The sequence below is a fragment of the Patiria miniata genome, unplaced genomic scaffold, assembly GCF_015706575.1.
Source record: "Patiria miniata isolate m_02_andy unplaced genomic scaffold, ASM1570657v1 HiC_scaffold_25, whole genome shotgun sequence".
NCBI lineage: Eukaryota > Metazoa > Echinodermata > Asteroidea > Valvatida > Asterinidae > Patiria > Patiria miniata.
Window position 1 is genome coordinate 8,805,644 of NW_024037064.1, and position 72,089 is coordinate 8,877,732.

The 72,089-nt window shown below is 41.0% G+C and overlaps 2 protein-coding genes across 4 annotated transcripts; one reads left to right on the plus strand and one right to left on the minus strand.

Moving 5' to 3' along the window:
* Positions 1 to 1,587: 1,587 nt before the first annotated feature.
* Positions 1,588 to 52,522, minus strand: LOC119732955 (tyrosine-protein kinase JAK2-like). 2 transcript variants are annotated; one of them, XM_038206538.1, is made up of 21 exons: positions 52,330 to 52,522; positions 39,846 to 40,519; positions 39,079 to 39,267; positions 32,430 to 32,468; positions 32,141 to 32,218; positions 25,393 to 25,550; positions 25,021 to 25,169; positions 24,280 to 24,411; positions 23,235 to 23,473; positions 21,668 to 21,874; positions 20,223 to 20,365; positions 18,801 to 18,939; positions 18,144 to 18,297; positions 15,412 to 15,564; positions 14,072 to 14,127; positions 12,599 to 12,697; positions 10,532 to 10,718; positions 9,090 to 9,229; positions 7,080 to 7,270; positions 5,975 to 6,085; positions 1,588 to 5,251 (listed from the first exon to the last, which is right to left on the minus strand). In XM_038206538.1, exons 2-21 carry the CDS (start codon positions 40,431 to 40,433, stop codon positions 5,032 to 5,034), a joined length of 3,372 nt encoding a protein of 1,123 aa, XP_038062466.1. In that variant the 5' UTR covers positions 40,434 to 40,519; positions 52,330 to 52,522; the 3' UTR covers positions 1,588 to 5,031. The 2 variants fall into 2 exon arrangements, with proteins under 2 accessions (XP_038062466.1, XP_038062465.1); XM_038206537.1 differs by lacking the exon at positions 32,430 to 32,468 and having other exon boundaries at positions 32,141 to 32,257.
* Positions 52,523 to 57,599: 5,077 nt separating this feature from the next.
* LOC119733178 (rRNA 2'-O-methyltransferase fibrillarin-like) lies at positions 57,600 to 69,052 on the plus strand. Of its 2 annotated transcripts, XM_038206757.1 has the most exons (9): positions 57,600 to 57,665; positions 60,743 to 60,931; positions 61,411 to 61,455; positions 61,860 to 62,014; positions 62,881 to 63,051; positions 64,957 to 65,089; positions 66,322 to 66,434; positions 66,877 to 67,022; positions 67,757 to 69,052. In XM_038206757.1, exons 1-9 carry the CDS (start codon positions 57,653 to 57,655, stop codon positions 67,776 to 67,778), a joined length of 987 nt encoding a protein of 328 aa, XP_038062685.1. In that variant the 5' UTR covers positions 57,600 to 57,652; the 3' UTR covers positions 67,779 to 69,052. The 2 variants fall into 2 exon arrangements, with proteins under 2 accessions (XP_038062685.1, XP_038062686.1); XM_038206758.1 differs by lacking the exon at positions 61,411 to 61,455.
* Positions 69,053 to 72,089: the final 3,037 nt, after the last annotated feature.

Below are 72,089 nucleotides of genomic sequence, written 5' to 3' on the forward strand. Positions count from 1 at the left end.
CCAAGCAAACAAAGCTGTCTCAGGTAGTAAATGACCTACTAAATACATCTATCGAGGTATTTCTTTTTCTCAAAAAAATGATTTCGATGAATTTTGACGATATTATATCACCGTTCACGGACAAATTGACTAAATTTCCGGGTTTTTTTTCGACAACGACGAAAGTCTCCCAAATGTTAATGTACTCAAAGGAAAGAATGAACCTTCATCTACAAAAAATCTCGTGATTCTCGTTAATATCTTAAGAATTCGATGTCCACCTAATGTTTCCAACAACTTCCATTTTCCACAACGCGAAAAGATTGTCGCCATTGCATGCATCGTAAAAGCATAGAGCAAGGAACGCAAACATGGTATGACCTTGTGATCCCATACGCGCCGCCCGCCCACTGACTGGTCGAGCTTGAGTTGGCCTGCTTAATATTCATAAGTCATTCATTGCACGTTCGCACGTGTTGTTCAGGCCGTCGGCCGTCGGTGTGATTGCGAATCATGAAATCTCGCAAAAGTCTTCATTTTTCAACCGGCGATTTGGACCAAACATTAGAAGTCTCCTGCACGTGTTTCACATGAAAAAGAAGCGTATACTCTCCTCTATCTACTAAGCCTTGTCATTTCTTTTGGCCGTTTTTAAGAATCGAATGTATACCTAAAAAAAACTATCGGCCCTCGCTTTTGTTGATATAAAATATGATTTTGTTTGACAGGCCGTAATAGCACTTTATATTTGTACAAAGCAGTTATTTTTGGTAACAAAATAAAGCACACGATTTCAACTTTTCAATGATTTAGCCAACTTGGCCAAACAGTGCACGTATCCAGGTACTTTTTGTGTTTTTCTGTAGTCTCGAATACATCTCGTAAAATCTCGCGTACGCTTTTGGGCCATGCGTGCGTGACCTCGGGACAAGAAACTGAGGTCAAACAGGGCTGTGTGCGTGACACAGCCACTGACTGAGCCCTGGCTACGCTGCCGATTGGGCGTTCGTAAACGGGAACCCGAGAAAGGTCACTCGAGAATGGGTTTTCGAATACGCCCTGAAAGTATACGTGTATTACAGGTTATCCATAGTTTAATTAGTTAGAATGGAAAGAGCACCTTCTTGTACGTTGCCCATCCGGTTTTCTTTAGCTGACGTTGGTAACCTAGGCGCGACAGCAGAGGCCAGTAGTATTATTGACAATCATCCACAATCACTCAGCAAGTTGGAAGACCATGGCTGATTCAAACAACAACTTTTGCGCTGCGCGCTCGATACTCAAAGCACGTGCGATCGCGAACGTCTCTAGTGACACGCTACTATAGTCAAAACGTCATCTCGATATTATGTCATAATCCTGGCTCCCTGCTGTGCATTATGATGCGCGTGGTTCTTGGTAACCAGTGCTCCGGTGTCGTATGAAATAAAGACTCCGTGAAATACGGACTCATTGGTTGTTTTGCGCGTGCCTCGTTATAAAACTAGTTACGTGTGAGGGAAACATTATAGTTCCTACAAGCAAAGGGATGGGTGTCATAGGAGTTCATAAGACTCGAGTTCCAATTAGTTGACTTAGTCCAAGTCGTCCAACCATCATGCTTCGAAGTAAAGTTAAGTCCCACGGACGCGCATCATGTCACATCCCTTTATTACGTTTCGATACACATATTTTATAATTCGTCATACATATTCATAAATATGTAAATTATTTTGATATATAAAATACAATGATTCTTAATAGATCACATGAACAGTCAAGGCACTCCTACAGTATGCCCAACTGGGCATGCACCATCATTATTACCCATGAACCCGATACATAATGACGTCACTGCTTGATACACGTGTGCTTTCTCACGGTTAGTCTGGTTCCCTGACCACATGATCCTAATGTACATGTTATGTATATGTCATAAGGTAACCGTCACATTCAAAAGTAGAACATGTCGCAGTAAGGCCCCACCCTCCACCCCGTACGAGTGCATTCTGGGTTCATTTTCTACGTACGGTACATGTAGGGAAAGATACATTCAATACTTGGCAATACGCCTGCCATTGAAATTGTAATGCGCAGACAATTATGAATTCCAAATGTTCAAAAGTGATGACAAGCATGACATGTATTTTGTTGCTGAATGAAAACTACGTTTACGCCCGTGGTCAGCTCGGTGCAGCCGTGATTACTTGATCAAGCGCATTGCAACGGTCCTTTATACCATTTTTTCGCTATGGCTAGCTGTTTCTCTTTGAAGCGAAAATAAGTACAACTGTGGTTGTAACTGGTGCGGTAACAATCTGCTGTAAGGCAGTGAACCATTTTCAAGTAAAACTTTGTGAAAACGTTCTGTAACAGTAAGATGTAAAATTGCTGGGGACGCGTCACATTTTCTCGGCATACATAATGCGAGCATCCGCGTGTCAGCGAAATGAATTCGGCAAACTTCGGACATTTTCGGAACTGGCATGATTCTGGCCGTGTTTGGTAAACCTTATTTTGTTTACATGTCGGCTACCTGGCCTAAGATTTGTCGGATAAGTAGTCTGAATCGTTTGGTCTAGAAACCATACCGTATTATGGGTTAGAGGTTGGTACTACATTTGACAACCGTTCCATCATAAGAGGCACTAAATGTCTTTGTGCTCTCATTGGATAGAACAACTGGTGACATGGGTCAACACTTCCAAGCATACACATGCACAGAATGTGCGTGTATTCATCAAGGAAGGCTGCAAGTAATTACCGGTATTAACAATGCTTTGCGAAGTATGCATTTCCTCCACAAGTTGTAAAACTTCTACTTCTACTGCTACGTTGATAATTGGCAAAGTCCCCACGACGGTGTGTGAGTGAAGGAAGGGCGATATCCTCTCGCCTCGTCCCAACCCAACTCCTTCAATAAAACACACCTGTAAACACTGACATCATTAAGTATCAGAACTTTCTGGGGCCCATGATATACTTTATACAGTTACTAATTAACATAAACACCTCATTTACTGACATGATCAACGCTGCGAACCAGTTGTATGCACTGATCCAAAACCTTTACAAGCACTTGCACAATAAGCTCGCAACTGGGCGAAAGTAAACCCAAAGCGATATATACAGATCTATTTAGTCTTCTTATGTGCATGTACATGTAGCATTTAACTTTATAATATTCTATTAATTGCAATAAATCCAGCGCAAAATTGGCGAAACAAACTGAATTTTCAAGAATTACATAGATTTGTAACCACCGTTTAACTGTTGACCTTTGAACACGTAACTTTAACAATATGAACAGCACAATTTTAATACTAGACAAATTGTCAGTCTTTCAATTAACTGAGATTACTTAGATTTCCTTCAGATGGGAGATCAGTACAAATTCTTCCCCAGGTTTCGCACCCAATTTATTCACCTTAACCTATTTCATGCTGCACCCATTTATGTCAACTTGACACCTTTTTGTATTTAACAAAATCAATTTTCACCCATTTGAGCCTGTACATTTGTGCACATTTACAAATGTATGCCCAGTTATAACTGTCTACATGTATGACTTATATCTATTTTTACCCATTTGTACCTATTTACATGTATACCCATTTGTACCTACTTATGCCTACTTGATACAGGTATTTCCGAACCATTTATACCTGTACTTTTGAAACGACAGTTTGCCTTGACCAAGTTACACCCGTATAATATAAAAGCTAAAGCATTTTTAATTTTTTTTAATATATTTTTTTTTAGATCACTACACTATTAACTAAACGTAGAGTCCAAAGTGATCCCACTTGGCCACACCTCTTGGTATAAAGCACCACCTACTGCTGATTTATTCATTTATTCACTTAGGGGCTGCAGCATATTTGGATATATGAATATTCAACAGCTGTCATTGATCATCAGTGATTTCTGGTGCCTTGTCTTCTACCGAGATCCAACTTATGTACATTTTTATACCCTAATGCCGAGTTAATGCAGCACCTAAATACAGAAAACTTAACAATATGCGACCGCTATCCAACAAAGCACAGAGTAGGAAAAAAGAAGGGGGTCCCTTCCCCGCCCAAATTTTCCCCATGGGGATTTTCTGAAATGAATCGAATCACTGCCAAAACGTCATTTGCACTTACATGATGCTGCAATATACACACTAAACAAAACACGTTTACAAATTGTGTGAAAATCCTTTGATAAGATTTTGTATTCCAAGGGAATGGAAAAATCGAGTAATATCGCTGGATCATGTCATGGCTTAATTGACAAGGGGCAAAAAAGAGACCGGGCGAGCTATCGCTACAACGAATGCCATACCGAAACCCATCCTGGAAGTTCAATGAGCTGAGTACTCAACCACACCCTCGTCGACCCAATTTCATTCGAAATATAAAAATAACATCCTTTGGGTTTTCGAAGCAAAACCACTCTTCCATAGCCACAGGCTCTAAAATTTCACATTTTACACAAAATTGTAAATAATCCACAGTATGACCTTAATAGGGTTGTTTACAGCATGTACATATGCAGAGAGCTAGATTTGTTTGCGCTGGAGGAGCCAACTACTGATACTTTGGTGGTCTCCATAGAATTAACCAAGACGTGATTCAATCATGCTCTGTTGAACTAGATGGGAAGTCTTGCTAACCTGCCGCACACACACACGAGAAATCTTCGTTCAGCTCCTGTAAGTTGTTTCTCCAGCAGCATCCTCTACATTCCAACACAATATCCACTGTGATAAGAAGACTTGATCCCCTTTGTGTCCAAGACAGGTTCTCGTGATGGTCTCTTAACCTCTCCGCATCAATCTAGTGCACAATGCAGTCTGGAAACCAGACCGCAATGGCAGCTGAGTATATATAAACCAGCAGCAGCCTGTATAATTCTTGCACAAAACCAACAGAGACGAAAAGACTCCCCTTCGTGTCCAGACTGGTGCTCACGATAATCTTTACCTCTCCGCATCAATCTGGTACACAATGCCCACTGGAAACCAGACTGCAAAGGCAGCCCATGTGTGAACCGACAGCACCCTTTACATTCCTGCAAAAACACTCACTACGAACTGTGCACGACCGACGGGTCTTCAAGCAATTTTCCTAGGCGGTCCACCAACTCTAAGAATGGTGGTCGCTTGTGCTTATCAAGCCGCCAGCAATCGTTCATCATGGTGTACATGATCTGCGGGCAGCCAGCTGGCAATGGAAGCCGTTTTCCCTGCCGAAGAAACACTTCCACGTCCTCCACACGACGTTTTGTTCCATCTGCATCGCTGTACCTAAAGAGGCGCAAATGCAAACAAGCAAAAAACATCAAAGACAGTTTTAAGCTGCAGTGTGACATTAGTGCAGTGTTTTGCATGTGTGTATTGAGGAGGGGCCTGTTTTGTTGCCTGCGTGTATTGAGAAGGGTCACATGTTGTTTGCATGCATGCAGTTAGAAAGGGCACGCGTTGTTGCCTGCATGTATTGAGGAGGGGCATGTTCTGTTGCCTGCATGTGATGAGGAGCAGTATTTTATTGTTGCCTGTGTATATTGCAGAGGTAGTTCTGTTGCCTGCGTGTAATGAGGAGGGGCTTGTTTTTTTGCCTGCGTGTATTGAGGAGGGGGCATGTTTTTTTGCCTGCGTGTATTGAGAAGGGGTGTGTATTGTTGCCTGCATATATTGAGGGGCGTGTTTTGTTGCCTGCATGTATTGAGGAGGGGTGTGTTTTGTTGCCTGCATGTATTGAGGAGGGGCATGTTTTGTTGCCAGTGGCGTAGCCAGGAATTTTTCAGTGGGGGGGGGGGGGGGCACTGGGGGGGCTGGAACATTTCATGGGGGGCGTCATGTAGATCAATGATAATTTTTTTAGAAACTCAAATCTCAGTGGGGGGGCGACAAGGTTTCATCTATTAATTGTTTCCTGTTTGCTCAGTAGGGGGGGGGGGACCTGTTTTGCCTGTGTGCACAGTGGGCAGGGCCTAGTGGATTTGTCTATTACTGGATAGCCTGACTCACACTGGTTTTGCACCGTAGGAGAAGATTTCCCACAGGAGAATGCCGAAGCTCCAGACATCACTCATGCTGCTGAACTTGGCCCGATCAGGCCAAATGCATTCAATGGCGTACCTGCATAAATCAAAACCAAAACAGCATCAAACACAGGTGGCTGAATGAAGCATCTAACATGTCAAATACTAACAGAGCTCGACATCCACGAAACGTCAGGTCAATAGGTCCATTGTACTAGGCATTATAATTGCACAATCCAGAAAATCTCCCCTGAAATTTCCCGCGATTACGTTTTCAGGCCGTAAACAAGGTAAGGGCTCATCTCAATTAACATCTGGAACGAGCTCCCGACAAACTGCAGGTAGAATCACTTTGTTCAGAAGAAGCTCTGCATGTGTCCCGAACATGCTCCGACAAAATTTTCGTTAACATCTACTTGACTGACCAACACTGACAACTTTCACTGCAGGAAGATTGCAGGGAAGTTGTTCAGAACCCTGCAACTTACATCGGATACAATGTCCGGAGCTTATCTGGAACTCGTCCCCAATGTGAATTGAGATCGGCCCAAATATCATTGAGCTAAGATTCCAAGGAATCTGTTCACCTTACATGAGCAATACATTCGGCCTTTATTCATGCATAAAAAAATTGCAAATTCTATGAATAATATTTTCACTTAAACAAGGTTGCTGGAATGTTCTTATCCAAACACAAACTGGGATCTGCCAGCACAACTTGCTGGCACTCAAGCATGAAATGGCGTGTGGTACATGCTCTGCATACCACGTAGATAAGAATTCAAACCAACGAAAGATTTAACCGCTGGTGTCCTAAATTAGATACAATATGAAGATCTAATCATAATTTTCTACAAAATAAAGAATGATTGGCAACAAATTGCTAATTACATACATGTGTATAAACTTTGACAACGCTTGGAACAAAATAGAAAAAAAATATAATTTCTGTTTAGGTTTTGTGGAACTCAAAAAGGTTGTCCGTATTGACACAATACAAACAATGCATTGAAAAGGACACCCCAAATAGGCAGTGCATTTAATTTTCCGAGTTATACATTTCGAGCAATAAATTTTGTCAGACTACTCACATCAAGAGGGGCAGCTGTCTGTTTTGTCCGGAGGTTTCATAATACCCTTCGGTGGTGTACTTCCGTGCAAGGCCAAAATCGCTGATCTTGACTTCCGGCTCCGTGGTATCTGATGCGTCTGAGGCCACCAGGACATTACGCGCAGCCAGATCCCTGTGCACTACGTTCATTACTCCCAGATATGCCATACCCTTCAAAACACAACACAAAACTTGTTCGCTGAGAATGGGTATCTACATTTGATGTTGAAAAGGTTTATCAAAATGTTCATTCAATTTAATGCAATTCAAATAGACATATACTATAAGTTATCCCGTGAGTGCGAGTGGAACACTGAATAATGTAGTTCGGCCTCGTGGTATGTGGGACACAGGGGCACTACATTTTCCGTGTTCCACGAGCGAGAGTGTGTTAACGAATTTATCTTCAAGCAAACTTGACGCACAGTAAAGATGGAACACGCACACTGTACACAAACTTTTCAGCAGTTATCCTGTTGCACGTGCGTGTTGTACGGAGTGGGGCTTGCATCTTAGAAAAGCGCAATACGCAGAGTGCGGTATGGACCGTGGCCGTGCTACATGGTAATATGTAGCACGGCTTGTTGCCATGGATCGACCAATCAGGACCGAGGATTCAAGTTTACTTGAAGATAAATAACAATACCGAAGTCTTATATAGCGCACCTATCTACCAACAATTAGGTACTCAAGGCGCTGGAAATTATGTCTATTACTAGAGACAGGTAAATGAAGTACATTTGAAATACGGTATGAGAACCATGGTTTACGAGGTGCTGCGGCGCATATTGCAGCCACTGCCAGAAACACCAGGGCAAACCCCTTCTCTTAGCGATAAGTGTAACTGGGTTCTTTAACGTGCATTACACAACACATGGGACCTACGGCTTTATGTCCCATCCGAAGGATGAAGCAAATAATGGTAAAGTGCCTTGCTCAAGAGCACAAGCACCATGTTCCCACAGTCAGGATTTGAACCCATGTACCACGGCACACGAGTCCAACACCATAACCATTGGACCACAGAACAAGAATATACATGTACACCAAGACACAATAGTCAATAAATAATGATGACAATTATACAGAGATACATTCAGAGGGAGAATTTACAAGATAGACTTTCACAAAAAAGGGGGCGGCTGATATGGAGGCATATTCAAAAGACCAAAAGGCTTTAATATGTAGAAACGTCTTTTCTACAAAGACAACAAATCAAACATTACAAGACACAAAAAGAACACAAGAACACATTGTGCATCAAATAATGGTATGCTGTATGCACAGAATAAAGAGGAAAAAATGAAAGAGCAATGTTCAATAGAACAAAATAGAACGAAAGACCCCACAAGGGAGTCTTTTCTATGTCTTCCCCATAAGGGAAGCGCCATAGAGTTTTAGATTTCAATAGGAGGAAAGGGGGAGGAAAGGGGAACAAAAGAAGGAAAACAAAGCTCTTCCCACAAGTTAATGCATGTAAGGTTGTGTGTACTTGTTCTACATAACCCCCTAGGACAGACACACAAAGGGAGAACAACAGATCCTTTCAGTCCTCAGGAGTTGGGTCTTACGGTCCTCTGTGGAAGGTTTGTGTGCTTAGTCCAAAGGAGTGTGTTTTATTACAGGGACAAAGGAAAACACAAAGCATTGTCCTCGGGAGTATAGTAAAACAAGAGTTTGTGCACCCACCTGCTGTGCAAATGTCAACATTGTCTACGTGTTCTATACCAAGAGGTAAATGCTTAGTCTATGGGAGTGTATTATATTACAGGGACAGAGGAAAACACAAAGCATTGTCCTCAGGAATATAGTAAAACAAGAGTTTGTGCACCCACCTGTGCCACCTGCTGTGCCAATGTCAACATTGTCTACGTGTTCTATACCAAGAGGTAAATGCTTAGTCTATGGAAGTGGGTCATATTACAGGGACAGAGGAAAACACAAAGCATTGTCCTCGGGAGTATAGTTAAATAAGAGTTTGTGCACCCACCTGTGCCACCTGCTGTGCAAATGTCAACATCGTCGACAGACTGACTACCAACTTTTTCTCTCGCTTTCCTAGCATGAATTCACTCAGAGCTCCAAGGGGTAAATACTCCATGACCAGACGCAGTGGGTTATCCGGCCCAGCTGTGCAAATACAACCAGAGCAAAAAATACAATGAAACTTGGGTTGCAAATTAAAACTCTGGCCGCCAGGCAAAACTTGTCCTGGCTACAGAAATAATGCTTGTTAAATTTTGTGAGGATTTCCAAACTAATAACAATAATTTATTTCACCAATTAATTTAAGACTAAGATACAAGGAATTAAGATTTGGGACTAAGAACTTATAACAATATATGTGTGTTCACATATATCACTGCAATTGGAATCCACTGATAACTGAAATGATAGGCTTGATTTCCAGGCTGAATGAAATGTGTGTGTTTCACACACCACACCCGCACACAGTGCATGCACGTGAGGTGCCGTTGTATACTGCACCCAATTACATGTACATAGTTGGCCGCCTGTATCGCATGCAGGCTCAGCAACAACAAAGACTTGTTTTTAAGACTACTTCAATGAACAACGTTGTGCCAGGCTGGAAAAACCGGAATTCTGGTATGAACCAGAAAAGTGGCATCTCTGTACTGACCAATCCGGGCACGATATCACTTCTACATTTGTATCACCTAAGGATGTGACGTCGTGTTTAATTTTGTAAAAAATGAGCAAAAATATTTTAAGAAACATTTAAACGTTTGGCTCTTTCAATTCACAAAAGCTGATGCCTGCCCATTATATCCACAGACCGGAGTGATTGATATGACAAATCAACAATGACTGACTTTATAAATAGTGGGCAGTCATTGAAAAAAGTAAAAACTTCACTAATGAATGGAACCAGGCTGCCGAGATAAAGTTGCACTCAGGTAGGTTACCAAAATGGTTACGCAGTTGTTTTTAACTACACGTGCGGCATGCAAATGGATTGGAAGTGGAACAATGGCTTCTAATTCTGTTCGCTGAACTAGTCTATTGACCTCATTCACGAGTCAGCCATATTGGATTGAGAATGAGGTAAAATCTTCATTTCTGGAACTTGTGTAGAGAAATAAAAGCAATGACGTTACAAATTAATACCAGTCTGCTCTGATGAATCACTTAAAATTTGTAACTAGAAAACTCTGTTTTAAGCCACATTTTAAAAAAAAAAAGATAAGTGAGGCGATAGTGAATAAATAGTCTGGCACCATCCCATTCAACAGTTCACAATTAATGAAATACATTCAGGGAACACGACAAAAATGGCAAACTTGTGCATAAGGCCCATATAGGAATGCCTGAAAAGAATGCATTTCATCCAATTCTCGAGTCCTTGTTTTCAAATTGACAATCTCATCCCTATAAATTTACAGAGAAATACGAAGAAAGACTGGTACCCACCTTCCATGACCCCCAGCACCTTGACGATATTCTTGTGGTCAAAACTGGACAGCTGTTCGATCTCTTTCTCAAATTGTTGCAGTTCTTGCTCTGTTGACTTTTCTCTTCTGATTTCTTTGATGGCCACCGGTAAGTAGTTCATAGGACCTCGAGTCCAGACGCCTTGATAGACAAACCCAAAGTTACCCTAAGATAAAAAAAACGCAAAAAAACAGAGCAACGCAAGCCCAGTTACACAGGTCCCAAAGCACACAAAATTCTATTCAACATGGGCGTCGCCAGGATTTTTTCTAGAGGGTGGCAAAAAATTGTTTTGCCAAAAAATGCTTGTATTTCTCAACACATTCTCGATTTATCAGTTTTAGAGGGGGGCAGGGACATTTTGCCCCCCCCCCCCCCCCCCCACTCATTAAATTTACACCACTTTGTCTTCGCGCCTCTTTTTCTTTTTCCTCTTCCTTTTTTTTTTTTTTTTTTTTTTTTTGCTTTTCCGGGGGGGGGGGGGGGGGGGGGGCAAGTGCCCCCCCTTGCCCCCCCTCGCTACGCCCATGCTATTCAATATGCCAGTTCGGTATTTCAACTGCACCCGTGCAATGATACTGGCACATTTTCAGTAAATCTAGTGTTACATGTTTTTTTTAAGCCCAGAAATGAAACAGTCTTTCATGTTTTTATTGTTTAAATTGGTGCACAAAAACTGGAAATCCTCAATTATTGAGCTGTAAATGTATTTATGTGGCCTGTTTATATTTGTGTGTGTGTCCAGAGGGGATGGCCCGGACGACCACCTGTGGTTTGGCAAGTAGCCTTAAAGCTAGAGTCCATCATTTGCAGCCATCCGAAAAGTAACTGGCGTAATTATTGTTCAAAAACATACTTGGTTGAAAGATAGTAAGGGGACTAAACTCCCTGTGAAATTATTCTTTCTGGGAAGCTGTCATTTTGAAGTAATCAACGAAAGAAGGCCTTTCGAACGGTGATTCTTAAGAAGCACCGTAGGAAAATTTAATTAATACGGTAGTTCGTTTTGTTATTCAGTGCAGCGCGCACAAGTATTGGAACGACGCACACGCGCGCGCGGTTGTTGTAATTCGTCGGATCAGTGCGCGACGTCGCGTATAGCTGCAATTCAAAACAATTCAAAACATGATTCAGTAACTTTTGATTTGAAATTGAGATCTTAGAATGCTGTTTTTCTCGGAATGTTCAGCTGAAGCTGAGCTGAAACTTCATCAGGTTAGTTGCTCATTATCCTTCATTAGATTTTGAACTCTTTTGTTGCTTCAAACGAACAAAATGCACAAATTACAAATGATGGACTGTAGCTTTAAGGGATCTTCCAGATAGTGTTACGGTACATGGGCAGAGTAAAAAAATATAAACAACAAAATCTTGGAATGGAAAAGACCCTGGTATTTTAAAGGCAAAATCATCTCGTGGACGTACAGGAAAAAAGTAGCAATAGACATGTGGTGTAGCTACATCACAAACATCATGCATGGGTTTACTCATACGAATAAACAAGCCTCGTATGGGGTCCGTGCCAAGAGGGCGCCCTTTTACCTAGCAACGACGTCCCATGAGCGGGACACATACATTTCGCTTGTTGACGCGCGCACACACAAACGTGTGTTCACCGTCGATCGTGGACATCCTATTGTCCCTCTTTTGTTTGTACTTTTTACAAAGACTCCCATAGGTTTTGTACACGACCCCAATTGCGGACGTATGCTGGGAATCGTGGACGATATTGTTCTTTTTTGTTCTCTGATATATTTTGTTCATGGTTGAAAAGATGAACACGTTCCTTGTGTGTGACGCAAGTACACCAGGGGATTTCTACTATGTACACGCAGTGGCTGCGCTTCACAGCAAAATATTGCAGTCAGGCAAGATGGCGTCGTTCAGTCACCCCCAACTGTACTTTCTTTGCCGGTGAGGGGGTACTTGTGAACGGAGCGGATAGCTGGTCCAAGACCAGTGTAAGTGAAAGTGACAGTCAATCAGTACGAAAGGTTAAACATAGATGAGGGCACTGTCAGCCACTTCAGTGACTCAGGTACTCACCTTCCCGATGGGACTTCCAATTATCTCCAATGTTCCCTCTGTAACCCTATCGATGCCATAGAACTTCATCAGCCGCCCCGTGCTTGGATATCCGTCATTCTGCAGTTAGTAATAAAAATTGCAAAATTAATGTACATGTACATCCAATCATTTACTTTTTGTGCCATTTTTGTTTTCTTTACACAACAAAACTGCGCAAAGGTGGAACCGGTAGGGTGGGATTACAATAATAATAACAATAATAGTAATTTAAATTTATAATACGCTTTTTGCATATAATTGATCAAAAGCGCATTAAAGAATCAACAATAAATGTAAAGTACATCATAATAAATAGAAAGACAGAAGGATTACGGTAATATATATATTATATTAGTTATCTTGCGAGCGTGAGTGGAACACGGAATAATGTAGTGCGTCTGTGTCCCACATACCACGAGGCCGAAGGCCGAGTGGTATGTGGGACACAGACGCACTACATTTTCCGTGTTCCACGAGCGCGAGCGCGATAACGAATTTATCTTCAAGCAAACTTGACGCACAGTAAAGTTGGAACACGCAACCTACGCGCAACTTTTGAATTCACAGTGAATTGTGCAGCACTAATCGCGTCGCGTAGGCTTAGAATAGCGCAATACGCGGAGTGCGGTATGGACCGTGGCCGTGCGGTATGGTAATATGTAGCACGGCTTGTTGCCATGGATCGACCAATCAGGATCGAGGATTCAAGTTTGCTTAAGATAATATACAATATACAATCCAGATTTATCAAAACGTACTTGTTCGAAACCAGCCAAGCACATATTTATTCCCATTCATCAATATATTTGGTCAAAAAGTCAGAGCAAGTCAAAATTCACAAATTTCCAATAATTTTGTTCAACAATTTACTTCATGTTTTGTGAAACATATCCCTCTGGCCATGTTCATGGTATTCGCCTCACATGCATAAGTACTAAAAATCTCCTTATATGGAGATTGGCGCCCACATGGCACATACTGCACAATGTGGCGCAGAATGCAAGATGTGGCGCAGAATGCGAGAATTGTGTTAAAAACCAGCAAATATTTTATCAGTGGTTTAAAACCATTCGCATGATGAGCTCTTCCAATAGGAATGATGGGGAAAACTGTGTCAGGTATTTAGGAATGGGAAAATTAAAATCTCAGGAAAAAAAATACAAGAAAACTGCAGATGTGATGTGATCAAGCTACATGAGTTGTTTGTCGACCGTGGTCAATTTTTATTTTTTTACAGATTTGAAAAGAGCACAATCTCAGCATTACTGCTGTGAAAACCCCATGCTGATACCATCTTCAGTTCAAAAATAATGGCAGTCGGAACACCAAGATATGTCACGAAGTGATGTGATGAAGTAATCTTATTTTGGCCTGTATCTCCAAATAAAAATTCCCGACAAACGACTCATTTAGCTTGATCGCATCACATATGTAAATTTAAAGCTGAAATACCTGATTGGAACCTTGTCCTGGGTAAGTGGGCATCGTATTGTTGAAGAACGATGGAACTATACGAATAAAAAAACAGAAAGTGACACAATATACCGGTTAAAACAGCCCCTTGTCAGTACACCCAATAGAATACATGTATATCCACTGGAATTGCATATGTTATTGCTCATTCCCCACTCCCCCATAGTATCAAATGGTTGGGTCCATTGACCTGTTGGTTTTAACAGTGTGTGCGCTATGCCAATGATTGCAAATGCTTATTTTGTCTACGGTAGTTTAAATTTTTCATGTGCCAAATCTGTTTGTCCACAGACGGCTTTATTCCAGCTCCGGAGCTTGATTTGAAGACAAACAACACTACCATGACTACACTAGACTTGCACGACAAAAGTGATTTTGGTGACTTATATTCAAATTAGCACAACACTATTCTTCTTCTTCTTAGTATTATTATTATTATCAATCATTTCTGGTAATGAAACCAAGGATTCCTCAAAAGCGCCCTAGGCACTGTAGCTCGCAAGCCTGAAGAAACCTGTGAAGAGGAGACAATGAGAAGAAATGACAGTTTTAGAGGTCGGAGGAAAAGCCCAGAAGAATATTCTGGGGAAAACCCCACGGAATCAGGCAGGGGCTGAAAACCCAATCCACATATTGACCCAGGCCGGATTCGAACCCGGGTCACAGCGGTGGAAGGCGAGGAAAGTACTGCTACGCCAACCTGACCCCCCCACGTATATCCACTAGACTTGTATATATGTTTATGCACATTCCCCACTCCCCCATAGTATCATATGGTCGAGGCCAACCTACATGTAACTCCCCTTGCGATTTTTTAAAAGATTTATTCACCATGGATGGGTATGGTTGGAGACCTTTACTTCACTGCATTATTAAAAAAAAAAAAGTTGAAGGCCAAAAAAAAAAAACAAGTCGGTCTCTGGTCAGCGCGCGTCGATTTTAATCATGCGCGTCGATCTTTTTTTTTTCCCAAAATGTTCCGCGGTAGCTCCAACAGCGCCCTCTATTTCCGCACCTCAATTTTTTTTACCAAAGAGCACCAAGGAATGGGAAATTGCACCCAGGCAAATTATGAAGGACACCAATGTACATGAGGACACCAAAAAAGCAAAATAGTACCCACCTTGTCTGTACAATCCAAGCTTGAAGAAAAAAAAAAAAGAAAAAAAAAAAAAATCCGCGTGGCCGCGTCAATTCTGGAACTTTGGTCTGACCAGAGACCGAATATTTTTTTTTGGCCTAAGTTCAGTAAGTTAAAATTCTTATCAAAGAGGGTTTCCTTCTTTATGCACCACCCTATATGCTCTTCATCTTCTCACCTTGCCATGAATCGTCCATCAGATCTCCATCGTTCCAACTTTCGTCTCCACCCTCCTCCCCTTCAGAGAGGTCCTCCAGGATTGGCTCTGGGCCGTCTTCCTCATCAAGCACCTCCCAATGCATGGCAGCCGCTTCGTCCCCCTCTTGCACTCCTGATCCAATGCCAAACAAGAAAAGTACATGTACAAAAGTGTAACATTTTTTTTCGGTACCATAAAATTGCATAATGTTGTACACAATATCACTGTTTTGGGCCAAACAAAGAGTATGGCTGGATCGCTTGTACTGATCAGTTGTAATTTGAGCAAGATGTGCCCAAGGGCGGATCCAGAACACAATTTTTTGGGGGGCCAAAAAAATTTTTGGTCCCCCAAAAAAGTGGGTCAAAAAAATTACGGCGTGGGGTTCGGGGCCCGCTTAAGGGCCCAGACATTTTTTTGGATTCTAGATGCTCTGTGGTGCGATCTGAGGCAATTTCTGACCACTTTAACCAATTTTTTTTTGAGGAAAAGATGGTGGTGTACTCATTGCCTGCCTTAATTGCGATGTCACATAAAAAAAAAAAAAAATTGGTTTCGTTTTGGGGGGGGGGGGCCATGGCCGCCTTTGGCCCCCCCCCCCCCCTGGATCCGCCCTTGGATGTGCCCAGTAGCTTTTGAGTTAGACAAAAAGTATGCTTTGACCGTCTTCAGGACAAGACGGTCAGAGCATACTGACCGGAACGTCGAGTTAATACCTCTGGTTCTTTTCAGAACCATTCTCTTAGTTGAGAAAATCATGGCGTTTCCGCAAACCTTTCATTATTTAGTATCTCCACCATGCAAAGCCTCAAATCTTACTTAAGAAAAGTAGTGTTCATATTAGGTTCTGTTCTTCCCCAACGTATCGACACTGTATACTCATTGTGTTACAGTGGAACGCAGTTATACCGAACACCGCTATACCGAACATTTGGCTATACCGAACATCATCCTTGGCTCCCGGTTTTAATGTACAAAACGTACCGAACATTGGTGTGGGAAAAAAGTCAACAGATTAACAAAAAATCTACCGGGTGTACATGACTTGTATTAAACACTACTGGTATTTGGGCCACTTTTAAATCCGAACATCAAACGACCCATGTTTACATTTTGTTTGAATGTTGAAGAGCGATAGATGGCTATTTCCCAAAGGAATAAAAGGAAAAAACACCCGGCCCGTTGCTCAAGTTTTCTGACGACTCCTAATTTGATTTACATCACTCCGACGTAAAATTCCATCTTATTAAAAGTAGTGTTAAAAACACAAAGGCCCTGCAACCATGACAGTTCCCATGACATGACACAACTCTTACAACATCCTCTTGTACATTCATCCTTATGGGGTACAAAACACAATAGAACAACAGACCCCATAAGGAAGTCTTTTGAAATCAAAGTACACCATAAGGCAAACGCTATGGATTTTGATACACTCAACCAAAAAAGAAAGTCCCCCCTTAATACTTTTTTGTCTAACTCCAAAACTACTGCGCACATCTTGCTCAAATTACGACTAATCAGTACAGAAATTCCTTAGCAATCCAGCCATACTCTTTGTTTTGCCCAAAACAGTGATAATGTGTACAAAATTATGCGATTTAAGACAAATGGTACCAAAAAAAAGTTGCACTTTTGTATACGTGCGAGGCGAGTGTGAACCACAACTTGCACGTATACAAAAGTTAACGGAATCGAGCTAACGGAATCGGTTGTCTGGTTCGAATCTGATGTACACAGCAGCGGGTATCGCATTAACTATTCTTAAGATGAAATTTAGTGTCGGGGTGATGTAAATCAAATTAGGTTTTGCCCTTCACCGACGTATAAACACTGTATACTCAGTGTATTACCTCCCGAGTGAAAGTTGGTAAAATCACTGGCTGGGACTCGAACCCACGACCTCCTGCTTTCTAGTGCAGATGTCTTACCACTCAACCATCGAGCTAACGGAATCGGTTGTCTGGTTCGAATCTGATGTACATAGCAGCGGGTATCGCATTAACTATTCTGAAGATGAAATTTAGTGTCGGGGTGATGTAAATCAAATTAGGTTTTGCCCTTCACCGACGTATAAACACTGTATATGCAGTGTATTACGTGTACCTCCCGAGTGAAAGTTGGTAAAATCACTGGCTGGGACTCCAACCCACGACCTCCTGCTTTCTAGAGCAGATGTCTTACCACTCGACCACCGAGCTAACGGATCGGTTGGCTGGTTCGAATCTGATGTACATAGCAGCGGGTACTGCATAAACTATTCATAAGATGGAATTTAGCATCAGGGTGATGTATAAATCAAATTAGGATTTGCCTAAACACTGTATACTCAGTGTGTTACCTCCCGAGTGAAAGTTGGTAAAATCACTGGCTGGGACTCCAACCCACGACCTCCTGCTTTCTAGAGCAGATGTCTTACCACTCGACCATCGAGCTGACGAGATCGGTTGGCTGGTTCGAATCTGATGTACACAGCAGCGGGTACCGCATTAACTATTCTTAAGATGGAATTTAGCATCAGGGTGATGTATAAATCAAATAAGGATTTGCCTTTCACCGGCGTATAAACACTGTATACTCAGTGTTACCTCCCCGAGTGAAAGTTGGAAAAATCACTCGGGTGGGACTCAAACCCACGACCTCCTGCTTTCTAGTGCAGATGTTTTACCACTTGACCACTGAGCTAACGGGATCGGATGTGATGAACTCACCCATATAGATGCGGTTGAGGTCCATCAACAGGTGTTTACAGGTGTACCGATCACTGGGGACTCGATGCCAACAGTTCTTGATCAGCGTGTTAATGGCCTCAGTGTAGTGGGGACTCAATGGTGGGAACTTGTCGTTTGTGTACAATTGCAAAACCTTGGTATTAAAAAAAAAAAACCTCTGATGCCCAGATTGCACAAGAAATATACTCTTTGGTTAAGATTTATTCCTGGGTGAACATATATTCCCCAGTTTAGATATGACTTCTGTATGCTGTGACGTCTTAAACTAACAGATAGCACAAATGAAGGCAACATCATGGATGCTCGTGCATTAGGGCTGTGCTTCAGAACCAGGAAATCAGGAAAAATTCTTCAATCAAAAAAAAAAAAATCCTGATCAAAAATCCCAAAAGCAGGAAAAATCCTGACCAACAATCCTTAAGTCAGGAAAAATCCTTAAATCTGAAAAATAATCCTGACCAAAGATTCTGAAAGCAGGAAAATCCTGACAAAAATCCCTTAAGTGGGAAAAATCCTTACCCACAAATTTCCTAAAATCAGGAAAAATCCTTGTAATACAAAAAAAAAAACGACCCAAAATCAGGAATAATCCTGACAAATTCTCACCCCGGACCATTAATTGGATGAGCAGCCTACCTCATTGTCAGACCTGTTCTCAAAGGGAATCTTGCCCATAGCCATGATCTGCCAGAGAGTCATGCCAAAGCTCCAGCGATCGCTCTCCAACGTGGGCTCAGCGTTGGTTCGCAACAACTCAGGAGCTATCCAACGCACCCTGAATAGGAGAAACAACACCATGATATAGAAACTCAATGCTCTACAGAGCACCACTATACACGAAACTCAACAGGCAGGACCAATTTTTGAATGAATTATTGCCTTTCTATCTAGGATAGAAAGCCCAGTCATAACCCCAACAGAACTCAACCCATCAAATCCCAACAACATGTTTTGTTGGAATCTGTCAGGATGGGTACTGTATCCGCGAGTCACCATAATCGGTGCAGGTAACGCTTGCAACGCGCGCGCATTGTCCAACGTAAATTGAATGCACGTGCCTCGAAATAGATCCTCGTCATTTTAGGTGGACTGATGACGATACCCCTAAACTGGCAGTCTTTTGCATTGGGTTGACACACCTCCAGAATCAAAGTCAGAAATTTTGTGTGTGCAGTTTCCCATATGGTGTTTTGGAATTTGCCAGAATGGGTATGGTTCCTAATAAATCAGGCTAGGGAATTAGGGTTAAGCTTTCTTGTTATACAAGAATTATTCAAATCACTGATGTACTTTTCGAGTTACGGAATTTTGACCACCATCTTAACACCGTTTTAAAGTTCTGCCCACGGATCACACAAAAGTAAGCGTTCCTTCAGCTAATCAAAAACAATTTTCATAGGGATGCATATGAATTGATTTCGTTTCACTGAAAAAAACAACTCAACTGTACTTGGTGGCCCAAAGAAAATGGTACTTCCACTACCCTGAGTCTCAAAAAAAGTCTCCGGTTTCTGGTATGCGCGCGCGTCGCCGTAGCCATGCGCGTCGGCAAAATGAACAAGTTTTTTTTTTCAATGAAAGATGATGCCTCAAAACCTCCAAACTCACTGGTTTGACTGGAATTCTGCTGCTGCGCAATTTCAACGTGTTTTTAGATGGGGTTATGATCGAAAATAAGCTTTATGTGGCCTCTCTGGACTCCCATATATTTGCACTAAGTTTAGTCGGGCACCATTTGCAGTCACCAGCCGACATTTGAAGCAAAAAAGTCAGGTAAAAAAAAAAAAAGTCAGGTAAAAAAAAAAAAAAGCCGCGTCGCCGCACCACTTTTTGGACAAGCTCCATACCAGAATCCAGAGACTTTTTTTTTTTGGCCTTAGAATCATTATGTAGGCTACAATTTATATTCAGGGATGAAAAAAGTGTTGGGGGCAAACAATATACCCCCCCCCCCACACACACACACACTTTAACAAGTGGGGAAGGGGGGACTTGGCCCCTCTGACCCCCACCGATTGACGCCCACGGTCAGTCGGTCTGTCAGTTTGTCCATCTCACCATTTCAGTTTTCTGGGCATCTGTAAGCTGTGGTAGTATCTGCTGAGCATGGGGTCACCCAGCTTGACCCTGATTCGGGGCAAGCTCCTGACAACAAGTACATTGTGGGCGCATATATTCCCGTGGACAATCTTCCGTGATTCCTAACGGCAGAGAAAATTACCCACATGATCACATTCAGAATACCCTCAAAATATGTGATGCGATCAAGCTAAATGAGTCGTTTGTCGACTCCGGTCAACATTTTTTTTTTTATTACAGATTTGAAAAGAGCACAATCTCAGCATTACTGCTGTGAACATCGCATGCTGATACCAGCTTTAGTTCAAAAATTATGGGAGTCGGAACACCAAGATATGTGATGAAGTGATGTGATGAAGTGGCCCCATTTTGGCCCGTATCTCCAAATGAAAATTCCCGACAAACGACTCATATAGCTTGATCGCATCACATGAATGTTTCAAAATCAATATATTGATGGAAAAAAAGAGATTGGGTAAATTTCTTCAAATTGTCAGGTGTACATGTCCAAGTATTTCAACAGACATGCAAGGATATTCGGCAAAAACAAATATATGGGTTATTTTATAAATTTAGTGTCCAACGTTCTTTGTGACATTTTCCTGTCCCTGTTAACTTGGTACTTAGTAATTTACCACTCAAGTATCATTAAGAATGATTTTTCATTTGTTGGGTAGGTAGTTTGCTACTTATTATCACTCTTGGAGGTCCAAGTAGTGTATGGGCAAATTTTATTTTAAAAACTCATTGATCTCAGATGTAACACGGACAGGAAAACAGGAAAAATTTGCAGAATGACACATATTCAAATAACCATTTATCAGTATCCCATTTTTCAAACATATATATGTGTCAATAATAACCACATCATTAATGTAATCGTATATATTTTTCAATAGTCAGGTATTTGAATATTAGAATATTCAACACAGCAAAATATACACGTACAACAATATGTCGGAATATTTCAATATCCGAGTATCTGGCACATACTGGTATCCGTAATAAAAACATTTCAATAATCCAATATTACTGTAATATGTCATTTGCATGGTGTTGGCTTTTTATTGTTGTGTGCTAGTATGTTCACTTAAGAATTATTTGTGCAATTTATCCTGGTCCTCTCAATGTCTAGTGTATTGCATTGGTATATTTTTTTGTGAGTTTAGTGATTTGTGTATGTTGTACTATGTATTGGCTTTATTAGTATTTTTCTGTAATGTCATTGTTCAGAAATGCCTGTGTAAGCTGAATTTCTATACTTTTTAGTGTGGATAATAAACTTGAATTTGATTTGATTTGATTTGATTTGATTTAGGATATTCAAAACAGCAGGAATATACATGAACATGTACAACACTATTTGTGCTTCTGAAAATTCAAATATATCTGAATATCTGTCGCAGTCCGACTTCGCACCATACCAGGTATTCCAGCGCATCAATCAACTGTACTGCCATGGCAACCTGGTCGCTCAATCGTACCACCGCTTGGTTCGTCTGGAGAAACTTGTCCAAGGCACCAAACGGCGCAAACGCCATGATCAGACTGAAGCCGGCCCCAATGCCGATAAACTTGATGATGGACTGGTTGCTCCATGACGACATGACGTCAACGGACTGACTGAATTTCTGGGGCAGAGAAATAAATTGTCACCAATTAAAAGTTTATTGCTCAAATCCCTCCCTCCTATTCAAACATAAACTGTGCAAAGTTGCCCTTTCAGTCAAAATCAGTCAAGTGACTGTCTTTAACAGTTAAGAGCTCCCAGCCTACATAAAGCAGGATTGACTGACTGTGACTGTTTATGTGACTTGACAGCTATGCTTTGACTGTACATGTAGGTGATTGATAAGCCAGCTGTGCCTACCACTTGCCTGCTTTTGTCTGTTGACTGAATTTGATTAGGAAGTCACAGTGCTTATGCTTGAAATATGCTCTGACTGTTTGTGACTATAGCCTGTGTAAAAGGCATGGCAGGGCAAGAGGATTGATTTTTGATTGTCTATGACTGTTCAGACAGCAGGAGGGTTCAAGTTTAAAGCTATGGACAAATCCGGACACAGTACTGTATGCTCACATAGACCTCCAGTAACGGCAGACCTACACATACATTGTGCACGGAGTAGTTACTTTGGACAATACTGGCCTAACGCTTTCACTTTTAAGGTAGGTTTTGCGGTGTACATGTAAAATGATTTAGTTGATGGAGTGGCAATACATATCATCTCAGTTTTCATACAGAGACAATTCTTTGGTCCTTCATTCCACCAAACTGAAGGAAACAGAAGCTACCCCAGTATGGGAATACAAAAGAAACCAAGGGAACCCAAGGAAAACTAAGGAAAGCAAATGAAAGCAAAGGAAACAAAGGGAAAGCCAAGGAAAGCAGAGGAAGCCCATGGAAACCTGAGTTAATATAACCAAGGGAAAACCATGGAAGGCAAAGGAATTGAAAGGAATGCAACGGAAAGACAAGAAAATCAAGGGAAACCCAAGGAAAGCAAAGCAAAGCAACAGTAAGCCAAGGAAACAAAGGTAAAACCAAGGAAAGCAACGAAAAGAAATGGAAAGCCAAGGAAACCGAGAGAAACCCAAGGAAAGCAAAAGAAAGCAAAGGGAAACCAAAGGGGGAAAGAAGGAAACCCAAGAAAAGCAAAGGAAACCAAGGAAAGCCCAAGGAAAGGAAAAGGAAACCCAGGGGAACCCAAGGAAAGCAAAAGGAAACCCAAAGGAAAGCAAAGGAAGGCAAGGAAGGCAAGGAAAGTAAAGGAAGCCAAGAAAAACCCAAGGAAAGGAAAAGGAAACCCAAGGGAACCCAAGGAAAGCAAAGGGAAACCCAAAGGAAAGCAAAGGAAGGCAAGGAAGGCAAGGAAGGCAAGGAAAGCAAAGGAAAGCAAAGGAAAGCAAGGTAAAGCAAATGTAAAGCAAAAGTAAGCTTAGGAAAGTAAAGGATACCAAAGGAATCTGAAGGAAACAAGCCCCACATACCTGTTGCACCTGTTGTGAAGCTTCTTTATTTGGACACTTAATGGCCACCTGGATCCACCCCTTGTCCCTGTGTCTAATTTCCCCCCTGTAGACAGATGTGAAAGCCCCGCCCCCAAGTTTCTTCCACCTCCGACGATTGGAGATGTTGTCCTTTTGGATCCATTCTATTTGAGGCTCGGCAGTTCGCTTTGAGGGTGGCTCCGGCAAAGCAGAAAGATCATGTAAACGCAGAGACTCTTCTGTACCAATTTAAAAACAGTTAGGAGGATGGAATGTTTAATATTGGGCTTTGACACTTCAGGTAATCTTATCACTTTACGTTCTGTGCTGTGTGAACTATGATTTTATTATATGATGATCACAGTGTGATTCTAAATAAACACTTGGATCACACCCTGTCAGTGTGGTTTCTCTATATCCACAGTTTCATGGCAAAACACTATAATTACGCTTTGATTACACTTTGATAACACTATGGTAACACTTTGATTACATTGTACCTGCAGATGATAAAACTATAACATCACTATTATATTAAAATAACCCTTTTATAACAGTGTGATAACACTGTGATACCACTTTCACTAAACAACAAGATTTTAATAACACTTTGATTTAAAATGTGATAACTCTATGATACAACTCTCATGACGCAACAACACTACCGGTACGATTACACTTTGATTACAATGTGATAACACTTATGATGCCACTTTCATGACACTTTAACAACATCATAACACTATGATTACACTTCGATATACAGTGTGATAACACTTTCATTACACTATACAGTTTAAGAACAAAACTATTGCACTATGATAACACTATAATCTGGAATGCAACTGGGAGGTAACAACAACAAAAGGAATTTACATATTAGCTTGACTTGACTTTATACAGCGCTTTTCAAGTTTTAATGTTGAGGAAGAAATCAGCTGATCCGAGGAAACTTTGCATATGCCTGTATAATGACACTGTGTTAAATGTACTATAACACTATGATTACACTTCAATTTCACTATAAACACATCAATGTTTTTACCTCTTGGTTGGTAAGGTATGGCTTTGATAAGTGGTCCTTCCAAGCAAGCACAGTTGACTGCACAGCGGTAGTAATCAGACAGACCGCGAACATCTGGAAAGGTTCGCTGACCGGGCAATCCCACAGAGCCGTCTGGAATTGGAAAATTTCCACATAATGTGTTAGGGGTTCGATCATACATGTAAGTCCGACGCCTCATACATGTAGGTCTGAAGCCTCATACATGTAAGTACAGCATTTTGGACCTGTGAGGCGTCGGACTTATGAGGCATAACACTTATCAATTCTGCCTCAAAGGTCCGACGCTGCATAAGTCCGACGTCTCATAGCTCCGACGCCTCATATAAGTCCGAAACAGTATTTGTCCATTGTCGGATTTATGAGGCGTCGGACTTATGAGGCGTCGGGCCTTTGAGGCGGAATTTATGCCTCATAAGTCTGACGCCTCATAAGTCTGAAATTTCAGTCAAACAATATGCAAACAATAAACAAGTGGTCAGAAATTGCCTTTGATTGCACCACGGAGCGTCTAGATTCCAAAATTGTCTGGGCCCTTAAGCGTGCCCTGAACCCCAGGCCGTTTGCTTCACGTTTTGCGCTTGCATTAGTTCTGATCAAGCTGTTTCGCCAAATTCTCACTTTCAGCTCTTACTCGAAGTTGGCAGTCCCGTGATTATTTGTGATCACTAGATGGGATTGTGATGCCTTATGACACATTGATGACAGCCTCATCATTCTTACCCTCATCGATAATGATCTTGTAGTTCTTGATCCTGCCGTCCAGTCTTGCTGTCAGGCAATAACTGGAGAAATCCTCAGGATTCTGTCGGATGAGATAGATGCCATCTTCCGATCCAGCCTCTTCAATTTTCCTCTTGGCACAAGACAGTCTGAAAATACAGGAGACCAAAATGTCAAAATTTGGGCCGAGTTTAAAGGGTTAAAAACATTATCTGCTGATCTACTGGTTGATGGTGAGACACAGGTAAATGTAAAAACATCTCAACTGTAAAACTTCCGGAATTTCAGATTTCAAAACATCTTGGCATTTAAGGAAACAAATCCGGAAGGAAAGGAATTTCGAAAACCAGCAGGGAGGGATTTGAGACTTACGGGATTGGTCCATGACACCTGCTTTTAATCAACTGGACAAGCGAGGGCGGTGCACACTCCTGCAACAGGTAGTGGTAGTAGTCGACTTGAAGATGGCAGTAGCCGTCAATAAGTGAAACTAACGACTCAGCTTGCTGCTTGTTCTCCATTACAAATTCCTGTCAAGGAAAATAAAAGAATGATGACAAACTGAGGACATCCTAAAATGGAATTCCATGACTTTTCCGGGTTTCTTCTACATGTATGAAAAACTTAGGGCTTTCAAAGTTTCAATGAACAATGTACAATGTGCAATTTACCGATCATACAGTACAGGTATAATCAATGTATCAACAGCAAATAGGTAATTTGGATACATTTAATAAGCACCAGGGGCCAATATCATAGAGCTGATTAAGCACAAAATTTGCTTAAAGCCCCAGTCCATCATTTGCAGCTATCCAAAAAAGTAACTGGCGTAATTATTGTTGAAAAACATACTGGTTGAAAGATAGTAAGGGGACTAAACTCCCTGTGAAATTATCCTTTCTGGCAAGCTCTCATTTTGAAGAAATCAACGAAAGAAGGCATTTCCAACGGTGCGTCTTAAGAAGCACCGTAGGAAAATTTAAATTAGTAGTTCGTTTTGTTATTCGGCGCAGCGCGCACAAGCATTGGACCGACGCACAGGCGCGCGTGGTTGCTATAATTCGTCGGATCAGTGCGCGACATCGCGTAAAGCTGCAATTCAAAACAATTCGAAACATGATTTAGCAACTTATGATTTGAAATTGAGATCCTAGAATGCTGTTTTTCTCGGAATATAAAGCTGAAGCTGAGCTGAGACTTCATAAAGTAAGTTGTTCAGTATCCTTTATTAGATTTTAAACACTTTTGTTGCTTCAAACGAACAAAATGCACTAATCACAAATGATGGACTATAGCTTTAAGCACAAAAAAACTTGCTTAATATAATCAGGACACCGGCCAAAACGTTATGCGATGTACATTGCTTGTGACTGGTATTTAGCTGTTGTTTACTTAGCAATCGAATTGAGTTTTGGCTGGTGACCTGATTTTACTGAGCAATTTGTTTTTGTTTTTTTGTTGTGCCTAAGCAAATTTTGTGCTAAAGCAGTTCTATGAAATTGGCCCACCGTTACCACCGAAACTCTTGCCATTGTTATGCTAAGAAAACACCAGCTAAATACCAGTCAAAAGCAATGTATGTCGCATAGCGTTTTGGCCGGTATCCTATTATGCAAAATTTGTGCTTAGGCCAAAAAAAAAAATAGTTCTGCTTCCGATTACATGTCTTTCAAAAATAGGGTCGGTCGGTCGGAATTTTTTTTTTTTTTGCCAATTTTTTTTATGCAGATTGAATGGGGTATTCAATTATATGCGAAGTTTTAGCCTGAACTATTTCTATTGCACTACGAAAGCTATACACAAAATGGCCACAAAAAGTGAATAAAACCTACCTTAATTATTGTCAATATATTTAAGTTCGATAATTCGTAAAAAAAATTGTGGGAAATTCAGGTCGTTCGCACCATAGGCACAACGCTAGTCAAGAACGGGAGCTGGCCATAACTCCGAAGTGTGTGATGCACTGTACATGTACATGTGTGGCCCGCGGCCAACGGGTCGAACATTTCAGGAAACACGCTGCATTGTATATACGAGTAGTGCGAATACGAGTAGTGCGATCTCAAAATGAACTCTTGAACACGGAAAATACATACACAGACAAGCTAGATCAAATCTGTGAATTAACTTGCAAAAATGTTCTTTCTCCATCGGTGTTTTCTTGGCATTTTTACGATGTCTTTCTCAGCATTTTTACGATGTCGATTCCGACCAGTTGACAGAGCATGTGCCTGCGCCTGCATAGCCATGCTAGCGCTAACATCGCATAGCCGTGCACAGACTAGTTACCGCATTTACATAATTGGCTCCTGCGCGGCGCGGCGGGAACCAGTCGTCGCCGCATTGCGCTTATTACGCACGTGATTATAGACATCGAATTGCGAAGTAGTTGAATCGCGCAGCGAATTTGTAAAAATAACGGAGGTTACTTTTGAAAAAATAGCGAATGTAAGTAAGAAAACAATAAATACAAGCATTTTTTGATGCAAAAGGGTTGTTGAGAGGTCTTTTGTGAAGACAGACAAGACATAGGCCTAAGGTTTTTATTTTTATTTATTCAATCTATATTTTTTTTTTTTTTTTGGAATTGCCGATAAAATTTTTAGGGTCGCAGCCTAAAAATAGGGTCGGTCGGGTAACCGGAAGCAGAACTATTCTTTTTTTTGGCCTTATCAAGCAGCTCTATAAAATTGGCCCGAGGGTTGTCAAAATATTGAATTGTAAACTGCATTGCTTCCCCATCCAGGTATCTTTACAAGTACTGGGGATACCAATATGTCATGACTTTTTCTAAGAAGGAAACACGATATAGATCTACCGGTACTACCGGTAGTTTAAATAGAACTTGAAACAAACACAATTTTGTACAAAACAATTGTTTTGTACAGGACTCACTCTTTATAGTTCATTTTGGCCATCAAATTGATCAACGCACAGTGTGATTGTAAATTTTAGAGCCAATGCCATTTATTATAAACGAAAAAAAAAAAATCAATTAGCAATGATAGATCTACATTTCACCTTCAACTACCTGTAGGCTTCACGTGTGTTGGCAGGGTGCCAAGCATTTAACTTATAGAATGTTTTTGAAACTGAAACTTTGAAAGAACATGCATCACTAAATCAACGTAAATATTTGTACATGCATCAAGAATGAAACTGCAGTACACTTATATACAGTACATTCATAATATTGATGCTCATTTTGAGTTTGTACATTTTTCTGTAATTCTGTCAAATCTTTCAAGTATTGGCTACAAGTAGCCAGCTACGGTACATGTTCACAAATACACATGAACATCCCCCCAAAAATATGGACACTATACATGTACATGTACCGGTATATGTTTAATATTTATTTACATGATGTTTTTAAAATTTGTAGAGCTCAATGTCACGCAAATCCTGTACAGTTGACCGTTCCTGACCAAAGCACTGAAATTTCAAACCAGGGAGTGGACATGAATATATGTACCGTACCGGGTAGCTTCCAATTTCTACACAGTTTACATGTAGCCTGGCGAACTGTATGTAAAACTGAATTGTCGGGTGTGTTTTGTAATATTTGAATATTGGATCTAAAATTAATGTGGCCTGACGTTGCGAACTTAGCAAGTTCTTCTTCAGAGGCTAAAACAGAAATGACAGAGATACATACATTAACATGGGGGTGCACACAAACATGCAGGGCTGAAAGAAGAAACACAAAAGGAGGATTAGGAGGGAAAGGTGTGGAAAGATGCAGGGGAGGGTGGATGAGAGAACAAAGAAACAAAGGGAGATGGCAAACCACAAGGGGTCTGGTGTAAACAGGGGAGGGACCAGAAAGGGGAAGGATCAAAGGTCACAGGGAGTGGGAACGGACAAAAGAGTGTGAGAGTGAAGGGATGATGCGGGGGGGGGGGGGGGGGGGGGGGGGGGGGACAGTATTGAGGTGGAAAGGGATGAAAGATGGCGGGAGATGTGTAAACACAAACAAGGAAGACCAGATGGATTATCTGTAACAGAGGACAATGGAGGAAGAAAAGGATTAATCATTTCCAAGTTGGATGTTGAGACCATGTGGTTGAATAGTTCGAAGACGATTCATCCACACCTTCTCTCTGCTGAGGCGAACTGACTCTTTGCGATGGCCAAGAGATTCAATGCCCTGCAAAATCATATCAGAAATGGAGTGGTTAGGCAGGTTGAAGTGATGACCAACAGGGGTGTCTAGTTTCTTGGTGTTGACCGTTGACCGATGGGCATAGAAACGCTTCTTGAGCGTATTCTTAGTCTCACCTACATACTGCACTCCACAGACATATATATCATTTCTTGCAGGGTCTGTGGAGTGCAGTATGTAGGTGAGACTAAGAATACGCTCAAGAAGCGTTTCTATGCCCATCGGTCAACGGTCAACACCAAGAAACTAGACACCCCTGTTGGTCATCACTTCAACCTGCCTAACCACTCCATTTCTGATATGATTTTGCAGGGCATTGAATCTCTTGGCCATCGCAAAGAGTCAGTTCGCCTCAGCAGAGAGAAGGTGTGGATGAATCGTCTTCGAACTATTCAACCACATGGTCTCAACATCCAACTTGGAAATGATTAATCCTTTTCTTCCTCCATTGTCCTCTGTTACAGATAATCCATCTGGTCTTCCTTGTTTGTGTTTACACATCTCCCGCCATCTTTCATCCCTTTCCACCTCAATACTGTCCCCCCCCCCCCCCCCCCCCCCCGCATCATCCCTTCACTCTCACACTCTTTTGTCCGTTCCCACTCCCTGTGACCTTTGATCCTTCCCCTTTCTGGTCCCTCCCCTGTTTACACCAGACCCCTTGTGGTTTGCCATCTCCCTTTGTTTCTTTGTTCTCTCATCCACCCTCCCTGCATCTTTCCACACCTTTCCCTCCTAATCCTCCTTTTGTGTTTCTTCTTTCAGCCCTGCATGTTTGTGTGCACCCCCATGTTAATGTATGTATCTCTGTCATTTCTGTTTTAGCCTCTGAAGAAGAACTTGCTAAGTTCGCAACGTCAGGCCACATTAATTTTAGATTTATATATTTCAGGTCCATCCAGTCAGTAAGCAGTTTGCAGCAGTTTTACTTTTTTTCATGTTTTTTTTCATTTGAATATTGGATCGAATCCAACTTTGAATGCTACATTCTTCCAAAATGTACCACAGGGGGTTGGCTGGTGTGTCAAAGTTCAAGGTATTTTTAAAGGGGGGGGAGGGGGGGGGGGGGGGGGGGGGGGGGAAATGAGGCAATGCAGTCAATGTAAAGGACCAAAGCCATGAAGCAATGAATCAAGATATATTATGAGTGATGTTATTCATGGGAATTAGAAAATTTTGGATTTTTTTTCCCATCATGTAAAACATTGGCATTAAAATGGGGATGGTGAGTGCCCCCCCCCCAGTACACCACCCAACCCCGCCCCTCCCCCTCCCCGGCCCCACCCCCTTTGATCCCCCTTGAAGATTTACCAAGATGAAGGTTCTCGGAACAAATGCTTAAATAATGGACAAAGGATGTTGTCCACATACACTTATGTATGTGTACAAATTTATTTTCACAGTAACAGTTGCAATTTCAAGCAAGGTGAATTGCTTTTATTAAATATCGGCTCCGTCTACATGTAATTAAAGGAAAAAATACAACATTTGCAAACATCAAAAAATAAAACTACCAAATCATTTTGAAATACCTTGCTGGACTGTTAGTAAATGACAGTGTAAAGCATCCTGTAAAATCATGGCACCTGGTATACTGTCATTTTCAAGAAAAGTGGTATTTTTGTATCAATTTCCAACGCTGGTCGGCCGACCAGCGTTGGAAAACACTGGCTTTTTTTTTAAAAACTGGCCCCAATTGACCATCGCACTTGTTTGCAATCGATTACACACCTATGAACGGGTACAAGCCAGCTAGACTGGTTCCCTGACCTTACAATTTCCATGTTGTATGTAAACTGCTCTGTTTCTTCTTATATGGAGTCAGGGAACCAGACTACAGGAAAATGATTGTTTTTCTTTGTTTTTATAGCATTTTCGAACCCAAAACCTCAAAAAAGTCAGTGTACATGTAACTATATTTGCTATATATTTCCAACCCCCCAATTCCATCCATTTCTGAAAATTACAGCAAAAGCAAATGATGTATATTCCCTTTAAATGACAGGCGAAATGTCCAACGGAATGATTTTTTTAAAATTACAACCTTCCAAACATCCAGAAATTTATACTGCATGAGAATGCATAGAGGGGCTTTCTAAACAAGGTGGGTTTTACATCCATTTAATCCCACGTTCTGAGTCAACTTTCTCATTTGATAATGTAATCAAGACCAGCCCAATTTACAGGAAATTAAAGTGCAAAATACTCACCCTGATTGATGGTTTTGTTTCAAAATAAACAAAGAAAGCGAAAGATATGAACTACCATTCGATTGTTGATGGAAACCAAAATAATGTGGTCAAAACCATTTTGTACCGGTACGTCCGACGGGGTACAGATGCCTGGATCATACATGTAGCACAATTCCATCCAACTGCATTTTGTAATGATTTTTATAATTTTTTTGTAACTACTGGGTGAGTCAAAAAAAGCGAAACCCAAATGTTGGGACTATTGTTTAAGTGAAGTGAAGTACTTTGAAAATCAAGGATATGAAAGCCCAATTCATAAGCTTTCTTTTAGTACAAGAATCATTCAAATCGCTCATGTACTTTTCAAGTTACGGAATTTTAAACACAACCACCATTTTAAAGTTCTGTCCACGGATCACAAAAAAGGTGTGCATTCTTTCAGCAAAATGAAAAACAATTCACACACATCCCAATGTGATTTGCTTTCGTTTTGCTGAAAGAACACTATACATTTTGTGATCCATGGACAGAACTTTAAAACTGTGGTTGTGTTTAAAATTCCGTAACTTGTAAAGTACATCAGTGATTTGAATGATTCTTGTACTAAAAGAAAGCTTATGAATTGGGCTTTCATATCCTAGATTTTGAAAATGCTACATGCAGAACTTCCTTAAAAACATGGTCCCAACATTTGGGTTTCGTTTTTTTTTACTCAACCTGTACATGTAGTTTGTCCAGTTATTTCCCTCAGGCCTATACTAACCTTGGGAACATCTTCTCGTTGGTTGACTAGCACAATCCAGTTATTGGAGCCTGCTTCGCGAGATGCCAACATGCCAACCTTCAGAATGTCTTCAAAATATAGTTTGAAGTGCTTTGCCTATGGTACAAAGACAAGAAAATAACCATTTCTTTATAATAATAGTACCTACATTTTGTACTACAACCAGTAATATACAGGGTACATGTCCATGCATCACAGCTATTTGTTTTAAAATTCAGTGAATCAGTATTAAAAACTTATTCCCATGATAGTAAGCTCACATACCAACTTTCAGAATGTCTTCAAAATATAGTTTGAAGTGCTTTGCCTATGGTACAAAGACAACAAAATAACCATTTCGTTATAGTAATAGTACACTTTTACAACCAGTGATACATGTACCGGTATGTAATCAAAGCTACTGGTATTTGTTTTGAAATTCAGTGAATCAGTATTAAAAAGTTATTCTTATGATTGTAAGCTCAAATTCATTTTCTAAACTAAATTTCATTAATTTATCTCACATCTTACATGTTTACGAACATGTATGTATGGGCTCCGTGCCAAACAATGGGTAAGAAAGGAAGAGTTGGGGGAGACAACTGGGAGAGACATTTGTGCGCAAACATCAAAAAATAAAACTACCAAATCATTTTGAAATACCTTGCTGGACTGTTGGTGAATGACAGTGTAAAGCATCCTGTAAAATCATGGCACCTGGTATAAGTACTGTCATTTTCAAGAAAAGTGGTATTTTTGTATTAATTTCCAACGCTGATCGGCCGATCAGCGTTGGAAAAAACTGGCTTTTTTCAAATACTGGCCCCAGTTGACCATCGCACTTGTTTGCAATCGATTACACACCTGGGCATGTTTCAAAAGTCCCCAAATCATGTCGGACGGAATTTGATAGAACAAAATGTAACAATTTTTGTTTTAGAATACATTAAAATGTTATTCTGATTTCAAACAACACCAAAGATTTTAAGTAATGACACCTAACATTATTTCTAAATTCCACACTTTTGTTTGTCTGTTATTACGAAAAATGTGTACATGTCGGACGGAATCGATAGAAATGAGCCTCCTCAGAATTTCAGAAACAAAATCAGATTTTATCAAAACTTGAGGGATAATTTTTTTCTATGTTTTATGTCAAGAAGAGTAACAATCACTACTTATGCTGACGTATATATTTTCTCTACAACACTATGTCATATTCAGTTAAGCTCAGCTGAAGCCACACCATGTCGGACGGAACAAATCATGTCGGACGGAATCACTATGTTGACCCAAAAACAAAGTTTGAAGAAACTTAATTTTAATGATAGTGGTCTTTAGGTAGTTGACTGTGCTTACCACCTGGGCACTTATAATGAACAAATAATCAAGCTTCTTACAATTGTGTGAGAAAGATTATTAAAAATCCGTCCGACATGCTTCATTCCGTCCGACATGATTTTCATTATATCAGTTTACATCCTCTGTACAAACATGAATAATTGCAATCTTCAGACAGGTTTTTTAGCTAACAAATATTATCCACTTCAGGTCCATGTACAATGTCTAAATTTTCTGACAAAATGCATTCAGAATATTACTACTGGTGGTTTAAAATATATCTAATTTATACAGGAACAATTGCCAATATTTGCGCAATTTTTCGCATTGGGCACTCACAAAAGGCATGCTAAAAAAGGACCCTCATTTATACGAAAAGGACACTCTTTGAAAAATATTGTGGGTGGGGGGCAGATGTGGATTCGGGGGGGGGGGGGGGGGGGTGGTTTGGGGGTAAAAACAAAACCCAGCGCTGTAAAAAAAATTGTTTTCCCCTAGAAATTAATTTAAAAAATGTTAACCCGCCCCCCCACTCCGACACCCAAATTTTTTTTTACTGGCAATAATGTTCGCCTTTGCACAAAATACGGACAGAGCCAGCTTGGTTAGGGGGCATACCGGTACATGTACCGGTATGTACATGTACACCATTTCGTGATATATTGTTAATAATTGTCGGATTGAACAGCGCCCCCATTGAAAGTATGGTACAAGCCCCCCCCCCCCCCCCCCCCCCCCCCCAAGTGTCCAGAGAACAAAAACCCTGTATATATTTCAAATCTTTTTGCCGATGAACCCCCCCCCCCCTCCCCTAGGGCGAAAATTCCTGGATCCGCCCTGGGGGGGGGGGGGGGGGGTAACCGCTAGTGGAAAAAGGCAAATAATAGCAATCATTATAAAATATTGGGGGGGGGGGCGGCTACACAGCTTCACTTTGGCACACTTTCTTTTTGTGTGTTCTATCCTTAAATTTCACAAGTTCATTTCTCCTTGTGTATATTTCTCATGTGTAATTGCTCCCTGATCTTGCTATTCCGCTCTCTTTCTTTGGCATGGCACTCTTCTGGATGCATTGATGCTCTGTATATGTATAGCATTTTACAGCTAGCATTGTTTCACTGCTCTGACACATTATAACGATAATTTCCAAATTATTAAGTTCATGTAACACAATAGACATGTTTGGTTTATTTAGATAAAAACATATATGCCAGTATAGGTGAGTTTTACACACACATACCGGTACATGTACTTGCCAAATTACCTGGATACAGTTTAAATTCCCTCACCTACGGTACATTATAATAATGTCTACCGAACCTCACTATCTTAACACAAATATGTAAAAGCCATCATCAGTCCAAAAAGAATAAAATGTACATGATTATGATTAATGTACATTGCACAGTTTAATTCCCATGAATATAGAAGGTTGCCTTAATTATTGGAAACACCAAGGTGTGTGACTGGTCAGTAGGCTGCCAAACAAGTCAGCCTGTTCAACTTTGGCTAAATTTGGATTTTCGCATGTGGGACGGAATCTTACTGTCCTGTGTAGGCTTTGCTTTGATGGTACTGAAATGAGCAAAGAACAATATCAACTTGGTAAAAGTTCTTTATCCCCTACTTTATGTTTATTAATTAACAATTATTAATATCAGTTCCCCGAGGCACAACTATCTAGGAATGTAAAGTCCATTTCCGTCCGACATACACCATTCCGTCCGACATGCATGTCGGACGGAAAGCACTTTTATTCACTTTATCTCGAAGGGTGACAAGGTGAAACATAAAACCTTTTGTTGGTGTTAATACTGAGTCTATTCATTGATACTTGACAATATTTGCCTTTTTATTAAAACAAGTAAATTAAAAAAAAAAAACATTTTAACAACCTTAAGCATGTCGGACGGAAATCTTGACAACAAAAATTATCATTTGAAATGAAATACCAAGATTTACGGCAGCAGCAATAATGATGAAATGGATAATGACTGAAGACAATCTAAGTTATTGTTTTTGTGGAAAAGATAGAATTCAAGGCATTTGTACTTATTATGAGAAGGGTTTTCTTTAAATGCAAAAATTTCCGTCCGACATGAATTGATTTCACTGGCCACACTATTAAAGCAACTTTTCACTGAGATAAGTATGTAAATTTAATTTTTTTTATTCAAAATAGTAAAATTAGGTTAATCTGCTTTAAAAATAAGGATTTGTAAATCTTGTTTAAGGCTTTTTAATTTTTTACCTCTATGATGACCACTTTTGAAACATGCCCACCTATGAACGGGTACAAGCCAGCTAGACTGGTTCCCTGACCTTACAATTCCCCAATATATGTAAACTGCTCTGTTTCTTCTTAAATGGAGTCAGGGAACCAGCCTACAGGAAAATGATTGTTTTTCTTGGTTTTTACAGCATTTTCGAACCCAAAACCTCAAAAAAGTCAGTGTAACTATATTTGCTATATATTTCCAACCCCCAATTCCATCCATTTCTGAAAATTACAGCAAAAGCAAATGATGTATATTCCCTTTAACAAACTTTGAAACTTTCGCAGTACGTTGCCACATTCAAAATGCGCAAACATATTGAAATTTGAAAAACATTATTAACAAGTCAGGTGTGTTTACAAACACAAATGCCCCGCAACCGTGACTGTTTCCATGACATAACACCACTCTAACATCAACTTACATGTACCTTGGTCAAATGGAACGTTCATTGACAGCATTAGTGTCTTCTGTAGGTTTTATATGAATTAATCCCTAATCCCTATGATCTCAGAATAAATACAAGATTTCTATTGTTTTAGCCACTGTGACCTTGACCCTTGACCTTTCGACCCCCAATGCGATAGGCTTCTTAGGATTGCCAAGGACAATCCACAAACCAAATTTGAAATTCATATGTAAAGTATATCTCAAGTTATCACGCTGACAAAATTTCTTTTGTTTTTGCCACTGTGACCTTGACCCTTGACCTTTTGGCCCCAAATGCAAAAGGCTTCTTAGGATTGCCAAGGACAATCCACAAACCAAATTTGAAGTTCATATGTAAAGTATTTCTCAAGTTATCGCGCTGACAAAATTTCTATTGTTTCAGCCACTGTGACCTTGACCCTTGACCTTTCGGCCCCAAATGCAATAGGCTTCTTAGGATTACCAAGAACAATATACAAACCAAATTTGAAGTTCATATGTAAAGTATTTCTCAAGTTATCGCGCTGACAAAATTTCTTTTGTTTTAGTCACTGTGACCTTGACCCTTGACCTTTTGGCCCCAAATGCAAAAGGCTTCTTAGAATTGCCAAGGACAATCCACAAACCACATTTGAAGTTCATATGTAAAGTATTTCTCAAGTTATCGCGCTGACAAAATTTCTATTGTTTCAGCCACTGTGACCTTGACCCTTGACCTTTTGGCCCCAAATGCAAAAGGCTTCTTAGAATTGCCAAGGACAATCCACAAACCAAATTTGAAGTTCATATGTAAAGTATTTCTCAAGTTATCGCGCTGACAAAATTTCTATTGTTTCAGCCACTGTGACCTTGACCCTTGACCTTTCGGCCCCAAATGCAAAAGGCTTCTTAGGATTACCAAGGACAATCCACAAACCAAATTTGAAGTTCATATGTAAAGTATTTCTCAAGTTATCGCGCTGACAAGATTTGTCCGGACACACACACCCACCCACCCACACACACATACTTGTTTCACATGACTAGTGTGGACTTTCCATTGCTTTCGTGTAGTTAAGAAAAACCAGTGAAAAAACTCATTTTTCTCAAACTGTGAAAACTCTTTCAACCCAATTTTTTTTCTATGATTCCCTTTAGTGTTTCTCTTCATTCTGCTACAGATAAACCTAACCCAAAAATGCCTCTAAACCTGTTTTCCAGAAATGGGGAAACACTGTGTGGACGTGGGGCAAGTCCACACAACGTCGGTGCTACCTACATTATGTGGACGTCTTTTGTTCGGAAGTCCACACTGCGTATGTAAGACAAACTCACCCACACACACACCCACACACCCACCCACCCACCCACCCACGGAAGGACAAGGCGGAAACAGTATGCCCCTTCGGCTTCGCCGCGGGGCATAAAAATGTAAATTGCCTTTCAACTCGGCCACTCTATTCACGTCCAATGTACAATTGAATGTGGTCAAGTGCCTTTTAAGTATGGTTGTGAAATCAACAGATGTAAAATGTAAAATTTAACAGAGTCAAAACTACAATTACACTGTACAGTAAGTGCTTAGGGGGAAAATTATGGGGAAACTCCCATGGTTAATGTTTGATTTGTCAAGGGGCTTGTTATTTTTCACAAACCAACCAGTTTCCCCCTTGAAAAAAGGAGGGGAGATTGTAACATACTGTAAGCAGCACACTGAAGTACATGTATACAGGGTGTCCTGAAATAAATGGTGCATGTAAACCCCTCCATTTTTGTTAATTTACAACCAAAATTTTCTGGGGATGTTTACACCATCTTCAAGGTAATAGATTTAGCTTGAGAATAACGTTTGTTTCATTGAGATTGCTTTTGAATAACCACAAAGCCAAGAAACCCATTTTGTGCCACATTCCGTGAAGCAGTTAAAATCAGTATAGTCCTAGTCTAAAACTTAATCACTTTACTGTTAGTGATATTAACATTTTAAAGTAGAGTGTGCAATATTTATTTATATTGGATTGAACTCTTTCATTTCAAGTTTTAAAGAAGTGAACCTGTCTGTACTATTAAATTGTTTCAACATAACAACAAAACCCTATATTGTCGTATGAATGGAATGTTTGTCCAATTTGTGAAGTCATGAGAATTTTCATGCTGCACATTCGCAAAAGTCGAACACATTTCAACTTTGGCGAATTTTGCAAGAAATTGTTTGTGACGTCCGATTTGCTTCGCATTCGAAGTATGAATTGGGCCAAATTTCTTGGTTCTGATAACCTAACGACCACAAATTTTGTGATAACCACGCTAGCAGAAACATTCTGTGCTAACCTGTAAGCACAGAATCCTTATTAACGGGATATACGCATGCGCAGAAGCAAACATTCCTCGCTAACCTGTGAAATACGCTTACCGTAAACACAGCATTTTCTGCAACAGTATGCAGGGATTGTTTTTAATTAGTTCTGTGAATGCTGTATATTCCGAGAAAACAATAATATGGGCTCCGTCATGTGCATGAGTACTCCTTCAACGGCCAGAAAAGGAGAGTTCGGGAAGACCTACGGTAGGCTGGCTCCTGGTCCATCCTCTGCATATTTCAAATGATCCAAAGTTATTGGGGGCGGGGATTTGGCTGTTAAATTAGAACGTATTCGCGCGCCAACGACGCCTGACTCTCACACGAAGATGCTGTGGCTAATAGCTTTGGGACAATTCAGGAAGTTGTGCGTACTTCACGCTCGAACCAGTACAGTACAGTACGCAAATGCTGAATCTCCTGTCCAAAAGGCTCTCAAAAGTGGTAAAAACGTGACCTCTTTGTTGGCGCACAGAGCCCATTGGATCTCAATTCAATTCAAAAGTTTTGGACCCCTAACTTACGAAATGACCCTGTTTTGAATATGGCCATACCTGACTTGCTGGTTCAATCTGCTTGACTCCTTTTGCCGCGGCACTAACAGCGAATTGTTGACCTTTCACTGTCTTGAACTCCTCCGAGCCCCACGATTCGTTTTCCTCCATCAGCGAGATCAGGAACATCATGCGGTACTTGTTGACGTCTCGCTCACACCGCTCAAACTCACAGAGGCTCTTGCGAATCTGAAAATGAGAAATCGCACTTAGAAATCACGAGTCAAATCACGGGTAAAACTGACTTCATTATTAGTCACGATACAAACAATGAGAAGAACAACATCTACCACAAAATACATGAAAACAATAAGGGCTGTCCCAACTACACCGAATATTTGATCATCAACCGAATATTCCAATAGCTTTTTGCCAATTTGAATATTGAAAAAGAAAAAAACTATGCACGTACCGAACGACCATAATGTCTTTTAATAAGATGGAATTTGCGTCGGGGTGATGTAAATCAACATTAGGTTTTGCACTTCACCGACGTAATTTACCATACTCGGTGTGTTACCTCCCAAGTGAAAGTTGGAAAAAATCACTCAGGCGGGACTCGAACACACGACCTCCTGCTTTCAAATGCAGACATTTTATGAATAAGAAAACTATGGTATGGAAAATTATGGAATTGAGAACGTTAACCTAAAATTTGTGACCTGAAGGCCTTCAATTTCAATATTTATGGCTACCTGTATACATAAAATAACTGTGCACTTTACATGAAAAAAAAAATTCCTACAGAGAATATTTTTTTCTCTTACTTTTTTTTTCAGTTTCCAGATATCTAGCACTTTCAACTCCTTTGAGAGAGATTTTGGAAGGAACGTTTTGAAAAGACCACGACGTAAGCAGCGTTGCACGCTGCGTCCATTCTCGTTGGCGTATCGCACCATGTCCAACACCATGAGTCCCAATCGCTCCTCCATAGTGATTTTCGGAATCTTGTCGTGTAAGAAGTCGTGGCGGTATTGGGCAAACATGTACGCCACCACGCTTTCTTCCAAGGACGTGATGTTTGTTGCCGACGGCGACATGTGGAACCGGAGACGAAAGATCAGGGACCGGTCCGAGGGTTTGATTTTTGCGGCGGGAGCTAGCCACACTTCTTCAGCGTCATTGAAGATGGCAAACAGGTTGGCACTGAGGCGTGGAATACCGCATTCCCTGGCAGCGAGCCAGCACAGCGCTTCTGTCGTAAGACCCTCGCGATAGGGCACTTGGAAGCAAGGCTGGGGGCCCAGCGCCCGGGTGTAGAGAAACAACGGAATGAAACCATCCCGAGTTGCTACTTGCATCTCCATTCTGTCACTGCCGTTGGTGTTGGTGATGCAGAGGCCTATCAGGCCCATAATTCACTGGGGAAGGTCAAAGGTCATAAGCAGGCACCGGTGGGGCGACTTGGATACTTGCCAAAATCATGTCATGGATTCTCTGTCTGTAGTAAGAAGCAAATGAAAAGATCTTTTATTTTATTACATGTAGATAATAACACACGAAATAATAAGATTCCAACTGGCTATTATTTATACTTGTACAAAGGATACAAGGTAGCAATGGAGAGGGGGTGGGGTTGGATCAGGCTCATCACCAAGGGGGGGGGGGGGGCCTTACATAACACCGCGCAATATGGTTACATTATGATGGCCTGATTGCCGCTTGCACTGTCACACTCCCAGCTGTTGTGTGATCTTGGCATCTCTGGGCCATTTCTAGCCTTTCTCAAGCACTTCGGTGCATCTACACCACTGTACATGTATGTGTATTGACTGTACATATATAAGACATTTCAGAGGGGGATACAGAAGAAGCAGCTCCACAAACAAGATGCAGGCCTAGCTTCAATGGGAGTATCATCTTACAGACTCGCTCAGTGCCTCCTCCATCACTCCATGTGCTGGGTGATGTCACCGACAACCTCGTAGCGATAAAACCTACCGGTACTGTTTTATAAATTGTACATCTTACAGACTCTCAGTGCCTCCTCCATCACTCCCTGCGCTGGGTGATGTCACCGACAACCTCGTAGCGATAAAACCTACCGGTACTGTTTTATAAATTGTACATCTTACAGACTCTCAGTGTCTCCTGCATCACTCCCTGCGCTGGGTGATGTCACTGACAATCTCACCATCGATAAAACCTACTGTTTTTACATTGTACACAGACTCACTCACAGACCTGTGTATTTGCCTGCAACTTTTTAGGAAGACCTCCCATGTGTTTTGTACATGAATCCAAGTTGGGGAACTCTTGGGAAGTGGGGACCCTATTGTCCTCTATTGTTCAATGTCCTCTATTGTTCAACGTTCCCTATTGAATGCAGAAACAAACTCAATGCCTCCCCAATCACTCATCATGCTGGGTGATGTCACCGACAATCTCATATTGATAAAACCTACTTTTTATAAATTGTGCATTAGGCCAAAAAAAAAATAAGTCGGTCTCTGGTCAGCGCGCGCGTCGATTTTAATCATGCGCGTCGATCTTTTTTTTTCCAAAATGTTCCGCGGTAGCTCCAACAGCGCCCTCTATTTCCGCACCTCCTCAATTTTTTTTACCAAAGAGCATCAAGGAATGGGAAATTGCACCAAGGCAAATGATCGAAAGCACCAAGGAAAATGATGGAGGACACCAATGTACATGAGGACACCAAAAAAGCAAAATAGAACCCACCTTGTCTGTACAATCCAAGCTTGAAGAAAAAGAAACAAAAAACAAAAAAACAAAAAAAAGCCGCATGGCCGCGTCAATTCCGGAACTTTGGTCTGACCAGAGACCGAATATTTTTTTTTTTTGGCCTTAGTCAGACTAATTCATGAATGCCTCCTCCATCACTCCCTAAATGCTGGGTAATGTCATCGACAATCTTATAACGATAAAACCTACTGTTTTTACATTGTGCACAGACTCACTCAGTGCCTACCAAATCACTCCCTCTGCTGGGTGATGTCACAGACAATCTCATAACGATAAAACCGACTGTTTTATAAACTGTACATCTTACAGACTCACTCAGTGCCTCTTCCATCACTCCCTGTGCTGGGGGATGTCACTGACAATCTCATATCGATAAACCTACTACATGTACATGTACCAGTACACGCGGTTGTCCATTTTATTACATTTGCACAGACTCAGTCTAGTAGGCTACATGTGCCTCTCCTCCCTATGCTGGCAATCTCAATTGAGTTACCGTACATGTATGTGTACTTGTACTATGTATCGTGTATCAAAACAGACTCGCTCAGTTTCTCAGTGATCTGCATTAATAATAAATCTGATACGCCAAAACAGATATATACCGGCATGCACATTTGAGTTTGCTCTGTGTAAACGCATACGTGAATATAGGCACATGGGTGATCGTGCATACATTGAACCGGTACATGTACCACGATATTAAATGGTGTGCATGGATCCGCATGCTCACATTGCATTTAGAGCTTACCAATGACATTCCATTCCAACTCATTTCAATATGTTCAACGATCATGTAAATTGATTCAAACTGTCTGTGCGCAGTGACAGGTCCGAAAGCATACCACGTACATGTACGAGTTGAAATTCAGTTCCCAGAGCGCTCTGCCAGAAATGGTTTCAATCATTTCAGTATTAAAGGGAATATACATCATTTGCTTTTGATGTAATTTTCAGAAATGGATGGAATTGGGGGTTTGGAAATATACATATAGGTACACTGACTTTTTTGAGGTTTTGGGTTCGAAAATGCTATAAAAATGCTAGAAAAACAATCATTTGCCTGTAGTCTGGTTCCCTGACTCCATATAGGAAGAAACAGAGCAGTTTACACATATTGGGGAATTGTAAGGTCAGGGAACCAGTCTAGCTGGCTTGTACCCGTTTATAGGTGTGTAATCGATTGCAAAGAAGTGCGATGGTCAATTGGAGCCAGTTTTTGAAAAAAGCCAGTTTTTTTTCCAACGCTGGTCGGCCGACCAGCGTTGGAAATTTGGTACAAAAATACCACTTTTCTTGAAAATGACAGTATACCAGGTGCCATGATTTTACAGGATGCTTTACACTGTCATTCACTAACAGTCCAGCAAGGTATTTCAAAATGATTTGGTAGTTTTATTTTGTGATGTTTGCAAATGTTGTATTTTCCCTTTAACCTTTGCTTTCTGTGAACAATTGTAACGGGCATGAAATACTGTTGCAGACTCGCAGGGATGGACACCCTGTGCATCCTGCGCGTTTGTGCCATTTGTGCTAAATTCAAATATTTGGATATTCTAAAAATGGGACTTGTCTTGACTCTAACTCCCTAGGGGGTGTGCAAAATCGTATTGAGATTGGAGGATTCAGGACTGTTAGGGCTATGAGAAGATTGAAAGAGAAATGCATGTGAAGTCATTATAATCATTACTATAAGTTTGCATCTTTAATAGTGTCAGCTACGTGTGTACATAGTGTCACATAACAAAATATCATTATATTGTGTACACGATGTTCCTACGGTAATATTTATTAAGCTCATTGTTCATATGCAAATCCTGCTCAGTGGAGCATACCTTTCCTGATCAATGTTATCAAATATCAATGAGGGCGTGCCGCATGCGTATTCACTTCCTGACAGGTACATGTGGAATTTCCGACTGGTGTACCGGTACATGTAGTTAAGGCGGTGTACATGATGTAAAGCTTGTTTGTTTTGAATATTCAAAAATTTAATTATCAAATCCAATTTTGAATGCAGAATGCAAAATTATTTGAAAATGCACAGTTCTTCCGGTGATCTATGTTTGTATTCTCCATAACCTTAGAAACAATGGCAAAAATTGCTATTGTACCTTATGATGAGTGCCATGCATGGCCCCGCATCCCTCATAGTATGCTTGTTCCATATAAATGTTCAAGTACCACCAGTTAGAAATAACACACAACATTGTACAATGTATATACATGTACATGTACATACAATGTAGTAGACTACATGTATGGATGTAAATTTATACACAAAGAAGCGATCATAGGACAAAACTATTGTACAAAGGGTTCGGGGGGGGGGGGGGATCTGTCTGACTCTGAGGTGTTTTTTTTTTTTTCAAACCATGCTTGTATAATATTTTGGCAGTGACACGTGTAACAAATGGCCACTGCTGTGATAGATAAGAGGTGTGTCAAAACTGTGCAGAACCCATGGGCATTCATTGGCTTTGCCTCAATGTTACACTTCACTTGTTCCCAGTACCCAGGCACCCTGGACACTGGGGCAGGGTTTATTGTACAAGTACATACTATGTACATTGTACATGAATGAACTCTTTGTACACACATTCAACAACACTGTGTGGCATGCTGGTTCTCTGAGGATGCATACGTGTACATGTGTCCTCAGAGATCAACAAAACAGCATTTTGTTTTCAACTTGACAATTTAAGTGGTACACATGTATGCGCATGTTTATTAACTTTATGGTGTAAATCGAGGACACACAGGTGCAACACCATCGATAAATCGAGGACAGAAACCGAATCGTGTACAAAACCAATGAGAGCTGTCGCCAAAAAGTTTTAGTACAAACAAAGGAAAAGGGAAGAGGAACTTGTAAAAGAAAATCCTCGATTTACAAAAAAAAAATGTCCTAATTTTGCACCTAAATAACTCTGTTGTTTAACAATGGGATTAAACCAACATTTCAGATCATGTGAGTATGTAAACAAGTCACAACAAATTTTATGGCGTGAGTTTCATAAGCTTTGTGCAAGAGGGTGAGATTTAAACGCCATACAAAAAAATACTCATTTTCAAAATCTGGCATCCTCTAATACATGTATCGGGGCCGTATCATAAGTCCGACGCCTCATACCGTAGGTCCGACGCCTCATAAGTCTGAAATTTCGGACTTATGAGGCGTCGGACTTATGAGGCATAAAATTTATTTATTCCGCCTCATAGGTCCGACGCCTCATAAGTCCGATGCCTCATAAGTCCGACAACGGAAATATGAGGTGTTTAATTTGTCAGACTTACGAAGAGTCGGAGCTACAATGTATGAGGCGTCGGAGCTATGAGGCGTCGGACTTATGAGGCCTCGGACCTATGAGGCGTCGGACTTATAGGCCTTTATTTGGTTAGGTGATGCGATTCTGTCGGACCTATGAGGCGTCGGACCTATGAGGCGTCGGACTTATGAGCGGACCCCCTAATATCGACACAATGCTGGAGACGTTGGCGGAAAGCGCTTGCTGCGGTGGAAAGCTTCTGAAGGAATGTAGGATCACCCCTGATGTCATTGCACATGCCTCCTTGATCGTTTGGTGCAACACACGATCAAGGTGGTGTGCAATGACATCAGGAGTGATCCTGCATTCCTCAGAAGTTCTTGGTCGCCGAACATACATGCCTTCCACCACCATCTCCAGCTCTGTATCAACATTCTGAAAGTGAGTATTTTTTCTTTCGTATGGTGTTTAAATTTCACCTGCTTGCACAAAGCTAATGAAACTTGCTTCACAGAATTTGTCATGCCTTGTTTACATGATCTGAAATTTTGGCTTAATTCCATTGGTAAACAACAGCGTATTTAGGATCACAAGTAGGACATTTGTTTTTTGACACGTAGTATTTTGATTGTTAATTGTGGCAAACTGTTTATAGTCTGTGTCCGGTCTTGTGAATTGTGTTGTTCTCTTCTCCTTTTTATAGCTCCATGTTCTGAAGTTGTTCTTCATGTAATTTGTAAAAAAAAAATGTGGCAATAATAACATGTATAGTGCTGTGATACATGTGTCTTTTTACTGTATCACATATAAGTTTATGTACTGTAGTCTGATTTAAGAAGATGTACCGTAGAGAAATATGCTATCAGTCAAAACCTAGAAAACTCAGAGTCAATGTGAAGAATTATTTGATATTTTATAATCAGGGTTTAACCATGTTAACGTAGGAACAGACTGGACATTTGTCACAAAATCATGTGTCTGTCTCTGTATGTACATAACCCTAATCACATCATAACTTTGAAGCCAGTGCAAAAACTGTTAAACTTTCGCTTGATAGCAATAGGTTGATAATGTCATATGAAATTGCCAATTAGAAAATGAAATTTGTACTAATAGCACCTTTTTCCTTACAGTGTGTCTGTCCATATGTTACGTACCGGTACGAAACACACAAAAAAAGACCTGTTATTTTCTCAAATAAAAAAATAGGCCTACCGGTATATCATCTTTTGTACAATGTACAGTATTTTCTTGTCCTAGTCACTTTCAAGTTGGTAGAGGAAAAAACACTAAAGAAAACACTAGCTCATCTTTTACCTTTAGGCCTATGCAACGTCCACTTCTTATCTAATTGCATGGCCCTAATTGCCCGAGTTGCCCAGTTGCCAACCTACACTCTACATGTGCAGACTGGGAGAAATTATCGGGGGGGGGGGGGGGTCAATCCTCCCCCCCCCCCTCCAACCCAACTATGCTGTTGGCTCTGATTGGTCACTCAGGATGGATTATTTAAGTTAACATAGAGATCTATACCAGTGCATTTTCTGACCACTGCGATTTCTTAGATTGTCTCCAACATCCTTACAACAAATCCACTGACTACGATCAGAGGGCTGTTCCCAAATCTTAAAATGTTGGTGTACATTTTGACAAGTTGTATCCATCTCTTTTGGCTAAAGGTACAGTAAATTTGTACGTTCACTTTTCGTGCAACAACTAACCTGTTGACATTTCAGCTCAATTTTGAGAAAATTTTCAGAAAAAGTGTTTAAAATTTTACAATATGCTCAACTGTTTGGGTCTCGTAACCACTTTCCACTGCTAATGAACGTAAAAAAAGTGTGTCACCGAACACCCTTTTTGAAGCCACCTTCAACAAAATAATTTTATTGGATGAAGATATACACTAAATCATGTACCGGTACGTATACTGTATACACTGTACTGGTACCGTAGGTTACAAACACATTCACATTATTCCTTCTGAAAACTCTTCATGTTTGCAATGCGTAAAAGGCAGTAGGCTCCTACAAGACAGTAAACCCAATGGACACTCAGAAGCTTATGGGTCTTCTAGGAATACAGCACAGGAAAAAAATAGTCGTAAAATGAGAAGAAAATATGGTCCCCTCCTACAAAATGTGACAACGTGGCTTCAAGATAAGAAGCCAAAGAGCTTAAGATCCCGAACTGGCTGTCCAACAGAATTTATCCTGATTTACCGAGATGCTGTTTTTATGCCATTTCCTCGGATCAGGGATCTGGGGGCCAATTTCACGGCGCTGCTAAGCATACAAATTTGCTTAGCACAAAAAAGTCTGGCTTATAAAAGCAGGTTACCAGCCAAAACTCCACGGGTTGTAAATTGCTCGTGATTAGTATTCAGCTGTTGTTTGCTTAGCATGAAAATCACATGGAGTTTTGGCTAATAACCTGCTTTTATTTATAAGCCAGACTTTTTTTGTGCTAAGCAAATTTTTGTGCTTAGCAGCGCCGTGAAATTGGCCCCTGGCCTGCCATTGGATGCTGATGTTTAGTAAGTCCTTGCTAGTGTTGTGCATTGACGAATAATTAAGTAGTCGATTATTGGAACTTGGATTTGATCAAATATTCAAACACTGACATTGAGCCTTGTATTTAACAAAGGGAAAAATGTTGCAACCTGACGCCACTTCAGCGGTTGTGTACATGTAGTCTATACTTTTAGAGAGTCAAGAAATTTTCCAAATATTTCCTAACAAATTTGGAAATTTTTCTCAGTCCCAGATTCTGGTCTTAATTATCATCATTTTTGCAATGATCGACTGACATTCATTGAGATGAAAGTGGCGCCAGGTTGCAACATTTTTTCCAAAACAAATTATGACTATCATGTTGTATCAATTACACATTGTTTCCATTTGACTAGCTGATATTGAAACATTTTAAAGATCCAAATTAGGGCTTAACTTTTTCACAGAAGCTCTCAAATCATGCGTGTAAAGTGGCTTAAATTCACAAAAATGTGGCATTTGACAAACAATTAGGCTTAAACCAAGTTCATTTTTTATAGGAATACAATTAGGCCTACATGTACACCACAGACGTTTTTCGTCATCTGCTCGAAATGGCTCACAGTTTAAAAAATTGTCGTTGGTAAATTGGTATTTGGATATTACAAATTGTAAGTGGATTTTTCAGGACAACCTTTATAGCCCTTGCTGAATTTTCACCTGAATATTACAATGTAGTTTGTTGTCATGCTACTTCTGTACGCATGAATGAGCTTTAACCTCAGATTTAAACCAATAGGCCTACATCCCGGTATGATACACGTGTGTGCGGCAATAATAGCGTGCACATCTCTGAATGTACGTGGAGTCCGATATGGATTGTAGTATTGTTGCCATGGACCGACCAATCAAGATCGAGGATTCAAATTTGCTTTGGGATAAAACCTTTTTTTTATCCCAAGACTCAACAGGCTCAGCATGGATGTCTTTATATGATGTTCCAAAAAAAAAAGGGAGTTTCTCAAAAGTCGGGAACCTTCGTGGTCCAGTTGAACATTCCCGTTGGAACGTGCCTTGTTCTGACTGGAATGCGGGAGCGTTCCGCATCTTGTAGGGACCGTTCCAAGCTGTGGTCTGCCTGGAATACGACGGGAGCACTGTGTTGCCAGCCAATGTTCCCGGCGAAATACTCGCAGTCGGGTAAGTTTGCCAGTGTAGTAGGACTCTGAGTTTGTACGAACACTGTAGACCATCGCAAACTTTCGAAGACCTTTCTGACAGATTTTACATCATAAGGTCCTTTTAAAATTCTACATCTTCTGTTTGTAGTAAAAGTCCAGGAGACCATTTACATAAAACCAGACAGGTGCTTTCGTTTTAATTTATACCCTAAGTGCTGGGATTTTGTCGAGGTGAAGGCTTTTTGTATTGTGTGTTGTCGCTTTTTTCATCGTTTTACACAAAGAATTCCCTCAATAATTCAAAATCTCTCCCTCTATCCAAAACATTTTTGGCAGGTACAGGTAAGTCCCAGTAATCTAGTATTACATTGTAATTAATGACTATTTTTGCTCATTGTATACTAGAAAAGGGCCTGTAAATTAATGCATAATCATTACGTGTGACCTACAGAAATGACGTTTCGTCGTGTCCGTGCAACAAGGTCGTGTCTCCCAAAATAGCAAGTGAAATCATGTCGTTTGTCCCCCCCCCCACTTCTTTTCGTCCCAGAATTATAGCTCAGAATAGCTGTTTCAATCACTCCAAACTCGAAAATGATGTTTAAATGATGATCTTTTGCTAACAAATAAATTGGTTAAACTGGTCAGAAATTGCCTCAGATGAGGTCCCACCACAGAGCATCTAGAATCCAACATTTTTTCAGCCCTGAAGCGAAACCCCAAATCTCACGCCGTTAGGTCTTCACGCTTGCATTAGATTCAGATCAAGGTACAAATATACCCGGTAGGCCTATATCCCCTTCACTTTTGAGAAGCAATTGACGCCCTTGTACCGTCATACCGTCAAATACCGTCAACTGCCAAATGCACCCGTCAATAAGCCATTTGCGAGTAACCTATACCCTTTGGGATTTACATTTGAAAAACGTCTGGTACAATGACCTGCTCAGAATGCTTGGCACATTTTATCTTTGAATTCTCCAGACCAAAGACACTGTTGCTAATCACAAGATTCGGGGCAAGCTCTTGCATATTTACGCAAGAGACGCTCAGCACCAATACATCGTTCACAATGGGTGAGAATGGCACAAAGACACCAGACCATGCCGGAGCTGGGGGTTGCTAGCATAAGGCTTGCCCCGAATCACGTGATATAGTAACAGTCTCTTTGGTCGGGAGAATGCTAGGTTAAAACGTGCAAAGCATTGTATTAAGTCAGCGTTCCAGATTTTATTCAAATTTAACTCGCAAATGGCTTATTGTAATCTTGACAGACCCCTTGACAGGCCCCTTGACGCAACCCCCTCCCCCCCAACCCCTAGCAATGGTGCTTCGAGGGTGTGTTGAGTCCTTCAAAGCTGGAATGTGTCAATTCATGATTTGGTGTGTCAAACAATCTATGAGGTGCGTCATATTTCCGCACAAGATACAGGTACATTTTGTACGTATCACAATCCGTAAAAAGTGGGTCCAAAATATTGAGCACTAAATTTTGTGTCAATCCATACATTTGGTGCATGCATGTGTAGCTTACTACTCTGATGCGGGAGGTGTGTCTTACAAGTGATACCTGTGCAGTACATGTACCGGTACCATCAACTCCTTCAATTTTCAAAACCTCTGAAGTCTGTGAGCATTCGACCATACCAGATAGCAACGGTACATAGCAATGCATCTTTGCCATGTCTGAACTTTTGAAAGCCTGGATGAAGACATTCCTTACACAGTCCCAAAGATTAATGATGAACACCTGCAGGTTCAAGGGCGGATCCGGGGGGGGGGGCCAAAGGGGGCCATGGCCCCCCCCCCAAAAAAAAAAACGAAACCAATTTTTTTATTTTATTTTTTTATGTGACATCGCAATAAAGGCAGGCAATGAGTACACCACCATCTTTTCCTCAACAAAACATTGGTTAAAGTGGTCAGAAATTGCCTCAGATCGCACCACAGAGCATCTAGAATCCAAAAAGTAAGCGGGCCCCGAACCCCACGCCGTAATTTTTTTGACCCACTTTTTGGGGGGACCAAAACTTTTTTGGGCCCCCCAAAAATTGTGTTCTGGATCCGCCCTTGTGCAGGTCCCGTAAAAGTTACCCAAGATATTCCACTGGCACAACATTTTTAACACGTTCATATCGAGCTCCATTTTTTTCTATTGAAATTCTTGGGAATGACAGATCCAGTGCCAACGGAAGTTCTTGGGTAACCTTTGGCTCCGTCATGCATGTGGTCGTCGATGTGTTTGCTCAAACTGGCGTCTGCACTGTATTCGAGTATCGGTATTCAAAAGGTAGCCATGGCCAGCACATGCTGGATTGGTCATGCGAGCAGCGCAAGCGGTGTATGCTGCACCAGGTGCGGTGCCGAGGCCAAAGTACCGATATTCGTACTGATCATTATTTGAATACCGGATGCCAGTTTTAATGAAGCCCAATGACGACAACACGCGGGGCGCGGATCCAGAGGGGAGGTTTGGGTGTTGAACCCTTGTAGGGTCCAAGTTAGACCCGTGAACGTGGCGTTGTAAACAACACCATGCTCCGTCCTAGCAAAAATACACTCGAAAGTGTAATGCGGCACGACATTTCACAAGTATACTCGCATAATGTATACAAAGCTTAATCTGTAAATTTACACGAGTGTAGGATCTTGCATTGCCAAGAAATTTTATGGGCGGAAACCAGTTCAAGCTGCCCTAGTATCCGACCCCCTATTAATTATTATCGTTCGAAATATACTTGTATATAACGCGATCCAGTCTTCTCATTATCATAATCGATGCAACGCGCTCGGTAACGGAATCGCACTCGGGATACGGGGACCGTCGAATGTACGCTGGGCATGAAGACCACATCACGTCGTTCAAACATTAACAAGAGTTGGAAATTTAACGTGTTCACAATTGCGAGGGGAGCTCTCGGAATTGAACGGGAAATTTCACTTTTCATCCGGGTCGTAAGTAAACTTCAGTACAACCATCTTAATCATCGATGTCTACTTTTACCTCAGGTGGCGTATCTAGTAATTTGTAGGCCATTTTGAGGGTGAAATCTGATGTTTTTGTTGGGCAATGTTGAGTTTTGGGTCAAGGACAAAAATTGTGTTGCTCGGCATATAACTTTTAAGGATTAGCTTGGACCCTACTATCGCCAGACCATGTCCCAATGTTAAAAGGGCGATAAGTTGGGTCCAAGTTACTCGGACTAACATGACTAACATGATTGATTTAATAATGACTGTACCGGTCAGGCAAGTTGTATGGTAGCTAGGCCTAGGCTATATAGGTCAGGTGTACAAACAAGTAACATTAACATGCCTAAATATAAACATCAGACTGTCATTCCCTTTAATCATGCTTTACAGATTTGTCTACAATCCAGAAACAAATTTGGGAGCACTTCCTTAGTATCCAATGCTCAATTTGAACCTAAATGTTCATGTTATTATTGGAAAATTCTACAACCTGGTGTATGTAGGGCGCCCTCACACCATGCTGACACAAGGTTTCATGTCACCGATGCACGGATAGGCCTATAGTACTTGGCTTTACCGGGTCAACCCTAAATTATTTTCATCTTCTGGCCGATATTTTGGTGGTTCACTTACCATTTCTCACGCTCATATGGACCGAAAAAGCCTCTTCCATATCCTGTTTGTATCACAGACGCACGCAGCATGGATGTAGGAACCCTTGATCGTCGCTCGATTTGTTAGGAATTGGGCGTTTATTCAGGTGTTGGAGATCGCATGGGCCTATGGGCTTGGTTGTTTATCGTGTACCGTAAATTGATCACACACAAAATTTGCAGCCTGTACATGTACATAGTACACGCATGCATGCTAGCCCGAGTGTACGGTACGTGTCGGGCCGGCCGATGCGGATCGTTAGGGCGATAGGAGAGGGGGCGCTATTATCAACCGTAAAGATCTCAATTCAGTCTTCAGAGAGTCAATCGGCCGTGAAGACTCGGACTCGGAGACTAAACTCACTTGGCCCATCAAAGTTTGTTTTTCTTGTAAAATGTTGTCACTATGTTATTTTATTACAATGCAAAGATGAAATAAAACAAAAAGATAACTTACAATATTGGAGTGCTCCTATAGTCCCGCTAACTGGGGCGCTAGAACTCCTTTTTTTTGACAGACGTACACTGTACAGCATCCCAAATGTCAAAAAAAAGAAGAAGAGAGGACGTTCTAGCGCCCCATCAGTTAGTGGGACTAGAGTTATATATTAAGAGGGATGGATCATGGAGCTACCAATCTTGGCTCTCAGGACAAATTAACATGTATATACCACCATCCGATAATAAGCACCCAGCTGAACACTACACAATAGAGCACACATGGAATTGCCACCCACCCTCTCCAGCTGGACAGCAGCAATGCTTTTAGGAGAGAACACCTATGCAAGATGCATAATATGCAAGTAACGTAGCCCAGGTTGGACTCCGTTGTGTAATGCAATGAAGACGTCGTCCAACCTGGGCTAATATGCAAGATGCTCATGACCATAAATCTTGTAAATCAAGTCATATGACTCGGATAGCTCCCAGTCGGCATGCATCTGATTTTTTTTATAAGCTTTATTTTTTTTCTAGAACATCAGATCTTGATCTTATATTTTGGGATCAGTTGTAACACGCACAGATGTACATGTACTTGACTGAAACGAATTCCCGTACGCAATATTGAGGTCAGATGGGAAGGAATAGCTATAACTTGCATGCATGATCAAGCTATAGGTTATCTGCTGAAGTTATTTGGGGCTCTCATATGCTTTAAATTAGGCTAGGCCTATTTTATAAGACTTCATAGTCCCATAATTATTTTATTGGCAGAATGTGTTTTAAAAAATTGATTGAAATGATCGTCACTGAGCGGATTCTGTACTGTTGAATTGCAGATGGTCCTTGAAAGATTGTCGTGGCAGTTGTGGTACGGTGGCGTCTTTAATTCTAATTTGCTCCAGCTGAAGACGAGGCTCAGTCCATCATCATATCCAGGCAGTTGCATATCACTCGCTTCGGCGCCCTAGGACTAGGACTTGGACCATGCGCTTACGGACTGCTATCATCTGCGTGCGGCTCGGGAACTGCCTGGCTACCTGCATCTCTCCGTTATTTGACGTGTTTACTGAAAGTATCGGACACTATTGGCATTACTGTGCATCTCACATATCATGTTGAGGTTCATGATTATTATGGATGCCAGCTAGTGAACTGACCGCGTGCACGTGCGGCTGGATCGGCAACTTTTCCGAGGTAATTCACCTCGCTCATGTGCAACGAGGCCGTGTTCCCGTCTCTGGATGCGCGTCTATGGATCCATGTTGTGTCCCGTGTATGTGCATCATCACATTGATGAGATACATGGATGCGGCCTGTTGAACTGACCGCGTGCCTTGAAAAGCAACTTACTCCCCGGCGCGAAGTCAGTGACGAAACCATGGAGGTGCTCGTCTCTGGCCGCTCAGATGCGCGTCTCTGGATCGTGTATGCCCATGACTCCGCGCGTAAAGTTTTGAACCGTGCAGACCAATGCAAGAGAAGGAGATGTCATCTTAATCCGGCTATCGTACCGTGGCGAAGGACTATAGGCCTATGGCAATCGAAGCCGGCCAACACACATTTAAAAGAAAAACATACTGTAGGCTATAGCCTGATTCGAACGGTAACCTTGTCAATGTGTGTCATCAGCAGATAGGATAATGCCTACAAGGCCGTAGGAAGCGGTACGGCAGGTACGGCTATGGCCGTACCAATAATAACAGGCATATCTTCTTCTTTTTTAATGTATACAAGGCCTTGCATGGCCCCAAGGGTGGATTTTTGTTTTTTGGTTTCTAGATGCTCTGTGGTGCGATCTGAGGCAATTTCTGACCACTTTAACCATTTTTTTTTAAAGGAAAAGGTGGTGTATGCAGTACCTGCCTCTATTGCGACGACACTGAAGAAAAAAAATGGGTTCCATTTTTTTGGGGGGGGGGGGGGGGCATGGCCCCCGTTGCCCTCCTTCAAATCTTTCTTGTGTTGTTTTTGTGTTTTGTTTTGTGTTTGTGTTTAAAGGGAAAGGGCGTAATCATACATGTCGCCACTAGGCCTACATGTTAAGTTAAACGTAATGGCGATTGGCCGCCACCATGAATTTTAGTTGTCCTCAGACTAGTACTTGTGTTTTCTTAAAAAGAAGTGGTTTTCTAAATGAGAAAATAGCAAGGAAGAACCGGTTTTGTGCAAGCAAAATTCAGGGAATAATCCGTTGAAGTTAATATCTTGTTGGAAAATTCCAAAATCATTCAAAGAGAGTAATTACCGCTGTGAGTCAGAGTTTATGAAGGGACGGAAAGTGGGATTTGCTATCAACAAGACCGTTCGTCATTCTTTACCTGATGGAATGTGAATCAATTGGAGGATGAGAGACTCTGCGCGCTGATGTATTTAAAAAAAAAAAAAAAACTTAACAAGTACGCTCGGCAGTTCAATCATGTACGTACACTGGTATCCATACCGGTGAATTAAATTTCTAAAAAATACATCAGCCCGCAGAGCCTCTCGTCCTCCAATTTGATTCACATCCCATAAAAGGTAAATAATGAGGAACGGCCCTGTTGATGCTGATAGCAAATCCCACTTTCCGTCCCTTCATAAAATCTGATTCACGGCGGCAACTTTCTTGAAATGATTTTGGAATTTTCCAACAAGATATTAGTATCAACGGATTATTCCCTGAATTTTGCTTGCACAATACCGGTTCTTCCTTGCTATTTTCTCAGCTAGAAAACCACTTCTTTTTAAGAAAACACAAGTACAAGTCTGAGGAAAACTAAAATTCATGGTTAAATTCCATTTAACTTAATGTGTAGTGCATGGCGACATGTATGATTGCGCCCTTTCCCTGTAAACACAATCATGGATCAAGCTAAAGAGCACAAATCTAGAAAGAGAGTCAAGCTACAGTTTTGATGTGATGCTTGTGATGTAATTTATCATCTTTGATGACCCACCCACTAAAACACGAATACATTTTAATAAAAAAGTCAGGGGAAAGTGGCCAGGAAATGCCTCAGATTGCACTACAGAGCATCTAGATCCAAAAAAAGTTTTGCGATGAGCAAATGTCCAAAACTTTTCACTACGATAGGCTAAATTTTGACGAATTAATTTTGACGATTTATGTAAAGTTCATCAAGTGACATATACTGGTTAAACTTGCAGATGTGCAGTGCTCCAAAATGTGTCTTGTACAAATTACGAAGAATAAAATTCCCTGTATACATGCATATAGTGTTGGGGGGGGGGGAGTGGCTTTTGGTTACATTTGGGAGGGATTGGGTCAAATCCTGGATCTGCCTCTGCAGGCCTGCCAACTCTAACACATTGAGCGTAAGACTCACACATTTCAGGTTATTCTCATGCTTTAACGCCGACATGGGATTTCTCACGCAAAAAAAAATATATATAAAAAGATAATTGACTCCAAACTTGAAAATGATGTTTAAATGATGATAGCTCAAAAAAGGTTAAAGTGGTCAGAAATTGCCTCAGATCGCACCACAGAGCGTCTGGAAGAACCCCACGCCGTTACGGCTTCACGCTACGCGCTCGCATCAACTGAGCTCCCTGCCCTGAGATGAGCCTGACCAATAAATTTTAGCTTCCTACGGGCCTGAATGCCTATATAGAGAGCTATAAAGCTCATACATGCCCGGGAACTTGATGGCATATATCTGTCACTTAGTTTCCTTAATTCATGTTCTCGGGTGTGTAGTAGGCCTAAATGAGATGAGAGATCATTCTACAACTTACAAGTAAATCAAAACCATTAATGTGAAGCAGAGACAAGTGGATCATACATTTTGATATCGTCGGGCGCAGGTGGAAATGGACGTGCATGCCACTGAGAAGATGGGACCCGAGGTTTCTTCCTGGCCCCGGACGTGTATGAACTAGTCCTTGATGAGGACAGGCCGTCACCCGGAGCATGGAGGAAGCGACACACAGTGTTGCCTCCTATTAAACAAGAAAGCGATACTACAGTGCTATAGGCACTTAGATAAGATGGTCCAAAAACTGAGCAAAGGCCAACTTGATTTCGATTGGGTCGACCTATTTAGATCAAGATGCGCTGCAGCATCACTGCATGCACTTTGCGTTTAACATTTTGTAGAATTAGCTGTGACAAGCGGATCTTGAGCTTATTATAGAAAAATAGCCCTAACAGTAGCTTACAAAAATAAACCGACCTTTACAATTAGTAATTTTTTTGTCTACTTAGTTTGTGTAATTAAATAGGCGTAATAATGATTATTTTGAAGTGTTTTATTTTTTGTAAATAATTATAAAATTTGTAAAATGTATATCAATCTTGTATTATTTATATTTTTGAAGTTATCAGGGTTTTGGGGGGGCCCTGTTTATATTAAATGCACGCCAGTAAGTACTTCCAAAAATGCCTATTGGCCATAAACTTGAGAGTTTGTAAAAAAAAAAAAGGGGGGGGGGGGAGCCGTGAACAGGACTGCGAACTCATATTTTTGTGAAAAGAAAACTGGGGCCCTAAAATTGCTCTGTTTTTCATAATGGCAATGGGCTTCAGGACATTTTTAGGGGGGATCATGATAATTATATTTGGATGGATTTTTTACCCAAAAGTCACCGGTTAACCTCCCGGAAAATTGCACAGAAAATGAAAGATGATGAAATAAGCTTTAATTTGATGTGTGTCTCAAACACCTTGGAGAGTTGTGAGTATTTTTCATAAGTTTTGGAATTGGGCGTAAAACTACGTCTATGGGAGTTTATTTACTGGTGTGCATGCAACCTTTACTTTTTTCAATCGCCCTTTAATTATTATACCGCCCTCTCGTGTTTGAGCAATTTTCATTGATCACACAAGCTGCACGTGGGACGAGGACGCTTTTATCAAAATGGGTCGGCCAGGTTTGCAAATTTTTACATTTTTAACAATAAATTTGAAACTGACATCTACGGTTGTTTGAAGGTTTTAATGATGACATTCTGTAGAATATTTACAAGTAACAGTGGGGATCTAGACTTAAGTAATGAAGATAGTTTACCGATGCAAACAATGAATCGAACATGAAGAACTCGACATGACTGTGCGTGCCACGAGAGCATGCTGCGTTGCTGGTCAACGTACGTACGCGGCCAACTGGTTCACAAACAAAAAACAGTCGTACTCGTAGTCGTACACGAGGTCTGCTACCCCAATTCCTCACTTGTAATGCGTCAGCAATAAGCGTCAACAAAGTGTCAACATGTTATACAAACAGTTTTAGCTTAAAATGTTAATGTTCAACTTCACTGTACCAGGCATGCGTGTGCCAGGGATGTGATTTCTCCGTTTTTCCCCCGGAAATCCGTTTTTTGGGGCCCCAAAAGTCCACCAATGGCAATGTGAATCATGTGAATCCGTTGAGAAAATAGGGGGGTAGAATGTGCTAATTGCCTAATTGATTATTCATAATGAGTTTTGCTTGCCGAAATATCCGAAATTTACTTACGGACATTACTTCATTGATTGATATAGGAAACAGGTCAACTCGTACGCCAGCCAACTTGTACGCAAGACAACTCGTACGCGGACCAACTCGTACGCGAACCAACTCGTACGCCAGGCAACTCGTACGCGGACCGAAATAAGCAAATTTAAATTGAACGATGTTTACCATCGCCAAAAGTTTACCCCAAAACACACGCCAAAGTTATCGATTTATCACAGTACACAGTACGATTGTATGACTGAATAACTATGATTGTAGCCATATGTATTTTTAACAGTTTAAATTCCATAAATGCAACGATGTCAAGTTCAAAAGTTTCAATGATACAAAAAAACACGATCCATTTTAATTGCGACCGATGTGTAGTGCAATGCTGCGGCGGCATGCGCTTCCAACCACACAGGTAGTGTGGAGAATTTGTCAAGACGTACAACGATTTGATTTACACACATAGCGCGGGGCCACTATAGCAATGTATTGTTGGAAGTCTAATGCAGCGGACATTATACGATTTAAATTCTCACTACGTGGCAATATCTTGTCGTATAGCGTACGGTGTGAGCCAGGATCAGACATCGACAGTGTGCGAGTGGTCCGGGAAAACAAATCATAACTTTTTTGTTATGAGCAAAAAAAGCTGATTTAAAACTGAACTAATTGGGACCACTCAGTAACACAAAATTATCCCCTTAACTTAAGAAAAAAAGAATGTGCCGGACAACTGACCGACCCTAATTTCCTACACGCCCGAACCAACGGTTTCAGTCTAGTCTATACTCACGCGTACGAGTTGGCTCGCGTACGAGTAGGTCCGCGTACGAGTTGTCCCGCGTACGAGTTTGTCCGTGTACGAGTTGTCCTGCTTACGAGTTGTCCTGCGTACGAGTTGGTCGCATACGAGTTGGCTCGCGTACGAGCTGACCTGTATTCTTGATATACATGATATTACATGTATTACGCACGCACATTGATTTCCCAATGTGAGAACGAAGTTGAAGACCATGCGTTGCCATTATTTATTAGCGCGATCATGTGATTTTTCGCTCGGGTCCGAGGTTGTGATTATTATTAAGGTCTAGTTCCTGTGTCGGTACTCGAGATGCACGTGTTGCGCTTGTCAGGTGTACAGACTAATATTACTCGGCGTGCACAATGACATACAGTACGTTATTATTATTATTATTATTAATAATTTCTGGTAATGAAACCAAGGATTCCTCAAAAGCGCCATAGGCACTGTAGCTCGCAAGCCTGAAGAAACCTGTGGAGAGAAGACAATGAGAAGAAGTTACAGTTTTAGAGGTGGGAGGAAAAGCCCAGAAGAATATTCTGGGGAAAACCCACGGAATCAGGCAGGGACTGAAAACCCAATCCACATATTGGCCCAGGCGGGATTCAAACCCGGGTCACAGCGGTGGAAGGCGAGGAAAGTACCGCTACGCCAACCTGACTCCCCTGTTGTTTTACGTGCGTCGGCTCGGAGTGTTTGTGTACGTACATGACGTATGCTTCCAACGGAAATGCTTCCAACATGGCTGCACCCGACAAGTCGATACTGTCGCAAGGAGATTTATCAGTGCGAGAGCTTGATAAAGAAGTGAAAAATAAGTTCCGGTGGGAATGGTTTCGGGACTCCGTTATTATTGATGGGCATCAGCATGAATTTTAAGAGTACAGTTTCGATAAAATAGCAACCGCTGGCAAGGTCAAGTTTTTGCAATGTTTGCAACGACATTATCAACTATGCATCGAGTGGTAAAAAATCGCTCGTATCCCATGTGAAACACCCAAAGCACATCAAAGCATGGCAAATACGGCGAGGTAACATGAAAATGCATGGTTCTCACCTTTTGAGTACAGAAGAAACTTTATAAGAACAAGAATACATTTTAACAAAGGAAGGAAAATTCTTCTTAAAATTAAAACAAATTCTGCTCCAAAATTTCAGAGGAAAGTGACCAGTAATCGCCTCGGATTGCACCACAGAGCATCTAAAATCAAAAATAACTTGGGGCCCTTAAGCGGGCCTGCCCCGCCCCGGACCCCACGTCGTAATGGCTTCGCGCTTCTCGCTCACTTGAGTTTGCACTTCATGCATAAAATTTTCAGGGTTTTTTTTGTCTTAGACCAATCATATTCCTGCTGTACTCGGTCATGTGTCAGTTCCCTGGTCGTACACAGTATTGAGCGCTCGAGAGTCCCCCAAAATATTGCTGCACGCACATTTTCACTAGCACACTTTGCACGCAACCGGTGCAGCAGGCACTTAGTACCTGGGAGTGTGGAACTTGATCCGCGAGTTTGGAATATTTGAATATTCAATCAAACACAGTTTTGAAGAATCAAATAGTAAACAATTCAAACAAGGACAGCCCAAGAAAGTGAAGTTTAGGATTGTCTGAAATCTTTCATTAATAGCTGTAAAACGGAAATTATGCATTGGGTTACACTCTGATATTTCACGTTCTGTTTTCTATTTGTTTAACTCTGCAGGATTTTCGCCAAGAGGCGGTGGCTTTGGAAGCAGAGGGGTGGGGGGCAGAGGAGGTGGAGGGAGGGGTGGTTTCCGTGGTGGCGGTGGAGGGGGAGGTTTTCGTGGCGGTGGTGGTTTCCGTGGAGGTGGGGAGGGGGGAAGAGGGGGCTTCAGAGGCGGGCGTGGTGGGTCACGAGGAGGAAGAGGAGGTGAGTATAAGTCTTCTGTACAAGAAATTTGATCAGTGTGCGGATTTGAAATCAAGTTTATCATTCAGGCTTTTAGTTCTATAACCCTAACCCTCCAGGGTATGTTTGCTAGAGCCCTGCCAAACGCAGCAACATGCAACACTTGACTAAGTGACAAGCCTGCCAAATGTAGCAAGATGCATCAGGGGAAAAGTCTCAAGGCCACACTGCCTCAGAGTCCGTGGTCACTGCACGCAGCAGGATACAACTGTGGCATTGTTCAATTGGACTAGCTCTCATTGTCTCTGAAGTGGCCGTTAATGCACTGCTGTTGGTAGCTGAATGCATCAAAGTGCACCAGTTCTTTTCCACCTGGTGCACTGTGTTGCGTCTGGCAGGGTTAGGGTTATCCAAGCAGAGGCAGATTTCGCCACTTGTCTTTTTCACTTAAATTCAGAGTTTGAGTGCCAAATAAAAGGTGATTTTTGTTTTGTCTTCAGGTTTCACCCCAAGAGGCAGAGGTGGTATGAGAGGAGGGAGAGGAGGTAAGGTCATAGGTCACACAACATGTCACAGGTCATGGATATTAAAGGTCACAAGAGTTCAGAGGTCAAAGGAAAACTGTTTACTCTTGTTAAATGTTCAGCCAGATTTAGAAAAAAAACTTATTGTTGTAGATAAGGTCTTAGTTGTAGAAACTGTGTACAGTCTGTCTTTATTTGTTCCTTTTTTTTTTCTGCTAAGCATGAATCAGCTGGGTACCAGTTACAAGCCATATACATTGAATGGCACTTTGGCTGGTTACCTGTTTTGACAAGCCAAACATAATTGTTGGGCTTAGTAAATCATCTGTACTTACAAGCTTTGTGAAATTGACCAGAGATGTCATCCAGTGCAATGAAGCTATACCTTGAACTTTGAACTTTGGATCATTCCATTATCATTGCAGGTGCTAGAGGTGGCATGAGGGGAGGCAGAAAAGTCGTCATAGAGCCGCATCGATTGGAAGGAGTCTTTATTGCTCGTGGGAAGGAAGACGCTCTGGTTACCAAGAACCTGGTACCCGGCGAGACGGTGTACGGAGAGAAGAAAATCTCTGCTGAGGTAACGTTGGTACTAATGTGCAAATGTGACCCAACTTTACAAAATGGGTCTGAATCGTTATTCAAAGGATTGTCAACACCGTGTTGGTAAGCTCAGTCGGTAGAGCACTTTAATGACACGTCCTTAAGTTGTACGTTGGAATCCTACCTTGGACACATTTCTTTCTTCCATGAATTAAGGACGGTGTTTTCAAGATGCAGTCCTTCTGTTTTGAGGCGTGCGATCACACCCCCACGCCATCACACTCCTAAAAGCTTCCTGAGAAGTGCGAATAATCGCACGCCTGAATCCCTCAGTACCGCACACCTCGGCATACATTTACGGCATAATTATACTTCATAATTTGTGTAAAAGGAAAGATTCCCATATCTGGCCATCACTGACCTATCAGCCATGAGAAAGTGATATGTCCTAAAAAGTTAAATTGAGCAGGGAAAATATTGAAGTATTTGCTGAGAAAACACTCATTTTCAGACCAGTCTCATACGGTTTGTGCACAGGGTGACAAGTGATGGCCACATTTGGGATCTATCCGTGATAAAAGAAGTACGTCAGTGAAGAGAAAACGGCTTTATTGTAAACCAAGATGAATATTATGAAGAAAAAAAACCCAGATTATTCAGTCCCAGCTTGGACCACAGAATCACACGCCTAGAAAAATCACACGCCTAGAAAAATCACACGCCTAGAAAAATCACAGGCCTAGAAAAATCACAGGTGTGCCTTTTTCCACACACCTGTGATTTTCAAATCAGAAGATAGAAAACTAGGCTTTGATTCTAGTGGATAAAGCACTGGAATGACATTGCAAGGGTTACATGTTCGAATCCCTTCTCAGTCAATTTTCCTCGCTTTATCGTCCGTAGGATGGCGACATCAAGACAGAATACAGAGCCTGGAATCCCTTCCGATCCAAGTTGGCGGCGGCCATTTTGGGCGGAATCGACAAGATCCACATGAAGCCTGGATCGAAGGTGTTGTACCTTGGGGCTGCCTCGGGCACAACTGTGTCACATGTCTCCGATCTCGTAGGACCGGTGAGTCAAGTCAATCACATGTTCAATCACAAGTCAGTCACACATCAATCACAAGTTAATTACATGTTAATCACAACTCAATCACAAGTTAATCACATGTTAATCACATGTTAATCATAAGTCACTCAAAAATCTGTTACAGATCAACTCCAAGTCAATCATAAGTCAAACTTCAGTCAATCACAAGTGAATCAGAAGTCGATCACGAGTCATCCACAAGGCATGCACCCGTCATTCAGAAGTTATGCACAAGTCATACACCAGTCATGCACAAGTCATACACTAGTCAATCGCAAGTCATGCACAAGTCAATCGCAAGTCAATCACAAGTCATGTACAAGTTAATCACAACTCATGCACATGTCATGCACAAGTCGTGTCACGCACCAATCAATCGCAAGTCAATCACAATTCAAGCAGAAGTCAACCACAAGTCATGTACAAGTCAGTCACAAGTCAATCACTAGTTCAATTACAAGTTAATCACAAGTCAGTCACACAACAATCACAGGTTAATCAAATGTTAATCACAACTCGATCACAAATCACTCACAGATCTTTTACAAGTCAGTCACAAGTTAAACTTCAGTCAATCACTAGTGAATCAAAAGTTGATCACAAGTAAATCACACAACAATCACAAGTTAATCACATGTTAACTACAACTCAATCATAAGTCTCTCACAAATCTGTTACTGGTCAATTACAAGTCAATCACAAGTCAAACTTCAATCCATCACAAGTGAATGTGATGGCCTAGCGAGTGGAGTGTGATGGCCTAGCGGTTAAGAACACCGGACTCACGTTCTGGTGTTTCAGAGGCAACAGTGACGTGGGTTCGAGCCCGCCGGCGGACACTTGTGCTCTTAAGCAAGGCACTTAACCATTATTGCTTCGTCATTCGGATGGGACGTTAAGCCGTAGGTCCCGTGTGTTGTATAAATGCACGTAAAAGAACCCAGTAAACACTTATCGCTAAGAGAAGGGGTTTGCCCCGGTGTTTCTGGCCTCCTGTATAAACTCCCACGTGGAGTATTTAGGAGAAGAACCAACCAAGAACCAATCAAAAGTCGATCACGAGTCAATCACAAGGCATGCATCCGTCATGCACAAGTCATTCACAAGTCATGCACAAGTCATGCACAAGTCATGCACAAGTCAATCGCAGGTCATGCACAAGTCAATCAAAAGTCAATCGCATGTCAATCACAACTCATGCACAAGTCGTGTCACGCACCAATCAATCGCAAGTCATGCACAAGTCAATCTCAAGTCATGCACAAGTCAATCGCAGGCCATGCACAAGTCAATCAAAAGTCAATCGCACGTCAATCACAATTCACGCAGAAGTCAATCATAAGTCATGCACAAGTCAACCACAAGTTATGTACAAGTCAGTCACGAGTCAATCACTAGTCCAACACATGTCGATCACAAGTTACGCACAGTTCATGCACAATTCATGCACAAGTCAAGCACAAGTCAAGTACAAGTCAATCACTAGTCAATCGCAAGTCATGCACAAGTCATGCACAAGGCAATCACAAGTACAAATCATGCTTCAAGTTAAAGTCAAAACACTCAACTACTTTACATCTGTTAGTAAAAACTTTAACAAGTTCAGTTGTAAGTGCAGCAGGGGATCAAAATAATTCTAACCCTTCATGTTTAAATGTCTTACAACCAAAGCCGTTCATCACACCATTGCCCCATGGAGTATAAAAATCTGATCAGAATATGTGCAGCATGTTCGAACACAATTACCCATTTTACTCCTGTTTGGGCTAAAGCAATTTTGATAAAGTGCCTTGCCCAAGGACACATTTACCACAAACCACACAGGTTTGAAAGACCTTTTATTGAGTAATAGTTGTGTTGATTTTGGTTTGTTTGTCGTCTTGATAGGAGGGCCTCGTCTACGCTGTAGAATTCTCCCACAGATCGGGTCGGGACCTCATCAACGTTGCTAAGAAGCGCACCAACATCATCCCCATCATTGAAGATGCCAGACATCCCCACAAATACAGAATGCTGGTCGGTGAGTGTCAAAAAGTGCAACGCCTTTGGATTTGTGCGCACATGACAATAACCCTTGCCCAGGTGGCGAATTTTTTCTCCCAAACGACATCCGCATACATGGTTGTTTAGCGCCCTCTGCGATACTTTTATGATACGCACACAGGTATATAATTATTTGTTTCCCCATGTTTAGGCGAGCAGTGCTGCAGCTCAGTCGATAAAGGGTTGGATTTTGCACCGCGAGGTTGCGGGTTCGAATCTCAGTTTTGCACCCTTTTCTAACGTGAGGCTTTGGAGGATTTTTTTAAAAGGGAAATAAAGTCCAACTTTCATAACATTCAAAGTCACTTTTTTTTTCTAAGTTTATATTTCTTCTCATGTTTTTATAAAAGTTAAGTCCAAAACGCCATAGCGTACACCCATTTGTGGATGTTGTTTGGGAGAAAAAAAATTGCGCCCAGGTGACCTTTCACCTCCCTGCAAAGCGGGAATGGCAAAGCCTTGTTTAACCCTAACCGAACTCAACGCATCAAAGCCCAACAGCAGGTTTTGTTGAAATCTGTAAGGATAGGTACAGTACCCCGAAACTGATGGTCTTTTACATTAGGTTTGGCACACCTCCAGAAACTAAGTCCAACAGTGCGTGTGTGTGCGATTTCCCGTGTGGGTGTTTGAATTTGCCAGGATGTGTACGGTTCCTAGTAAATTATGCTAGGGAGTTAGGGTTAATCACAGTAGTTCGTCTTTAGCTTTGGCCAGATGTTGTGAACCAGAACTGTCAGAATTTTAAAATGTGTGACATCATCATGCCGTTTTAAAAAGTGCAATGTTTTAAACAAATGTAAGACAAGGTCTGATTGTCATGAAACTTAGTGTGTACAAAGAATCTAATGGTACTTTGTAAGTACAACATGACATCATGATGTATTAGCAATCTATATTTTATTAAGGAACTTTTTGTCATTTTTTCCAAGGCACACAGTGTTATACAATTTAATAAAAGTGCCAATGGTTTAATCCTCGCAATGTTTAGCCATTTTTCCCAGCAGGAATACAATGTAATACAATTTAATACAAGCGCAAGTGGATTAAACCTCACAGCCTTTTTTCAATTTTTTCTGCAAGGAATATAACGTAACACAAAGGAATGCAGTGTAATACAATGTAATACAAAGAAATACAGTGTATTACAATGTTATACAACTACCCATGGATTAATCCTTACAATTGTAATTGCCTTGTTTGCTGCAGGTATGGTTGACTGTATATTTGCCGACGTGGCCCAGCCCGACCAGGCCCGTATCGTGGCCATCAACGCACACAGCTTCCTCAAGAACGAAGGCAACTTTGTCATCTCCATCAAGGTAGAAAAAAAGATACACATGCAAACATCAATTCTGATTTCATATCCTTTACAATACGCCATAATTATTTTGGTATAAACAAATATGAATTCAAGTTTTATTTGCATAAGTTTACGTGTTGATATAATTTTTAAAATTACGTTTTTTAAATTTTTTTTTTAATTTGTATTACTTGAAAATGATTAAATTAGCTAAATTGCCAATCTTTTAATGTGCCATTGGCCCACACTCAGTTGACCATAATTATAGACAATAAGGTCATGTGATTTACAGTTGTACTGTCCGTGATCTTCCGCTTGTATGTTTTATTTCAACAAAAATAAGTACTTTTCTTGGGTCATTAGTAGTCTACAGGTATTGTGCACTGTCCACTTTCCTGCAAGTTATTCTACAGCCGTTATTCTACAGCCATCGCAACGTCATACTTGATTTTGTTTTGCAGGCCAACTGTATTGATTCCACGGCCCAACCGGAGGTCGTCTTTGCAGGCGAAGTCAAGAAACTCATAGCAGAGAAGCTGAAACCGCAGGAGCAGCTGACGCTGGAACCGTACGAGAGAGATCACGCGGTCGTCGTAGGAGTTTACAGGTAAGTTGCCGAAACGACTCATATTCATATTCATATTTTATTAGTCATGTAAGTTAAAACAGACATGGAATTCTTGTCCTGGTGTAAAATCATAGAGTAAAACAGTTAAAACATCAATCAACATATAAGAAGATGACAATAGCTGAAAAATAAACTTTCCTTAATATAAATCACATAAAAATTAAAAAAGCATAAGAAATGTGTTACAAACGACTTTTTCTTCCAATTCATGAGTGTGACTTCTGTCAAGATCTGATCAAAGTAGACCATTCGGCATTTTGCTGTGTTCCACGTACCTTACATTGTCCGTCCAGGCAAGCATTTGTTCATAATGCCGTACACATGTTCAACAGACACTCTTGTTTTACTACACTCTCGAGGACAATGCTTTGTTTCCATTTGTTACTGTAATATAACACTCTTCCATAGACTAAGCACACAAACTTACTACAGAGGACCGTTTCCAACAAAAGACTCAACTCCCTTTTTGTGTCGGTTCTCTGGGGTTATGTAGAACACGTTCAGTCAGGGTGGGTGTCTGTAATCTGGACTTTAGTTTTAACACTTCTAATCCTGTTTTTTCCCTGTTTTTTATTCTGTTATAAAGTACTTTTTATTGTATTTCATTAGTTGTTTCATTAATTTTGTTAGTCGTTTTCTTTGCCCTGCCTTCCCAATTCAAACACTGTCGCAGCTGATATCTTCAAATTTTTCACTTTGTGATTCTTTTCCAGAGCACCTTCCAAAAAGAAGTGAGTTCCCTTCGCACTGCACCAAGCTTCCGTAGTCTCCAAGTCTGCATTGGTACCCAGTCAATTTCATATACCTCTGTTCAATTTTTGTTGAACTTCTTTTCTTTTTCGGCACAGAGTACTAATTTGTCTTTTCTCCAGCCATTTTTTAAAGTTGTAATCATGCACTTAAACATTGAAAGGGACTACAATCAACTGTATATTTGAGTTTCCATTAATTTTTACTAGTCCACACCCCTTGTATTCTTTTGATTTAACCTGGACCTGCTTTCTAACAAAATTTTTTAAAGCTGTGATTACATGTATATGAAGTGATACCTCTGAAAGGACTTGGGTCAATGTTATACGTCCATTTGGCAGAAGGGAAAAACCAACCTTTCCTGTCTTACAAGAGAGTACCAGCCATGGCTGGTAACCAGTATGTAACTGGTAGAGAATACCAGCCATGGTTGGTAACCAGTATGTAACTGGTAGAGAATACCAGCCATGGCTGGTAACCAGTGTGTCACTGGCAGAGAATACCAGCCATGGCTGGTAACCAGTATGTAACTGGTAGAGAATACCAACCATGGTTGGTAACCAGTGTGTCACTGGTAAAGAATTCCAGCCATGGTTGGTAACCAGTACTCCATCTCTTCATAGTAAGAAATTCCCAATGCATTGTTTTTGCAATAAGCCAATTCGGTATTCCAACTATGCGAGTGCACGTCTAGACCAAGTAACTGGGGCGCGAGAACTCCTTTTTCAAATTTTGGTTTGAAACAAAATAAATTTGTTGCACACAAATCATGATCACATGACCTCTACAAGATACAAAATATTACACTTGTGGAAACTGGTCAAATGCCATCGATTTGCAGATCACAAATTGATCGTGAATAGCATTACCGGAGCACCAGTAGTTCGTCTTTGACACCTTAAGAAGCCATTAGGCGATGTGTAATGTATTTTATCATGTCTTCATCGTCATTTTGGCAATAATTTTGAAATCCATTGTGTGCATTTATCTAGTATATTTATGCCACAGGTAAAATCATCGAATCTTGTTTTGCAAATGTGCTGTTGGAATATTGATTTTGCTTATTGTTAATTACTTTTTTAACTGTTAAAGAGTCATCTTGTTAAATCTCCAGGATAAAAAGTCAAGCTGCTTAAACTGAATGCTTATAATGTGTCACAATCAAGGAGACAAAATCTACTTCTTTTTTTACAAATTAAACTAGACTGTTTTCTTGTGCATTGTAATAAAAAGAAACACTGCTCAGCTTGAGATAGAGATCCGTTTCATCATCTGTTGCCGTAATTTTACTGTGTTTTGTACATTGAAAATCAGATTGAATTAGATTGATACTTTATCTGCAAGCACCTTGGCCAGTTAAGCAAATTTACTTGCAAGATTTAGAAAATATAGATTTGTGAGGTTGATATCTCTTGTAAGTTTTAATTTAAAACAATCTTAATTTGGTGAGGAAACCAATCAATTGGTACATATTTATTATTATTTTTTTTTAATTTAATTTCTTAATAGCCCCCACGTTAACAAACACAAATTGTTTTCAGGCAAAAGTTAATGAGGATGTAACTTTGCGTTTAATTTTGTTAACGTTTAGCAAATATTTTAAGAACCCCTTTAAACATTAAGCCATTTAACAAAGGCTGACGCCAGCCCATTATGTTTCCAGTATTTCAAAAATGTTGGATATTGTGTATAAATTGTCCCTCATGTTATTGTTGTGTTGGCCGTGATCAACATACCTGTAACTGACAGTTGGCTTCTTTGGGTTGCTGTTTCAATGTGTTAAACCCAAAGAAATATCGCATGAACGTAGGTCCCTTTTTATAATTAGGGTTTCGTTTGTTAGTCGTGTAACTGTCACATCCTTCAAAGTTGGTAAATGTGAAGGTCCCATAGCCATTACTGGGCCCAATTTCATAGCGCTGCTTAAACAGTAAGCAGAAAAGTTGTGCTTACTATAGCAGAAAATCATGCTGCTGGTTAAGCACTATTTCATGCTAACGGTTGCGCGCGCATGGAGATTTCTATTGTTACGTCACTGATTTAAGCAAAGTTTTCTTCTGGGGTTAAGCGTGCTTTGCTGTGCTTATACTGCTTAACGGTCCCTATGAAATAGATGGGGGCTCGGTAAGCACAAAGTCGGCTGTTAAGCAGCGCTATGAAACTGGGCCCTGGCCGTAGGGGCAGTGGGATGTTGGAGGTCCACTGTGTCTTGGGCGCGGCATATGAGTGGCAGGGCCCAGTCCTCTCCTCTAGTGCCGTCTTACCTTCCCTGAACGAATCAGGTACACTGTACTCATTTTACTTCCACTCCGATCCGTAGCTCCACGCTCCAACCGCTCGGCCACTAGGCCCCTCTAAAAGTTGATATGGGTTAATTATTGGTCTTCAAACAAAAACGAGTTTAGAATCACATTACGCACAAAGTGACTGCCGTGCCTATGACTTCCAGGCATACATGCACTATGCGGCAAAAAAAAGCTAAAATGGCCGTCTGAAAAAAACCTAGCAAATCACGTCGGATTATAATATTTGATTCCAACTGCAGAGAGATGTCGAGTTAAATTTTCCTTTTCAGCGAGGACCCCGCCCACCGATTTTTGCTGTCAGGTATACACAGCGCCACCTATCGTCCTGTTGTTACTTTTTTTCTAAGTATATGTGTCATGATCATATGAACTGGGTATCTGAAAAGAGGATGAAATAGTACAATGTAGTTATTAAAAACTGTGTACTTTTATGTGGGTGACTGGTGGTTGGTCATCGTTAATGTTTTAACCCAAATAAAACTGAGCTTCAGACTGAGAAACAATTCCAAATTGCTTTTTACTAGGGACAAAAAAAAACCCAGCCACTAGTAGGCGTATATTGTCGGGAGGGGGAGAGATTCCCCCCCCCCCCCAAATGTCCATATTTTACGCAATAATATTAAAGTATTTAGCCAACATTCACTGCATCTATGGCCGGCTCGAAGTAAATTAAATCTCTGTCCTGGCCGGTGGCGTATTTAGGTTGCTATAGTGGTTGCATGGTCTCCATTCTTTTTTTATAAATAGCGAAAGTATCTTGTGAAAATGAATTCAAGTGTTGCAAATCGCTCACTAACTGGATTGACATGACCTGAAAATATACAAACCAAAAATACATCATGTGCGAAAAGTCCAGGTCCACTCAGTTTAACTACAACAAAAATAACAAATTGTAAACAAAGTTGAGAATGAGAGATACGATCGACCCACCCCTCGCACAAGACTGGCTAAGTTTCGTCAGCACGGTTGGGTCTATCTTAAATTATCATTATTATATATATATATATATATATATATATATATATATATATATATATATATATATATATATTTTTTTTTAACTGAGTTGGAGAAAGTTGTGTGAGTCACGAGTTTAATGAGAAAACTGCATGACTTATCACACCACGTGTTTGCAATGGTTGGTTGCGCAATGACTAATCCACTTGACAAATAAACGTTTTATAGTTTGCATCATTCACCAAACAGCTCATCTTGAAAAAGTTGCAGTGAAAAACGTTTCTTCAAATTGTATTTCACTCTTTCGATGATCGCCGCACGATAGCTTTAAATTTACAACATTTAGGAAATAATAAGGGAAATGTTGCAAAGCATAAATCCACGCTTACGATGTTAGTACATTCGAGAGTTTTCGCGGCAAAATCGTGTCATAACATCCGGGAATGTTTGTGCGGCATTTGTTTTCGTGCATGACATCATCTTCATCCGGGAGCTGCAGTACGCGTTGTCATAGAAAATGGGCGTGGCCACGGCAAGATCAGACGCGCCGCCCGAGTGATTGGCGGTCGCCACGGCTACCGGCCTTGAGGTCGCGTCCGCGATGACGTTCCAATAAAGAACGACGCGCTAGACTTTCCGCCATTTTATATTTTTGGCGCCGAACTCAATCGAGAATCTCCACGGGAAAATAATCCCACATCGTCGATGCGACCTCTGTTGGTGAGGGGGAATATCATCCCAAGGCTGGAATAACTTTATTCCTGGATTATTTCGAAGTTTTCCCTGACTATTTCGGTACTTCTCGAGGTGATCGGAGGAGAGATCGGAACCGTACCCGACCGTCAACAAACCCGTTAAATTTTCATTTTCGCGCGCCAATTTCCGAGTGGCTCGTCGATGTGATTGACCCCTGGACGCCGGGTTTGAAGAACCCTGGGGGATTTCTGACCTCAGATCGGACTACAACCGACTCCCGAATTAAATAGTTAACTTTTTATAAAACAGGTAAGTGCATTTTCCTGACATTTATTCT

Excerpts from the sequence above, each read along its gene's own strand:
- LOC119733178 (XM_038206757.1), top strand. Across the intron at positions 61,456-61,859 it reads TATGAGAGGAGGGAGAGGAG|GTGCTAGAGGTGGCATGAGG; the intron begins GTAAGGTCATAG and ends TTATCATTGCAG. Across the intron at positions 67,023-67,756 it reads GTCGTCGTAGGAGTTTACAG|AGCACCTTCCAAAAAGAAGT; the intron begins GTAAGTTGCCGA and ends ATTCTTTTCCAG.
- LOC119732955 (XM_038206537.1), bottom strand. The coding sequence starts at position 40,433 with ATGGGCCTGATAGGCCTCTGCATCACCAACACCAACGGCAGTGACAGA. Across the intron at positions 12,698-14,071 it reads CAGGACAAGGTTCCAATCAG|AATGACGGATATCCAAGCAC; the intron begins GTATTTCAGCTT and ends TACTAACTGCAG. Across the intron at positions 7,271-9,089 it reads TTGCACAGCAGGTGGCACAG|GGTATGGCATATCTGGGAGT; the intron begins GTGGGTGCACAA and ends TGTGTTTTGAAG.